Genomic DNA, 72089 nt, shown 5'->3' on the forward strand with positions numbered 1-72089 from the left:
CACCTTACTCATGGGTAATTTTAATTATCCTACCATTGACTTGGAAACATACATGACCAGAAACATGCTGGCTCAGAGGTTTTTAGACTTTGTCAATGCAAATGCTCTGGAACAGCTAGTCAGCACACCCACAAAAGGCTCAAATGTCCTGGACATAGTACTCTAACATGGGAAAGCATTGCACCCACCCCTATGTGATGCCCTCTCTGGTAAGATCAGACCATAAATCAGTCTCTTTGGATGTAATTATAATGCCAGATACCCTACCAAGCTCAAAAACACCTAAGAATATTTAAAGAAGTTTTAAAGCCCCCACAAACACAGATAACATGGACTCCTATGCAGGTGAGTACACCAACACCCTGTATAAACCACTTAAGCAGTTGTATAGATTCGGCTGTACCTGACCAAATTAAAACAAGGTATTGCCAGAAAAACAGGCAACCCTGGTGGACTCCTAGTATAAACAGGTTATACAACAGAAGAAAAAAAACAATGTCCAAAGCAAAAGGGAACTGGCTCAGCCGAGGACAAAATCCTTCTCTACCCTAAACAAACAAATTAGAGATCTTGTCAAGTCCTCTAAAGCTAATTATGAAGTAAAAATAAGCTCCTCTAGCTAAGGGTAATCACAAGGAATTTTTTAATTACATCTGAAATCTAAAAGGGAATACCCAGCTATGTGCTGAACTGGTTGCGGATGACACCATGCATACTCAACTGGACTTAATAGCCAACCTGCTAGCTGACAGATTTGGAGCAAACTTCAGCCCCCTACCCCACTGGTCATTCCCCAAAGTATGCCTGCCACCATTCCTCAGCCTACTATCTCAAGAGAGCAGGTCATCTCTGCATTCTCCAAGGCCAAAAACATGGCACCAATTAGACCAGACTACATCCCATGTTGCCTTTTAAACAATTTAAACATAACTTGGCAGACCCAATTGGATCCCTGTTTAAAAACAGCCTGTGGACTGGCTGTGTTCCGATAGAATGGAGGACAGCAGCAGCAGCAATCCCTCTGCATGAAGGGAGGCCATCAGTTGACCCTGGGAATTATAGAACTATAAGCTTGGCTAGACTCATCTGCCTGGTGAGGGGAAAGAGTCATTGCTTGAATAGACTCATCTACCAGGTGAGGGAAAGAATCATTATGGAGCTTATCATCAAGAATATAGGTAATCTCCAAACTCTGGACCCAATATGGTTCGGATTTGGATTCTTTAAGGGTAGATCATGGCTGTTAAACCTGATTGACTTCTTTGAGAAAGTCACCAGGCCCTGGATGAGGAAAATACAGTGCATACCACCTACCTAGACTTAGCCAAGGCATTTGACACAATCCCTCACTCAGGTACTATAGAGAAACTTTCCCAATTGGGAATTTACCTCTATGTCACCAGATAGGTAGCCAGTTGGCTTACTGAAAGGACACATACTGTCAAAGTGGGTGACTTCACCTCTAGCAAAAGACCAGTCACCAGTGGCATACCACATGGTTCTGTGCTGGGCCCTTTACTGTTCGGAATTCATTTCTCAGAGGTCTAGGCAAACATGGATGGCCTCTGCATGACCAAGATTGCTGATGATTGCAAACTGGGAGTAATCACTAAGTCCCCCAACGATGCTAATATACTGCAGAAAGGGTTAACATAGACAAATGATTGGTGCCAAAGCCACAAATTGAAGCTAAATGCAAACAGAATGCATTATTATTCCTTATGGAAAGCTAACATCCCTGCTATTACAATATGGACAGCACTCCCCTAAGTATAGACCCAGTGATATGTGATCTGCAGACTCATATTGATAGTAATCTCAACTTTGGCCAGCATGTATCCATAGTGGTAAGGAAATCCTTCTGTGTGAAACATCTGTTAAGTAAAGGCATCACATCTAGATCTAAGGATGTTATAATTACATTATACTTAGCCTGTACCAGACCAATAATTGAGTACAATGCTCCCTATTGCACGTATCACACCAGACAGCTGCAATAGCTGGAGAGACCACAGAGATTTCTCACCCAGACAATACAGGGTACACAAAACAACTCCTATGTGGAAAGACTGAAAGCCCTGTCACTGCCTACAGACTGCTGAGGAGTGACCTGTATCTGGCTTACAGGGCAGTCTCTGACCTAGATGTGAAAGAAATGCTACACATTCAGAAATCAAACTGCATCAGGGTCACTCACTCCAGGGATCTTAACCTAGCTTCTGACATGAACAAATCATGCTGGAGAAATAACTATATCTCCCAGAGACTACCCCTTCTCTGCAACATGCTTCCCATTCATGTGAAGCAGAGCCCCTCACTGACCATCTTCAAATGCAGCCTAGATCAATAGATGGATGACTGTAAATTCACTCTTGTAATGATGCCCATGTCCATCCTAGACAGAGGCAGTCAGTGTTAATTACTGTTGACTCATACCTCTGTGAACTTTGCTCACCTAACTACGGATAACTGGGGCAACGCGGGGTAAATTTGGCTAGGCTTGTAAGGACTCTTGGACCATTATCCTAGTAGACTCCTATGAACCTATTAACCTATGAACAAGTGAACTGCAGGACTCAAGCCACTGACTTCAGACTGAAAGGATAAAGCCTAATAACAGCTCATTGACTTAACGCTGTGCTTTCAAACAGGCTTGGTAATGATGATGACCTCTACAAAAGAAGACTAGGGAGTCTTGCTGGTTCTCTGCACTATAAGGACCATCAGTTTTGACAGAGATTATGGCAAAGTCAGAATTAAAAATTACAAATGCTTAGTGGTACAAACATTTTTTTAAGCATAACATTTAACTATAACATATATTCACTAGGCTGAATAGAAGAACCAGGGTGTTGTCAAGCCATTGAGAATAGGGGAAACTAACAGTCACAGGCCTTTCATACTGAGGGAACATATGTATTTGTGGCATTGCACCTCCACCTCCTCTTCATGACCGGGGGAACATGTAGCTAGCAAAAGACTTACTTGATCAGAGAAACTGAAGATGTCTTGCCATACTTAAAAGAGTATACATCCAGTATTATTCACATTTAACATTGTTCTACACAAATCACCATTTACTGTGATTAGTTATTCTTTCAATATTTCCAGTCAAACTTGATGACCGTTTGTACCGCCATTTCTCTCAAGCTATTAGAGGTGTAGAAAATGCACTCAAAATTAGTAGACTTTTCCTGGTTTTGCTGGCAGTTCAGGTGAAGAGGCCTACTGAGAGTAGTATTCTGGGCACAAGTAGCCACTGGCTAGCTGGTCAATCCAAACACACACAGATGAAAAACAATAAAAGTGAAAAGAAAGGAGAAGACCTGTAAGTTGTGGTGGACCTTTTTTCACCACTATTAAACTGGGTGTGAAGGGTAAATACAATAAGTCTGAAGTATGCAACATTTTGGGTTTAACAGACAGTAAGCATCCAAATAATGAAAACGTACAATAGTGTAAATAAAAATTACCATAACTGCAGATGTTTTATTGATCACTGCTGCAGTAGCCTTAGCTATGTGGGTTATATCCTGCATAGGCTACAACGGCATACCAGCTTCCAAACTTCATGGTACCTTCCATGCACCCAAAATGTCAGTCAGCTTGAGTTGAGCTGACTAAAAGACAAGTATGGGTGCAGAGTGTTTGACAGCTTTCCTGCCAGCAGAGAGAGGGAGGCTGAACCCTGAAAGGACAAGAGTAGGAGCAACAAATAATAAAGGTCTACACTCTGGCATAAAAACACACACACCAAAAAACAAGGGGGATGGAGGTAGGGAGCAGCAACTACAGCGGTGATCATTCAAGCATCCATTCTTATGGTACATTTTACTTACACAACTGTACTTCGTTCATCATATTAATTACTGCTGCTGTAGACTTAGCTATATGGGTAGATTAACTTAGCTAACTACATTTAAAGGGTGGAAAAAGAAGTGTCCAGAAGCCCCTAGAGAATGGTCCTAGCAAAGCTTGATCAGGACAGAAGGATTCAAGCTTATAGTGTTTTGTAAAAGTATACACAGAAGACCAAGTAGCACCTTCTAGAATACTTCTAGAGTCTAACCCTTTCCAAAAAGGCATAGATGAAGCCAATGCCCTGGTAGGGTTGGGCTTCACCCTGCCTGAAATAGTTTTGTTATGGTGAGTAAAACAAAAGCTAATAGCCTGAGAGAACCATTTGGAAATAGTCTGTTTTGACACAGGTTGCCCCTTCTTACCTTCACAAGAAATGAACATCTAAAAGATTTAGTTCTGTCAAGATAGTACCTGAGCTGTCTACTGACATCCAAAGTATGGAGTATCATTTCTCCCTCATTTATTTAGGTTCAGGAAAGAAAATGGGGAGATGGATAGTTTGGCTTAAAGTTAACCTGATTCCACTTTAAAAACAAAAGAAAGATTCGTTCTCAAAGAAACCCTAACCCTATGGAACATGGGATACGGTTGATTCACTGTAAGAGCTTGCAACTCAAATACACTTCTTGCAGAGGACACGGCAATCAGTAAAACTGTTCTCCATGTTAAGAATCTCGAGTCAGCCAGATTATCTGGTTCAAATGGACAAGTGTTAATTGCTCTAACCCAGAATTAAGATCCCAAGATGAGACACGTGTTTTTTGGAAGCCTCTTATGCAAAACTCCTTTCAAGAACATTTTGAATGAGACTCCATTGAAATAGAAGGATGCATGGGTAGATATGCTGAAATGGCTGATAAATGTACCTTGACAAAGAAATTAGAAAGGCCATAGAGTGGTAACTTACGCAAACATTGTAGAACCAGACAACAGCTAGTGCTTAATTGGTGCTGGTATTGTTTTTGTCACCAACTAAAATACCTTTTCCATTTGCTATTATACTATTTTCTAGTAGCAGGTTTTCTTGCCTCAGTAAACAGGTGCCTAAAAGGAATTAAGACACTATCATACAGGCAGTCAATTGAAGTTGAATGATGTTGAGGTGTATTTAACACCCCTGTTCTTGTGTGAGTTGATACAGACCTTGAGGAAGCTTGTGGTGATCTCCACTGGCCATCTGAACCAGAAGGAAGTCACCACAATGATCTTGGGGGATTCCTTCTGTATTTTCAGAAGTACCCGAAATATTCATGGACATGGTGGAAAAGCATGCAAGTATATTCTTGTCCAAGGAAAAGAAAAGAGATTTGTCTTCCAGATCTTCTTGCATGGAGTCCTGTAACAGAATTTCACCAGTTGATTGTTCTGAGAAGAGGCAAAGAGGTGTACTTGAAGAGCCCTCCCAGAAATTAATCAAATCTTGGAAGTCCCCTGATCTAAATGCAATTTGTGAGGGTTTGCCCTGGTCCTGCTGAGCTTGGCTCTAATGCCTGTACACTGAGATTCTGCTGTGAAGCTATATCCCAAGCTACTATGGCTAGTCTGTAAAGGGGGTGTGACCTGGTTCCCCCTTGCTTGTTGATATACCACTTGACTGACATTGTCTGTAAGCACTTGAAGAGGTCCCTGGAGCCAAAGATGGTTTAGAGAGTTAAGTGCCTTGATCATGGCAAGCATTTCCTTGATATTTGTGTGCTTGCATATGTCCTTAGTGTCCCACACCCCCTGCACTTTTCTCTCTCCTGAGACTGCTCCCCAAGCAAAATCTGAAGCATCTGTGTTGACTGACTGCTTTGCAGCAGGGAAGGAGAACAAGAAGAAGAAACCTAGCTTTAAGGACATCTGTTGTCTCCATCGAAAGATTTCTCTTCTGACAAACCCCAACACTGGGATTTGAAAAGATAAAAGGTGTTGATGATGGGACCAAACAGATTTCAGATATTACTTTATCTTTCTTGTGTAGACTTCAGAGGGGTATCATAAGAATCATAAATGCCAGGAGACTCAAAATCCTGAGGTATTACCTCACAGTTAACAATGTTTGAGTGGAAAACATTGGAAAGAGAGCTAGATAAATATATGTATTTTTTCTGAGAAAGAAAAGTTCTTAGGACTGATGCGTCTAGTTGACATCCTAGGAACAGAGTCCTGTATGAAGGAGTCAAGAAAGACTTTTGAATGTTTTCTTGGGAATCTTAGCTTGTGTAAGAGATCTCTCACCCAAGATACAGAAGCAAATCATCTAAATATGGAAAATGTGGATACCTGTATCATGTAATGAGCTAAAACTGCAGCTAGACACTTTGTGAACACTCGGTGCAATGGATAGTCCAAAGCATGTCAGAGAACTAATAATATGATCCAGACACCCAAAACTTTAAGAAACTGAAATCTTGATTAATGGGGATGTGATGATAACCATCTTTTAAGTCAAGTGTTGCCTAGAAACTAGAAAGTGGAAGAAAAGGTAACAGGTTATGAAGTGACATCATGCATTTGAGTACCATCACAAGCAGTTTTAAGAAAGAAAGATTCAGAACTGGTCTTCAAGAAATTTCTTTTTTTTTTGGCACTAGGCACATCCTTGAATAAAATACCCTTCCCCACCTGAAAAGAAGAAAGGGGTTCTATCACTCCTTGGGACATCATGTAAGGAAGAACTGGTGGAAATAAGAGTCTGATCTGAAGGATGAGAAATGACCACCTGGAAAGGAGGAATTTCCTCTCACTGCCATCTGTAACTATGGAACTATCTCTTACCTAAGAGAAAAACAGAGATTCAGACTTTCTCACATGGCCTCTTGAATACCCATTCAAACTTGTAGGATTATCCTTGATTTTGGAAGTTTGAGATTTCGTTTTGGAACACCCTTGCCATTTCTTTTTAAACATTTATTTACCTATATTTTGCTGAGAATGTTTATTCTGTCTTTTGCCAAAATTCTATTAGAATATAGAAAATCCTGTTGAAATATTAGAAAAGGAGCGCCAAACATCGTATAAATTCCTTGGATCAGCTTGCCTTTTTCATCACACATTTTGATCACCTGTGCAGCAGATGGGTCATACACTAAAATCTCTATCCAGGAAGAGTTTACAATTTCATTTTTATCATCACCTGGGAGGTTCTGAAAAATCCAGCATGCAAACCTCCTCAAAACAGAACCAGTATCCGTAGCCCTGGAAGATCTATCAAGAGACATACACACACTGCAAACAATGAACTGTGACCTGTGCAACAGAAGAAACATAAGATGTTTAAAGCAGATTATCCCTCACAAGAAGAAACTACAAATAAAACATTTCTCATACATTTACAATTTGTCATAACAAACTTTAATATGTGAGTCAGACAATTCAAAATTCTGAAAATGAAAGTTACGAAACTATACCCATTTTCCCCATACTTATATATAAGCTTCTCATCTTTTTCAGAGAGAGAGAGTAGGCATTAACTAAGGTTCAGCAGCAGAACGAGCAACTAAAGCTATTGCTGTTGGGTCAGTTTTAGGAACCATGTATATAATTTTAAAAGACTGAGAGACTTTATACATCTCATCTGCCTTTTTAGTAGCAGCTGGTTGACTATCGGGAAAATTGCAGGCAGTAACATACATAACCTCTAAAGCAGACAGAACAGGAGAAATTGGTGTAGGTTCTGGAAAATACTTCTGTAACAACTCAGTATTTTCTGAGGGAATGGGAAACATCAATGCTCTCCCACTAAAAACACTGGCATATTCTAGTAATAGTCTCAGAGACAGAGAAACCCTACAGGGAGAATCAGATACTGAGCTCTCCTCTGAGTCTGAATCAGAAATATTAGGAAAACACTTTATCCATCCCTGCATCTTTCTGTTCAGATTCAGAATCGTGAATCTCTTCAGGAAAAGAGGAATCCTTCTTTCTTTTACCAGAGGAATCCTTCTTTCTTTTATCAGAAACTACTTCATAAGAAGGATCAATAGCCTGAATTAACCCTGAACCAGACCCAGTAAACTACTTCTATCCAAAGAAAATTGAGGAAGATTAGATACATGCTTATTTTTTTGTTTGTGTTTGACTGGAAAAAAAACAGGCAGGCCAACGAAGTTACTAATGGCAGCAGCAGCTTCCCAGGTGTGATAGAAACTTTGAATGAGACAGACTGATGATCTGATCTCACCAGGGACGAATATGCTATGGGAGTGGTGCAGTGGGCACCCATATACCCTTTTTGGTGAGAACCACATCCAGAATGTAAGCTCCCCTTGTGGGGGATGAGATGAGCTGGTCTACTGTGTTATGATGAAATCAAGGAGTCATTGGGTGAGCACATTAGTGCAGGAATAGTTCACCCAGTCTATGGTGGGTGTTAGGGGGTACCTTGATCAAGTTAAGTAGGTCCAGGTAGGAGGAATGGGTGTCCTGAGTCATGGAGGGGGGTCTATAGCTGGCTATAACTTGGATGGGTGTGTTGCCAACTGTCAGTTGCACCTGGAGTAGTTCCAGTGTGTCATGCTGTCAAACCAGTCTGGAGGTGTGCCTATCCTTAATGAAAATAGAGACTCTGCCTCTGTTAGTCTTCCCAAACTCATTTTGGGGTCAGAATGTGTGAAATGAGGATAGCCTGCTAAGGCAGAGGTGCTCTCAATAGCCCTGAACAAAGTTTCCATGACTGCACAGAGGTTGGCATCTTCCACTGTGAGGAGAGCCTCCAGTGAGTGCATTTTCAGGTTAAGGCTCCTAGCATTAAGCAGCATGACCTTCAATTTGCTTTTTGACAGATATTTTATGTTGGAAGGTTTGTCTTTGGGACATTACCTAAAAAAGGCACAATGGGGGAGGCAAGAGCCTTGGCCAGGATCTGGAATCCGATGGGTGACAGGAGGAGGCCATCTCTGGCAAAGCATCAAGGTCTATCAACCATGTCATCCCAGACAGATACTGGATTCCCTTGGAATGACACCAGAAACTAAGCCAATTGTTGAAATTAATTATTCTTGTTGGTATTGTGGTATCATTCTTGGTGATGGTAGGATGCTGCTCAGGGCTACGGTCATGCCTGCCTGGGACACATATTCCTAGATCTCAACCATGTCTCTCCCCATATAGTCCAGGGAGGTACATCTCAAGTCATTCATACCAACATGGACAAAGACGGAGTCATACTTGTACCTGTTGTGGAAAGACTTAAGTGCGTGTGTGATGTGGCAGATTCTGGCACCTGACAGACAACTGATCGTGACCTTTTCCTTGTCGAGTCTGTTGAGGGGGACATCGGGGTGTCTCACAATTGAGTCACCGATGACTAGTATGTTTGGTTTATTGTTATGCCTTATGGGCTGTGTTGGTTTATTGTTATGCCTTATGGGCTGTGTTTGTGAAACACTGGTACATTGTCTGCTGCTGTATTTGATGTGTTTGGTGCTGTGTGTAGAATGTTTGTGAGTGTGTTTTTGAGTTCTCTGCTGTTTAGGTAAGTTTTTATTGAGGACCTCTACATAGGTGAGTGTGTATTGTGTTTGGCTATGCGATGTGAGTGGTGTGGTGTTTGTGCTGGCAATTTCTTCTTTGTCAGGAGTACTGACTGTGGAGTGAGAGAGCATGGATTCCAGGTTACTGATGTAGATGCATTTCTCCCAAGTAGAAGAATTATGTGCTAGGAGAAGAGGGCTGTCAGTGAACATGAGGCAGTTGCTACACTGACTCAGTATGCCCATGTATATATATATATATATATATATATATATATATATATATATATATATGTATATATATATATATATATATATATATATATATATATATATACATATAGTTTTATATATATATATATATATATATATATATATATATATATATATATATATATATATACATACATACATACATACATGCGTGTGTGTGTATATTTATATATGTATGTATATATACGTACATATATGCAGTAACTTGTTTCTAAAGAGTTGGAGCAGATTTTAAGCTCAGAGACAATTTCTACAACAGCATGTCCAACCAATCTCCCTACTTAAGAAACAAGGGATCTAATCAGGTATGATATTCACACTCCTCTTGACTAGCTCAACACTAGTTAGCAAGTCCTTTTTATTGAATTTATAGCATCTGCTTTCAGCATTAGCATCAGTAGTCCTCTGGATTTGTAATGGTGCAACTAAACATCTTCTAAATAACTTAGAAAAATCCATTTGTCTGTCACTATACTTTTCTGAGATTCTCCATTGTAACTAAGCATATATTCTTCCTCTTGCCCCTTCTTATATAGCTCCTTAAGGAATAGTAAATCTTATATATTTTTTTATTGATTGATTGACATTTGATTACTGGAAAATTCTGTCTGGGTAGAAGTCTATTTTCAGTGGAAGCCTGGGGAGAAAAGCTCCAAATTATTACAAGACATTTTAAGAACAATAATTTTACAATCCTCAAAAATAAAACAAAAACTTCTGCAGTTTAAATAATTATAACAAATTAGATACAATATAAAACTTTTAGTTAAGAATTCATGCAATTTATATGATAATCATTTAAGAGTTAGAGAAATTTTAGACGGTTTGTAGGGCTCATGCTCTGGAAAAGACTTCCCATACATGTCAAGCAGAGCACCTCACTGGCCCTCTTCAAGAGAGTTCTTGATGAGTGGGATGGGAAATAGAAAATTCACCCTGGGGATAACTCCAGTGGCTCTGCTCAATAGAGGCACTGGGAACTAAGGTCGGGTGGCACAATGCCAGGGTAATCCTATGGGTCTTGCTTGTAAAGACTCCAGGGCCATTAGCCTAGTACACACCTATAGGTTCATAGGTTCAAAGGTAGGTACTAGGCTATTGGCCCAAGGGCCTATGTCAGCCTAGCCAGCAAGGTGCCATGGCTTACGCCACCCAAGAAAGTTATTTTCCTGTGCCACTGTTGAGCAGAGACATGGAAGCGATCCCTGGGGTGTACTTCCTAGTTCCCATCCACTCATCAAGATTTTTCTTGAAGAGTGCGAATGAAGAACTTTGCTTGACATAGATGGGTAGCTTGTTCCAGAGTATAGGAAGTCTCTGGGACAGGAATCTATCCCTCCAGCATGTCCTGTTTATTGTGGTGACAAGGTTTAGGTCCCTAGAGCATGTAGCTCGGAGGGATTGGGATTTCTTTAGGTGTAGCATGTCCAACAGCTCTGGGTTTGACAAAGCTTTATATGTTAGGCAGAGATCACCTTGGAGTAGGCGATATGCTACGCAGTAAAGCTGGAGTTTTTTGAGGCGGTCAGTGTAGGGCATTTGTTTGAGGCCAGTAATCCTATTTGTGAGGTACTTCTGTGGCCTTTCCAGCTGCTGCAGATGTCTTGTGAGGTACATTCCAAAAGGGGCGTTGTACTCTATAATGGGTCTAATGAGTGTCGAGTAGAGGGGAACAATGACCTCTTTCTTCCTGGATGAGAACCCTTTTATGATGAGGTGTGCCACGTACAAGGACTTCCTGACTACTGTGGCAATGTGACTATCAAAGGAGAGACTACTGTCCACCTGGGTCCCAAAGTCTCTTATCATGCATTTGGTGTTAAGTAGATTGCTGCCTATGTTGTAGTTCATGGGTACAGAGTTTTTACCAAAGGGGATGACACTGCACTTTTTGACATTGAGCTTGAGGCCATGGCTCTGGCACCAGGCATCTGTCTCAGTGAGGCCCATCTGTAGGATGTCCACATCATTTGGGGACTTGACTATGGCTCCTAGTTTGCAGTCATCTGCAAACTTCATTAGCAAGAGGCCTTCTGTGTTAGCCTGTACTTCAGAGAAGTAGACACCAAATAGAAGAGGTCCCAGGATGGAACCTTGTGGTACTCCACTTGCCACTGCTTTGAGGTCAGATTTGGAGTCTGTAACTTTTACAGTGTGGGTTCTATCAGTGAGCCAGTTGGCAACCCATCTTGTGATGTAGGGATTTATACCTAGTTTAGTGAGTTTAGCTATAATTCCAAAATGGGGGGATGGTGTTGAAAGCCTTGGCGAGGTCAAGATAGGCTGTGTGAACCACCTTACCCTCATCCACAGCTTTGGTGACTGCTTCAAAGAAGTCAATCAGGTTCAGAAGGCATGATTTGCCTTTCACAAACTTGAACTGGATGGGATCCAGAGTTTGGAGGTTACCAATGTCTTTGATTATAAGTTCCATGATGGTACGTTCCATGGCCTTGCAGTCCAGACTCGTCAGTCTAATAGGTCGATAGTTCCCGGGATCAGTGGTGGCTCCCTCTTTGTGGAGTGGAATAACTGTTGCTGTGCACCATTCAGTACACACAAAGCCTGATGTGAGGCTATTATTGAACATGGTGCTTAAGTGGGGAGCCAGTTAGTTCTGAAGTTCATGTAAAATGCAGCCTGAGATGTTGTCCGGTCCCATGGATACTGTGTTTTAGGCTTTAGAGAGTGCAGCTTTTCCCTGCGTAGTTGTGATTATAGGGACTCTGCATTCTTCCTGTATAGATATGGGTACTTTAGGGGGTGAGAGGGGGGGTAAAGTTAGCACTGAACCAATCTGCCAGGATGTTGGCAATATCAGTTGGTTCTGTAATTTTCGTGCCTTTGTGCTGTAACTCAGAGCAGATCTGGGTGTTGCCATCTATATTCTTGACATAGCTATAGAATGCTTTGTGGTTGTCCTTGGATTTAGTGGTGATTTTGTTTTCATAGCTAGCTTTGGAGGATCTTATAAGGGATCTCAACTTCTTACTGAGACTGACCAGGGAGCTCCTCCACTCATGGGAGTTTACTCTCTTTTGCAACAGTTTCTTCTTTCTGTTGTACAGTTTGTTTATGGCAGGAAACCACCAGATTGGCTTCCTTTTTTTGGAGGATAGCATCTTGGTTCTGTTTGGGATAGCACAATCCATGCACTCATGTAAGTGCTTATAGAGTGCATTTGTGTAGGATTCAGCAGTTGTAACTGTATTGTCCATCTGCATGGGTGCCATGAAGTTCACCACTTCTGTCTTAAGAAGCATGAAGTTGGCTTTGGAGAAATGTTTTACTGCGGTTTCCTTAATGGGGGGTGGGGGCGGGATGTGGGATATCAAGGGTGATAAGCTTGTGGTCGGATCGGACCAATGAGGAGTTGACTTCAGGTGTGGAACACCGGTCACTCGTGTTGGTAATGACTAGGTCTAGGATATTGTTGCCCCTGGTGGGGGTGTGGATAAGTTGATCTAGGGCATTGGAGTTTATGAATTCCAGAAAGCGTTGAGCTAAGGAGTTGGTACACAAGTAGTTTTCCCAGTTAATGGTGGGAGTAGTGGAAGTCGCCTATTATAAGGGTGTTTGGTTGAACCCTAATATTTTCCAGTACATTAAGAAAAGAGGAGTAGTAATCCTGGGGCATGGTGGGGGATCTGTAACAAGTTACAATTTGGATTGCAGTTTTGCCCAGAGTTAGTTGCACTTGGATAACCTCAGATGCATTATGCTGAGCAACTAGCCTGGAGGTGTGGATATCCTTAATGAATATGGACACACCTCTGCCTTTGGTGTTTCTGTCCAGGTTACATGGCCAAAAAGTGTGGTATGAGTTATAGCTTGGTAGTGCAGGGGTGCTCTCTGGAGCCTTGAACCAGGTCTCAGTCACTGCACAGATATCGATGTTCTCCATTTTAAGGAGTGCCTCGAGTGAGTGCATTTTGAGATTTAGACTTCTAGCATTGAGTAGCATTACCCTCAGTTTTTTCTTGCCTGTTCCTGTTATGGTGGTGAATTTGTTATTTGAACCTTGCCTAAAAAAGGCACTATAGGGAAAGCAAGAGCCTTAGCCAGTATCTGGAATCCCAGGGGCGACAGGTGCAGGCCATCTGTGGCAAAGCATCGTGGTTTGTCGACCATGTCATCCCAAGCAGACAGATACTGTATCCCCTTAGAATGACACCAGAAGCTTAGCCAATTGTTGAAGTCAATCATTTTGTCCTTGTACTGCGGTATCATTCTGGACGATGGCAAAATGCTACTCAGGGCTAGGGTCATACCTGCCTGGGCTACAAATCAGAGAGCTCTTCCATGTCTCTTTTCATGTAGTCCAGGGAGATACGTCTCAGGTCATTCACAACAACATGGACAATGACAGAGTCATATTTGTACTTGTTGTGGAATGACCTGAGTGCGTGGGTTATGTGGCGGATCCTGGCACCCGACAGGCAGCTGACAGTAACCTTCTCCTTGTCTAGCCTGGTGAGAGGGACATCAGTGTGCCTGACTACAGAGTCACCTATGACTAGTGTGTTGGGTACGTTGTTTTGCCTTATTGGCTGTGGTTGAGTGGCACACTGAGTCTGTGGGCTATGTGTCATTTGGGTTGTGTTGGGGGATGGAGGTTGCTTGCATTTCTGCTTTGGTATGAACCTATAAACCTATGAAATTAAAGGTAAGTTAGTATAATATAAACAGGAATTGCAATATGAAGTGAGGGAAAAACAGACTTGTATATTTAGAGAGAAAGTCATGGATGTGAATTTGATAGAAGTAAGGAAATAAGTAAAGAAGGGAGAGCAAGGAGGCATAAGGAATGAAAAGGTACTTTTCACATTTACAGACAGAGTTTATCCAGGTTTTGAACAAAAACAGAACCAGATTTTGGCTATCAAGTCCTTCAGAGTGGTTTTGAAAGATGGGAGGGAGGGTATTGACCTGATGGATACAGGTAAGGAGTTCCAGGCCTTGGCAGCCTTGTATGACTACAGACAATGGCCAGCAGATTTGATTGGTTTGTAGGCAAACAGGAGTTTTAGGTCACTGGATCACAATGACCATCAGGGAACATAGTTGTGTAGAATTTCTTTTAGTGCTGGACAAGGAGATGGATGCTGGATGGTTTTATAGGTGGTAAGAAGCTGTGTATATGTTAGTTGATGTGGCAGTTCTAACCAAGTTAGGCTTTTTAGTGCAATACAGTGGTGGGTTCTGAAACAGGTATTTGATGCAAATTTTGCAGTTTTTTATAGTATTGTTCAAGTTTCAATTTTTGTGAGTCCTGAAGGTTAATAAACATGGGAGCACCATAAAGAAGTGTGGGGAGGAGATAAGTTGTGGCACGTGTAGTTTTAGTTGTGTTGGTGAAAATGTTTTTGGCTTGGTAAAGCATCCCTAATTTTTGAGGAGTTTTTCTTATGCAATTTTGTGTATGCAGGTTAAATATAACATTATTATCCACTATCACCCATAATAATTTGCCTTAAGAACTGACTTCAATTGTCGTATTATTAAGAAAGAGGACTTTAAATTTAGTTTTTTCATGAGAGAGGGATTTGAGGAAAAAATGATTAGCTTTGTCTTTTTTGGGTTGAGCATGAATTGTAAGTTACAAAGCCATGTTTCAGTGGCTGTTAAAGCTTCTTAAATAATTTTTGGAGGTGTGCCATGTTTGTCATGTATGTAAGTAAAAGTGGAATTATCTGCATATTGTGTTAAGGTGGCCTGTTGTGTGGGTGTATAGAGGGTGATGGTGAAAATGTTAAAGAGGAGGGGACCAAGGAGAGAGTCTTGGGGTACACCAGTGGTGACTCGGAGGTAAGGAGGAAACATGAAGTGGCATTTTACTGACTGATACCAATTGGTCAGGTAGCTTTTGAACCCCAGACGGATGGGCAAGTGAAAACATTTTTATTTTCTTGTCCTACTAATTCCATTTCAAAAGCATTTTTGTCTTCTGTCTCAACATTCATAAATGTGTCTAAAATTTCTTCTGTAGTGAAAGTCTGCCTTAACCCTTTTTTCCATTTTGGAGCATTTTAATTTATTTTTATTTATTTTATCTTTCTCTCTGGTCCATCACAGTTTTGTTTGGTGGAGCAAAGCTAGCCATGCAGTCTCATGACTTAATATATAAGCTATGCCATACCCCTTTCATACTTTGCCTGCTAAACTCTGTGTTCCATTCTCAGTCCCATCACTGCAGAGCTCTATAACATAGTGCAGTCTCAAAGATGGTCCGTTCTGTAAAACTTACAGTGGCCTGTTGTTATTAATACTTTTTGTAGAATATAATCTCCAAAATCCTTAAGTAACAGAACAGATAAATTACAAACCTGGAAAACAAAGTATTCAGCAAGACACCCATCTACAAAATTGTGAAAAGTGAATTCAGTACCGTAGTGTTCTTATTCACACACACACACACACACACACACACACACACACATGTACCCCCACACACACACGTACCCCCACACACACATTTTCCTTTCTTTCTGTTTTCAATATTAACATTTACTATGCAGAATGTGAGTAAGTAATCAAAATATGCTCCAAAATGCATGAAACTATAAAGGTTTATTACTTAACAAAACTACATTGTCACTAAAATTGTAAAAACTAATAAAACTGCATTGTTACTAATGCCTCTATCAACAAATGACATCTTAAAAAGAATAAAGAATCAATGCAACTGGATGTCAAACTTAGCCTAGTCATGTTAAATATGTAAGACTCCAAACATCTAAATTAAAAGGTCATTATTTTAGTTAGTAGAGTAGCCTTTCGTGTTAGTTGCAAACTGTGTGGAAAACAATAAACTTTTATCAGTGCCTAGGCTTTATTGCAATTTAACATACAATTGTACAGCTTCTTTAAACTGCACAAAAGCTTTAAATCAACTTGAATACTTTTTTTTGTTAAATGGTATATTGAAGTGACTTACAAAAACAGTGCATGTATTTTATATGTATTTTGTGATAGGTTGGGGAAATTATGGAAGTGGATTGAATGATTTTGATTGTCTGATTAATGGTGACATTAACTTTCTGTATGATTTTTAAACCGGAAAGTTTTCATGTTTTATATGTTCTGAAGAAGTTCTGCCCTTTATTAAATAAAATGAAAGTGCTAAAGTTTAGACGGAGTCTGAGTGGTCCCCTTCACATACAAAAAAAAAAAAAAAAAAAGAGAGAACAGGGGAGTTAATCACATTTGTTTGCAATGGTTGTCATTGCCATTGATTGTGTGTTTAATCCTCATTACTAGAAAAAAATTCTTCTGCTAAAATAATGTAAAAGCTGGCTGGATCTGAAGACATCTATAAAGACGAAAGGGCTTATAAAAGGAATGATCTGAAGTCATTCTACCTTTTAAAGAAGGAGGATTTAGAAGAGGATTTATCTTGTTATTAGAAATATTTTAGCTGAAGTGTTTGCTCTAAATACTTGAGCTGTCAATAGTTCTGTGCTGGAATTTCAGTTTATCCTGATGCATAATCCCGTTGTACAGCAATGTTGGACTGCAGATACTGGAGTCCGCACCCATGAGTGGCATTAATTCACTACTAAAAAGAGATTATGCATTTTCTACCATTCCATTCTTGAATTTTTAAAAGGTGTTTGGGACATTTCCATTATGTGAAAACCTTTTTAAAAAATTAACATTCTTGATCATAAATATTTAAATGATGTCTTATTTTTGAAAACAACAAGGATTTACTGACCAAGACAATCCCTGTCATGAGATTTACAGAAGCATGTATTTCATAATTTTCAAGAAGGCTTTGAATTTCAGTGCTGGAACTGGAAATTCAAACCATGGCTCTAAAGGACTGAGCAAGAAAGAAAAACACTGACCTTGTCTGGGGATTAAAAACAGAACTCCCTCTCCCTTATTTTGTGCTACTACATTACTTTAATCAAGCCAGTGCGTATGCTGTTTTCCTGAATTTCGTTAATCAGTGGCACAAACTGAATTACCCCTTCTAAAGCAGTGTGAGTCATTAAATGGGAATGACAAGTAATGCTGACTAACCTCGAGATGTTTTCTGTGTCATTCTTTATACATTTTTGTGTTAGTATGCTTGGAACATAAACACTGCCCCCACAGAAGTCAAATGGAGTGCATTAGTAAGCAATTCTGTTGTCATCACATAATGTGGATTATTGTTTTGAAATAATTGAAAGCCACATCATACAGATAGTCTAAACAATGTTGCAATGTTCTGTAATTTGTCAGCAATCAACAGATAAATAATTTTAAAAAAATACTGCTGTACAAAACAGCATGTTCTATGTGGATCAAAAAATTACCAAAGGTTTATAAAGCTACATTCAAAGGGAGAAACAGCATGCTGCAATTTGCAGTACATGTTAAAGCAAATCATCATGGAAATACTCTCGTCAAAGCTATCAAAGTCCAGGATCGATGTTACAGATCTTTGGCAGGATTGCATTCTCTGAGCCACCTCTCAAATACCTTCTGAAAAAAAAGGTTTCAAATTTAAGGGAAAATTTTACCAAAAATGAAGAAAGAAAAAGAAAAAAAGAAAGAAATGAAAGAAAGAAAGAAAGAAAGAAATCCGCAATTGCTCCAAGAATCAAAGAGCTCCAAATTCTACATGAGAAGAAAGAGCTTAATTTCCCACCTGAACTGTCAGTGATAAAAAGCATTCAAAAAAGTATTTCAATATATTTTTCCATAACTTAAATGTTGCTTCATCAGCTATAATGTCATTTCACAAACAAATTCTTCTCCCACCTCTCCCCATCTGTTTTTTGCTTCTACCTAGCCTCCTAACCCTCCCCAACACACCAACAGCTATACTGCTTTCACAAAAAAGTTAACCTTTGCATATTACCTACCTACAGCTGAAATCATTTACCACAAAACTTAGCTAAACTCTATTTTATGACATTTGACATCTTGTAAATAATGAATATAAGTCTGTACTGTTAAGTCTCACTTTATGAATTTTGATAAAACTAATGCAAGTGTTATTCATTAATTAACTGGCTTCATGTCTGTGCTTATGCTGTTTGTTCTACATTGCTTCCATTCTTATAAATATGTTCTTACAACTGAAATAGTTAAAATTTTGTGCTTTGCACTCAGTGTCGCATATCAGTCATTTTTCAGTCCTTTTAGGATCAGAACATTAAGTCTGTCAGACAAACATAAATAAAATTTAGAACTCTCGTACAGAACAAGACCCCCTATTTCCTTTCCAAAAAGTCCCTACTTGCTGTACCTGTATGAGTATTTAAATAAGAAACCAATCAGCAAATCTAAAGCATGTTGCCCTGCAAGCACAGCAAACCTGCACTACTACCAACAAAGATGTAGAACTATCTAATAAACAAGAAGTGAATAATTCAAAAAAAATGTACACTGATACCACAGAGAAAAAATATCAACTTTGCTTTGTAGTATAGGTGAACAATATACTGTTGTATGGAGTATATGTTTTATAAACATAATAAAATGACATGGCTTCACAGTTGTAGGAGATTTGAGCAAACATTATCACTAAACCACTTTTCTCTAACCATGCCACACTTGATAGAAAATGTGGTTCTTTGACAAAACACTATAGTTTTTCGTGGTATTATAGCTAACCTTCTTTTTATGTAGACTAAATCAGAGGTGTGTACTCCTGACGTTTACAAATTAATGTGATTGACTCCAAGGCTGATAATCCTTAGGGGCACAAACATTCTCTGCATCGCAGCAGTATCACCGAGGACTGGTTAATTTCTTGCTTCACTGAGTCAGTTTTCAATATTCACACAACTAGGATTAAGAGCTAGTATTGGTATAGGCTTTTTATCAAGCTGACTCACTAATTTTACAGCACTTTAAATTTTACTCTTCATTTCCTTTGCTCTTACTCTTGCTAATACCAAGTCTTGCTGCTGTTAGACATATTTGTATGATGTATATCTCATTCTCTGCCTCTCTCCACAAATGCAAACTAGAACTGACTGACCAGATTCTCAAATGTAAGTTTCTAATTTCACTGAAGACAAATTTTCAATTAAAACTCAATGTATTATTATTTTTTTATTCTTCTTCTTCTTCAAAGAGAATAAAGCAAATGTAATTTTGGGGCAGGACAGTCTTTATTCTTTTCTGAATGGAAATAATCTCCATCTCAGCACCATCTCACTAGAGAATCTTACAGACTTAGTGCCCGATCCCCATCTTTGTTTGACAATACTAAGTCTAACAATCTTAATTCTTGGCTGAACCCTGATATTAGTTATTTCAGATATACCTTCTATAGACTATCAGATATCAGTCTGGTTACTATAGCCAACATGTAACATATTGCTCTAGCCAGTGCCATGACATAGAGGGATAAATGTCTAACTACAGACCAGGTTGCCAGGTTTGATTAGCAGCTTGAGTACATCAGGTGCTGGCAAGGAGGGACAGGCATGTTTGTCCAAGATGGGGAGCACTGTTCATCTCAGCACTCCATCAGAGGAGGCATGGTCCATGAAAAGGGGAGGAGTCCTTAGATGATTCTGGGATGGGCATAGGCTTGGACAAGAGGGTAGGTCATAACATAAAAAGTCCCTCCTCTTTTGGAAGCAGTTGCTGGTGAACCCCAACCCCCTGCAAGATACCTTTAAGTTCCCCACCAGCCAAATCCTGAAAGAATTTATGTTAGTCTTAGGGATAAAAGGAGGGGGCTGTTAAACACAGTGATGACAGGGTGGGGGGGATAGAAGACCAGAAGAGTATGCAGAAAGGGGGTACAAAAAAGCATCTGATGCATAAGGACCCTTAAGGACTCCAATAATACCTTGGTATTCTTCAATTTGCTAAGTACTCTGTCTGTTATTGTTTTTACCTATTTTCTTCAGATGGGTATCTATAAATAATGCCTTTAAACTGAAACTTTATTTCTACCTTCAAAGTGGATCTTAGTATGCTCATTCATGAAATTACTTGTTCCTACAAAATGCCCAGTGCTTCCATTAAGTAAAAAGTTTTCCCTAATTGTTTATACTCCTCAGAAATTAAACCTCTGGTATGCTGATACCCCAAAAGGTGTTGAGTGCGGACCATTTTTCTGCCATGACCAAAGCTATTGTATTTCTATCAAAGCAACTGTTTCAAGCAGCTATATATAAGATTATAAAAAACATTTCACACTGTTTTTGAGTTGCTTTTTTCCTTTTAGTTACACATTGCATAGTCTGCCTTTTTATGGATATAAATGGTTATCCCTTAGTGGCTTTTGTGTCATTTCATCTATGTTATGGTCTGTTTTGTATGAGGGCTGCACCTCTCTACTCTAGCTGCTGTTTGAATATATAATCTAAAATCTCTGAGATCAGTTTAGATCATCAAAGCAGTAGAAGGTTGCACCCTCTTCCTAATGTACCATCTTACTTGAGTTTTTTAACAATTCATTGTGTCCCCTGGTACAAAACAAAGTTTTTTCTAATGATTCTCTAACCAGAAATAGCTAGAACCTCATATGCTGCTTCCCTAAGTCCCCTTCTACAAACTTTTCCTATCCCATTCTTGGCCAGACTTTGGTCCCCAAGTCCATCCATCTATCCACAACCCCCTTTCCCATTTTCATTACTGATATATTGCTCCCTCACCTGTTGAATTTACATTGTTGTGTCTTTTGGCTTTTCCCAGTTAGGGGTCGCCACAGCGGAACTCCAGTCCGCTAATGATTGGTAGTTGATTTTTACATGCTGAGTTATCAGCCCTGACACACAACCTTCAATGAAGGTACGCCCATTCACGCATGTCTCCACGCAGAAGACGCTCTAGCTGAGAATCGAACCGGACAGCGTCTTACTGTGAGGCAACAATGCTACCGCAGCACCACCACTGCAGATACCCGTTGAATTTACATAATTGTAATAATTAATTTCCTCTTCTTTGCTGCTGCACCAATCAAGTAATTATATCCTCCTGCCCTATCTCTTGTAGCTAAGTGCCTGTCCAAAACTGGCATCCACTGCTTATTAGGACCAGTTCTAACACCCTGTTTTGTGTCTCAGCTTCTGAGGATCCCAGCATCATAGTCAATATGTGCTCTTTGTGACTCTGAAAATAAATCAGTCTGGGAGACTGGCAGAAAAAGTGTGGACAAACCATTTTGCAGGAACAGCGACAGATAGGTCCCTTGTGGGAACTCCTTTCAGAAGCATAGTGATGGATATTCAAAAACACATGGGAAGAAGTATCAATATATCATTTTGGAAACAAAGCCTGAAAAAAAGCCTTAGAGATCAGTTTGGATCTAGATGTGAGAAACAAGTAGGGGAATGGCAATCTTAATAATGAGTCAATTAATCCTGATCTTCAACATGGCTATGATTCTGTATCTGATTGCTAACATTAGCTCTGATTCCAAAACAATTCTTCCTAGATGAATTATTCCAATAAGGTTTCACATGCTCCAGAGGGAAAAGGTAACAACAGCATCAGCAGATAATGTATCCATTGCATTTGTTGCACATCAAGGATTTACTGGCTTGTCAGGAATCCTTAAGACAGCTGTCCAGCTGTATTTCCTAAGAAATCATTTTAAGTAACTTACTGAACCATGTAAGTCATTATGTGACCTACCTTCTATTTGCAGAGAAGGACGTGTCTGAAATTTCAGTATTTTTTTCCCATGAAACATCATATGAATAGATTGACATTGCCAGTGGAAGGATATACTTTATTCATTTATTTATTTATTTTTTACTCCCAAAATCAACTTTGTGTTCCATACAGCTTTAACTTCCTTTCAACATCCAGTGTACTTCTCTGCTTATTCAAATCTCCTTACCTCAGTATGTAGTGTACTTTTATGCATATTCAAATCCGCTGACCAAAGTATGTTTTGATTACAACATTTCGAATGCCATTAAGCATTTCCACAAGTCCCCTTCGTCCACACTTTGTATTCTGAACCCCACTCCTTTTACACCTTGCCAGCTTGTATGAACATACAATGACCTTCATTTTTTGCTTTCATAAAGCAGAGTTAAAATCAATGTCTGCAACCCCAGGATACAATCCATCCATCCCCAGCCATTCTGCCATCTCAGGAGTTTTTGTCCACTAACCCTTCTTCAGTCCAGTACTTTTCATTCACGGCCATAAGAACAAACCCCAGTACTCCATGCAAGGTGTATTTGATAAAACATGATAATATCTTCACTGCACTTCATTCCTATACTTTGCAGCAGAGAATATGGACTAAAACTGAATAACAAAGACCAAAACTCCAGACAAATACACAGTTTAAGTTATTGTCTTAATCATAAAGCTACCTAAAGAACACATTTTATTTTCATAATTTTCAACTATGTTCTACATTTGTGGGATTAAAAATAGCATCATAAATCAGAATTACTAGTTGAAAACAGCAGCTTGTGCACTTTAACATCACAGTGATGAGCACGATGCACGAAGGGTCTTCTGAACGGGATTACAATACAATGCATGTATTGTATGGAGCACAACATGGATCCTTAAAATAGTTAACCTTGGTATTTACTAATTGTTCCTGTTTTATTTTTGTGGCGATCTGTTACAAACACAGTTTACGTGCAAACATTTTAAATATGCAACAGTTTGCCGCTGCATATTTTATTACACAGAATTGGTGAGATCTTAACACTTTATGTCGAAGACAGACAGAGAAAATGTTTTAGTTCTGAATACAAGAGGAATCCAGTCAACGTTTCTCTATTCTCATACACAGTGAATTACTTCTACCCAATGGCAAAAAGACAGATCAACCTTCAGGCAAATCAAACGCTCTGATTTAAGCCTACATGTACATGGAACGATGCCAATATTTCGCAAACAAATAAATTATATCAACAACTTGAAAAACTCAGATATTTTACAAAACAGTGCTGACAACAGTATAACAATATGAAGTTAGCGTGTTGCAGTGTAAACACTATATTAAAATAGCGCCACGTATTAATTTTATACAAATACCTGTTTTCACAGGTAAGGGGTGGGGTCTGAGATTGAGAACCTGTATAAATTGAATGTCTCAAACTTAGACAAGCTACTTCAAGTTCCCAGCACCCTCCAGGCAGGTGTAAGGGACAGGTGTAGTTACCGTAAAAGGTAAGCAAAACCATTATTTGCTGAATGTCTAAGGGCAAAGTGTTAATGACTGGTGAAGAAAGTAAACTCTCCTCCTGAAATTCACTGGGTCTAGGAAATGTACACCGCGCATGGCAGGTGCTGCTCTTTTTGTTCTTGTAGTGTATATATTAACTAAGCTGCATCGCTGGACACTCTCAAGTATTTTATCGTTTTTAGAGTTCTCCTAACTATTTTATTATTAGTTGCTGCAATATGTCCGAGGTTTAGAATCACAAAAGGTAATGTTTGAATCACTGTGGAGAATTCATTTTTATATTATACCTAAATCGGAATATTATGCATACAGCCTTACATCCTGTATCCAGTATCAACGAACTTTACATGTGAGCATATAAACAAACATAATCACTGTTGATTTATTTTAAATTTTAGGCTGTGACAGCATCAGTGTCCAACAACAGAAAAATGGCGAACCCAAGCGCTGTGTCCCTTCTGCTCCTCTTGTTGGGGACAATTTCACACCAAAGCTTGGGCAAGGAAACCGCTTCGAAGAAGGAAAAGAGAATACCCCAAACTTTATCTCGAGGTAAGTATATTTAAGAGACTGCCATTATCGATCCAAGGTTGCAAACACGTACCCTATCCCTGAGAGGTGTAAAGTTTGATATAGGGTACATTTCAGCTACCACCGTTCCTCAAAGAAATATGCCAAAGTCCAATTAAGTATTAAATATTTGCTCGCAACGCTGATTTACGTACACGATTTTTAACGGTCTGATATTCTTCAATATATATTTTTGACATTTTCTATGGTTTAAGTCTGAAGAGAGAGAGACAGAGAGTAAACTTCATTAAATAACTCAGGTTTACTTTTTTCGGGATGTGGAACCTTACCTCTCAATGTCTTAGAGCAAGATATCTGGACAAAGCAATACATAATGGGGGGGGGGGCAAGGTCTAAAAATTGGGACGATTTTTAAACATTGCTCTTACAATCTTAGGAAGTTGACCGAATAACAGGTCTTGCATTAACATACATTTTCTGAAGGGTATGAAGTTTGAAACTCGTGTCTGTCATTTTTTTGACTTAATTCCTCAATGAATTGCTAGTGAATTGCCAGAAAACCACAATTTTATAAGAATCAAACCAAAATATGAGGCAAAATTCTGGACATTTTGCGAAAGCCTGTACAGTCTCGCTTTCACTTGACTTACTCGGTTTTGCTTCTTTTTCAGGATGGGGAGATCAGCTGCACTGGGTGCAAACGTACGAGGAAGGTCTCTACAAAAGCAAGACTCAGTAAGTTTCCATTCCTAGCAACGGGTGTAACTTGCACTTCGCTCCACCCAGTAACCTGCGTAGTTAGAATACACGGAAGCACCGGTGTGTGTTTGTGTGTGTGTGTTTATCTGGCTTCAACATTTTTAAACAGTCATATCTTATATTCCACGACAGCGCAACTTTTATGTGTTTCAGAATTAATATAAAATCACATTTAGGTGACCTTCACTGTTAAAATGTAGACCTCAACCGCATAATTGTATGGTTCAAATTATATTCCTCGGCGTTTTGTGCTTTGGCTAATTGACGCTCTGGGTATTTCATCTCAGCCACTTGTAGATACGACATTTTACCAGAATATTTCTAATGTGAACCAATGCATAAGTCACAGAGTTCAATAACAGCATGAGTCAGTCATACCTCTCATCTTCTTCTTTGCTCAATAATTATAGATAAATCATAAAATAATGGATAAACAAAGGTCCCAAATCAGTGACAATTTTTAATGTTTCTCTTCACATCCAGGTTTTGCATCATCGTGTGTTTTATGGACAATAAAAAAGGTGACGCTCTGTCTGCTATGGCATTATTTAGTGGCAGTTATCTGCGGTAAATTGCCTGCCCCCCGCCCTCCAAAAAAAATGCAAGGGACAGTGTAAAAATGAGGCAAAATCTGAGACCATTATAAATCGGGGAGGGGTGAGGGGTATAGACCCAGTTCAGAGACAACCTAATACTTTAGAAGGAGTCCAGCATGGCTAGTTGATCCAGACTGGTAAATCAGCAATAATAAATGCTAGTCTCATCTTCACTGTGGAAGCTCCTCTAATATATATTTCTCTTAATCTTGTTTATCTGATAAATATTCCTTTTAATTCAGTAACCTTATTTACATTTATATATATATATATATATATATATATATACAGATAGATAGATAGATAGATAGATAGTTATAGGTATTACATTTGTTTACTGGACTTGTCCAAATAGGCCATACAAGACCCCTTTTCAGCAGAGGCCTGGAGAAAAATATTAGGAAGCAAAACGTATTTATAAATTCAAAGTGCATCATGAACACTTCATACAAGTTAAACATTACAATACAGTCAGTAAATGTCACAAATTATAGCAGGAAAATGTAATTAGTCAAAGCTTCTTAAATTATTTCAGAATTAAGAGTGAATGCAAACATTATGCATAACAAATTATGTTATATATCCATTTTTTCTTTCCTCACTACTCAGATTTTCTGCAGAAATGCCCACTACTGCTGCTGGTAAGAAATGCTTTGTAAATGTGAGTAGTAACAAACAAGGCCCCGCTGTTCTCCCTGTGTAGTTATTATTAAAACATTTTCATTTTAGTACTTAAAGTATTACATTGCATGCCATCAATCAGTAAATGCAGTCATCATTGCAGGCTAACTTCTGTAGAAGTCAAATAGGCTGCTGAAAATATACACGCATTGCTGACCAGTTAATTTCCTGTAGCTTAATACTTGCCCTGCAGGCAACATAGCATTTCTGTGTTTTTACAAAGCAAGTAGGACTGATTAAAACATCTATGGAAAAACAGTGAGAGAGCCAGCATTCATCTTTCATTACAGCCCCATATACATACACACACATATATAAATGTAGACTATATATTTGATGGTAGCTGAATTTGACATTAAGGGCTTTTTTTCAGTCTTTTTCATTCATAACCTTGTTATAATAAGATTAGAAACTAAACATTTAATCATCTGTTAGTTTGAGAAGTCTATTTATCTTTGCCAAGATAATATATCTCCATATGATAGCTCTCAACCAATCAGGGACAAATTCAGAAATAATTAGGAACACTTTTGAAATGTCAATAGTATTAACTGGACATATTGACAAAATAAGAGAAAGTGAATGTACATTTTAAGAATAAAAGTCTATAACTGTAATTATTGTCATTATTAAGTGTGCGTCACCACATTTTTTCCAAAAATCACCAGTTTTAGGAGGAATTAAGATGGGTGAGGCTAAAATCTGAGTCAAAATCAAGGACAGTTGAGAGATATGCTCAATACAATTCCTAATTTTTAACTTCTCCAAAATTCGTTAGTAGTCCACAGTTAACACTTCATCTTTTCAATAGTGGCCATGCTCTACAAAATTCAAAAGGCTCTTATTGTGACATTCTGAGCTTTACTTCTCCATTACAAACATTTCAGTGGTTAAATACTTTCCCCCAAGTGCTACTTATTGGTCCTTTCCATGAACCTTGGAATTACTATGACTTTTTTAAATGGCATAAACTGCTTTTCCAATGTCTAAGCATAAGCAAAGCTGTTTATCCTAATGCTAAATTATGGTGGTCTGTATTTTATTGTCTTTGCAGAATTCCCTTCACAAAACAATTATCTCATTTTGAGAGTCCAGAGGTAATATATGGAGACAATGAAGTTAAACTGAACTGGAACTATCCATATTACTTTTTGAATCTTAGTTTACATCATTTTCATGGTTGTCTTCTTCTCAGTTGGAGCTTTCCATATAAATAGCCATGTCACAACTTAGTGGTTGCTTCAGGGACATTGACACACCAGTGTGTGTGCGCATGCACACACACACACACACACACACACACACACACACACACACACACACACACACACACACACACACACACACGCCATCATCATTGTTACTCATTTTCCTTTGCAACCATGCACCACTGACATTAGTTTGTAGCTTGCGCACCCTGGTTTGCATCCCTTAGTGCTATCTTTATGGTTCTTTTTTTATTTTATTGAATTATACCATGTACAGAATTGTTGGGAGTACATAGAATAACTGTTTCCCTGATCTTAAAATGAGTTTAACAAAAGAGCTCTAGTATCTTCTAAGATAAAACGCAACTAAAGCTCTTACAAAAATAAATAAACAAAAAAATGATAAAAATAACAAATGATATTAATGCATAAAAGCTGGAGGTGAAAGGCAACAAATGACTTAATTTTTCTAATGACCAAAACTCAGTATCACTAGTTCTGTTTCTGCTTCTGCTTACTTAAATTCAGTTCTTTCAGTTGAATCAGGTGACTCTGGTGTCTGTCCAACTTCTGAAAATTTCCATTTAGTCATAACTAAAATTAGTGACTTAATTCACCCATTTACTGAGTACTGTAAGTATTTTAGATATAAACACCTTTACTTTATTCTTTAACTTGCCATAACTTAAGATGGCATATTGGATGTAGCAAATGATGGGACAAACTCCAGAAGGAAGTAAAACAAGATTTAACCGAAAGCAAAAGTGATATGTAGACAACTGTCTCCATTGGTACAGGGGCAGGTCAGCTGCCTGCTAGTGACCTGGGATCAACTAACAACTTAGCAAGCTGAAGGGGCAGTCGGAGAGGGGGGTAGAATCTGCAGCCAACAGCAAGCTTGCCAACCTTAAGGATGAGTCTAGGGTTTCCTGGTGCTGTACTGCTTTGTTGTAGTGGCTAAGGAATGGCAAAGCCTCATACATAAGCATGTGTACAGTGCATAACAGGCATGTCAGAACAAAGTTCATGTGTGCAACTCGTACCATTGCATGCTCTGACCTTTAGGAAAAACAGGGCATATAAAAATCCCCGCAGAAAGACAATATGACATTGTACAGGAATGTGACAGTCTCCTTGCCTTCTCCTCCAGTGATATATAATTTCTGTGGCCCCAGGCTAAAGGACCCTGACTGGAGGAGGAGGAAAGCCAGTCAGTCAACAGAGTGTCAGGGATTTGAAGGAGTTAAGGAGAGGCATTGGTAGTAACAGATGGTCAAGCCTAGAATGGAGAAAAAAAGTGATGTGAAAGTATATAACAGAGATACAGTCAAGAAGTATAGACAGCAATATTTAAACTGTATTACCTTTTTACTTACTACTCTTGGAGTCACAATTCTAAGGAAAAGTACTTTCTGATGAAAAATATAACATGAGGGAATTTGTCCTTTACGGGTCGTGTAACACTATGCTTCAAAGGTATATGTCACGTATAATGAAATCAGAGAGAAAAATATACTTATTCTAAAGAAACTCATCACATTCACTTTTAAAAATCAGCTGAACTCAAGGCAAACTCAAAGAAGATGCATTCTTGTGCTGAGAGGTGCCATCTGCTGTAACACAGCATAATGTATTGCATTATAGTGAAAATTCAGGACTGCACTGATGAAAAATAGTACAATAATTCCTACACAAACCTGTTACTATCTTTCTCTCCCACACATAGTGTGTGTGTGTGTGTGTGTGTGTGTGTGTGTGTGTGTGTGTGTGTGTGTGTGTGTGTGTGTGTGTGTGTGTGTGTGTGGTGTGTTTGTCTGTTTTGCCTGTACATGTCACTGTGACGTATTATTCAAAACTCAATATGATCAGTTAAAGGAGGTGTGCAAAATATGTTTGTCATGTATGCCAAATGAAGTACCTCCCAAAACTGGTTGCATATAAAAAAGGCACTTTCATAGGCTGCACAATGAAGAGCTCTTGCCATACAACACAGGTATGTGCTGCAAATGGATGTCAGACAGGGTGCAGATTTATGGATGCATGATAATGTGCTTATCTTTTGCCTCACTGATATTAATATTGTCATCTGTCTCTATTCATTTCTATAGACGTAAACCACTGATGGTTATCTTTCACTTGGAAGATTGTCCACACAGTCAAGGTAAGCGACCTCTTGAAAAAATCCTATTGAGGACCTCTTGCTACATTCATATGAAATCACAGAAAAGTATACAGAGGGCTTCTGTAATATCTGAGCCTTCAGATGCTGTCCATCAAACATATAATAACTGAAAAATATTTTTCTGAGGACAGCAGACTAGAAGCAGAGGCACCATTATCTTTTTTTTTTAATGTAGCCTTTCCAATTTTGATAAGTAGATTCATTTATTATACTTATGTTTTTATTTTGATAGCTTAGTGAACAAGACAACTATCTGGACATTTTGTGCCCTTGTTCATCTTGGATGGCATAAACCATTTCCATACTTCTGGGTATTATAGTAATGCCTCTTGTGGTACATGGTTTATCTAGGGGGGGGGGGGGATATGAGAAATTTCTAATGGCTTTGCATTCCGCTCTTATACATAATACCATACCACAGCTAGAGCACGTGTAGAAATAGAGACAAAATGTATTTTTTTGTGGTTGTTCCTGACCTGAGGAGAACTCCTATAAGTGTTCATTACTGTAGAAATGTGACTTCCTATATAAAGTGCAGGAAATTCATTTGCAATCCTACTAGAACTAATCATAGTCAATGTTTCTAATTTTAACATTTATTTCCAATGCATTTGACTAAAAAGTAATCATTGCAGTTTGTTAGTGAATGCAAAAGTACCTTTGGTGCATCATGATACAATAAGCTGCAGAATTATTACAACTATTACATTGGTTGGGAGTCTGGAGATGTCTAATCACATAACATTAATCGCCATAACTTGATGATTGTAATTCTGTTCTGACTGCACATAATGGGGCTACATATACATCTGAAATGTTTTGATAACATTTATTTCAGATGTATGTGTTCGCTATCATGTACTGCTGGGACAGAATTAAATTCCAGCTTGCTGTAACTAATGCTACAGGACGGTTCTAGCGCTCTCTGAATAGCTATCATATTCTCTGAATAGCCTCCTTTATCTATATATGTATTATGATGGAACTCATAGCAGTCAGCATTCTAGCTTGTGTACACAATGTAGTGTTCTATGTAGATATCACTCCTATGCTCCCATTACTCCAAATTAAAATTGCCTCTGAGATAACTATTCCTGACAGGGTAAATACTTGCCTTTTGCACAAAAAAGGTATTTCCCGTTCTCCTTTTCTATTTAAAATACTTTCAAAAACCAAGTGTTCAATCACATCTGATTCAAGCAACTGCGCTTCAGAAGATGAGGAAGAAATAATCGCTGTGTTGTAGGAAGTAAAATCTTAAGATGATATGGCCTGTGTAGTAGTAGTGTAATGCAATAGTTTTAACTAGTTGTATAGGATACTGTTCTGCATTTTTATAAATATACATATTCATAAACTTATAATATTCTAAACTTTTGTTTTCAGCACTAAAGAAAGCATTTGCTGCCCATAAGGAAATCCAGGAACTGTGTGAAGAATTTATTATGCTAAACCTTATTGTAAGTTTCTATTTGAATTGTCTGTTAACATTTGCATACAAATTAAATTCATGTTAATCAACTACATCTGGCACTGGCTGACATCCCTGCAGAAGAGCGCAACTAAGCATTTAAACTGCACACTGGAAATATGTTACAAACAACAATAAAGCTGATATAGACTCTTAGCCTTGGTTAGTAATACTTTCAGAGGGTTAAATGGATAACTAGGCATCAACCCCTATATCACTAGGTGGGTTGCAAATTGGCTCACAGATAGAACCCACAGTGTGAAAGTAGCTCCAAGTCAGACTGCCAACCAGTCATGAGTGGATTCTCACAGGGTTCAGTCTTGGGTCCTCTCCTGTTTGGTATCTACCTTTCAGAAGTCCAGGACAACATGGATGGACTCTGGCTGACCAATTTCGCAGATGACTGCAAGCTGGGAGCCATTATTAACTCCCCAAGTAATGTAGACATCCTACAGAAAGGCCTCACTGAGACTAATAACTGGTGCCGAAATCATGGCCTTAAGCTTAATGCCACAAAAGTGCATCATCATCCCCTTTGGGAAAAAATCAGTTTCCACTAATTACCACATTGATGGGAGCCCACTGATCACTGAAGGTGAGATCTGGGGACACAGGTTGACAGCAGCCTCATCTTCAACCACCACATTGCCACTGTGGTCGGTCAGAAAGTCCTATGTGGCACATCTCATTACCAAGGGTTTTGCATCCAGGAAGAAAGAGGTCATCATCTCTCTCTACTCTTCCCTCATTAGGTCAATCATCGAGTATAATGCCCCATTTGGCACGTACATCACTAGACACATGCAACAGCTGGAAAGGCCATAAAAGTACCTCTTAAAGAGGATCCTAGGCCTTAAACGCATGTTGTACAAGGACAGACTCAAAACATTCCAGCTATTCTTTGTCTCATATCGTCTACTTAGAGGCAATCTCTGCTTGACTTACAAAGCCATGTCTGACCCAGCTCTGTTAAAAATGCTACATCTAAAGAAATCCCAATCCCTCCACACTACATGCTCAGAGACCTCAACCTCATTACTACAATCAACAGAACATGCTGGAGGGACAGGTTCATAACTCAGAGACTACCCATGCTCTGGAATATAGTTCCCATACATGTCAAGTAGAACACCTCACTGACCCACTTCAAGAGAAATCTTGATGAGTAGATGGGAAATAGAAAGTTCACCCCTGGGATCACTCCAATGGCTCTACTTGATAGAGGCACTGGGAACTAATGTCAGGTGGCACAATGCCAGGGCACTTCTATGGGCTAGGCTTGTAAAGGTTCCAGGACCATTAGCCTAGTACACACCTATGAACCTATGAACTGGCATTAATGCTAAGTCACACAAAAGGGGGGAAATAATTGTGTTGATATGACCGTTTGTTCTGGTAATGGGTTTGCAAAGTATTTCTATTGTGACAAAATGAATCTTTCAGTTCACCGAAAATGTCCTATTTTAATTTGGAATTCTTGACAGAAGTGACTAACAACTGTCTTATTGCACAATGACTGCTTTCTTGGTTTTAGTGATGTAAAATTGTTTGTGACTAAAGACTTTTCACTTTTGTTCCTGTACTAGGTACTTACAACTATATTATTGTAATCTTGCACATTTATACAGCACCTCACACATTAGAGCTGCTTTTGTTTTTTGTTTTTTTTAACTGTTATACATTAGATCAAAAAGCATTACAGTTTTTTGAGTTCTAGGTTTGTTTTTTCCCTTAACTTTTCCTAGCTGTAAAACAAACTAGTCCAATTTTATTTTAAATCTTTTATGATGATGTTAATCCCTAATCTCTGAAGTAATTATTCATTAACTTGCAGCGACATGATGGAGCTTGGAATTTACTCCATGAAGAAAATGCATTATGGTTGGTTGGTAACATGTTGCATTATATTATGTTGTCACTAGCTTACAAGTAATGAATGACATCAGACCATTCAAGTCCTCTTAATGCTACATAATTACTTTTTTAAAGTTAGCTCCAGAATTTGTTTTAATATTGTATAAAACATATTTATCAGCATAGCTTTTTATGGTAATAAATATGAAGTACAGTTATTAGTTAAAAAAATGAATAAGTGAAATAGGAGCTGTGCTGTTTCACAGAAAACTTGTTTTGCAAATTATGAATATAGAAATGTATTGGACGTATCATGATATCTATTTCATTTTATTTTTCTAACCAGGATAGAACACTGAAACAAGTGGGCCATTTTTAGGCTCAGTCTGTAGTATACAATAAAAACAAAGAATAGCACAAATCAAGAGGAAAGAGAAAAAAACCAGTAGACTAATGAGTGCTGAGCATACTGCAGTATACATAAGTTAAAGTGAAAATATGAGATAATATATTGAGGAGGCAATGTAGAAATGTATGAAATGTATTATAAACAACAGGAAACCATTCAGTATTTACAGTAGGAGCACTACTCCTGAAGGGAGGGAAAGAGAGTTGAAAAGAGGATAATGACTTTGAAGAGGATGGGAAAAGTGGATGGGTATACAGAATAAAAAGATGTGGAGAAAATAGAAAAAACAAGGCTATTTAATTGCATGTGGATAAGTTTTAAGAGTAGTGTGGGTTGGCTTTCATATCATCTCTTAATAATTTGGAAGGCATTTTTCAGGTGGTGTCTAAATTTCTTGAAGGGTGAAATTTTTAGATTTGCTGGCATTGCTTATCATACCCATAGGGAACTATTACTGAAAGTCAGTGGTCTGTAATATGAAGTCTTTCACTGGAGGGATGTTTATGGTGAGGAAGGATTGTACGTGTTATAGGTGGTTGTTCTTTAATTAAGGCAGCTAGCAAAACATTGGATGACCACTGCTAGAACTGAGAAGTTGTGCAGTGTTTCGGGGCTACAATGATACATATGTAGATGCTGTTACATTTATTTTGTAGTGAGTGTTGTCTTTCTTTCTTTCATGAATACATTAACAATAATTGTGAGAGTGTATTCAAGCCGGGCAAGTAAAAGCTGTCTTACCAATTGCCTGTGCACCCTCCAGCAAAAGTGCAATATCTTTTTCACCCAGAATAAGAGTGAGATGATTTTAGATTTTATTGTCCTAATTTGACATTGGAAGTTAAGAGACTGGTTGAGACAGATTCCAAGGTACTGGAATTGTGGTGTGGTTTCAGTAGGGTCCTTGCTGTTGCATAATATTGGAGAACTTTTGTCTGTTTCCAGAAAAGCGTGTGTGGGTGTATGTGTGTGTGTGTGTGTATATATATATATATATATATATATATATATACACACACACACACATATATAGGATCACTACAGAATCCTGAAAGCCCAAAATCTCGAAAGATCAAAATACTGAACTCAAATTCCTGAAAACACACAGGATACCAACACTTACTATATTCCAGCACAAGTACATACAGAAACAAATAAAACAAACCATATTACTCCTCTCCAAGTATAAGCAGGGGGGCAAGCCCCCCTACACCCCACACCCCCTGCTACTTAAATATATCAATTCCGAAATTGCACGTAGTGTAGTGAAGTGCAATCTCGGAGTTGATATATTTAAGTAGCAGGGGGTGTCCCCCCACATGGAGGTGTAGGGGAGCTTGCCCCCCTGCATATAGTTGAAGGGTAATATGTTTCTGTATGTACTTGTGCTGGAATATAGTAAGTGTTGGTATCCTGTGTGTTTCCAGTATTTTGAGTTTTCAGTATTTTGAACTTTTGAGATTTTGGGCTTTCAGGGTTCGTTCTGTAGTGCTCCTCTATAGTGATATATATATATCTATATATATATATTTTTTTTTTTCCCTCAAAAGTTTGTTTCATGGAAGCCATTGTGACAGTAAATTGAGATTTGACTTTAGTTCATTCATGATGATAACATGAGAGGTATTGGCTCTATAGATAAGCATGTCATCTGCTTACAAGAAGTTGAACATTTAAGATGGGTCATCTGAAAGATTATTGATGAACAGAGAAAATAATAGTGGATATAAGACTGAATCTTCTGAGATAGCCTTTGTGAAGCAGAGTAGGGTAAGGAAGATTTCTCTATTTGAACTTTAAACAGTCTGTAGATGAGGAAGGTTTTGAACCATAAGAGGAAGTCTATGCTAATACCTGCTTTAGCAAGTGATTTCAAGTCGGAAATCATGGTTAATTAGATCAAAGGCCTTGTTGAGGTCAGCAAATACTGAACCAGTAAGACTGTCCATGTCTGTATTGTGGAGTAAGCCATCTGTTAAAGTCTATTGGATGGTCACGGTAGTGTTTCCAGACCAAAAACCATGATGATATAGGGTTAGCATATTGTATTATTTAATATAATTGAATGAGGCATGCTTTCTTGTTTTTAATCTTGTTTTAATCAATTTTGCAAAACATTATATGTATTGTAGGACATCTGTTAACCAGATTAAATATGAATAGAAATATTCAGTGTAACTGCAGTTTCTTAAACTGATATACTCACCTCACGTCACCCAAAAAAAGAGAAGCACATATATGGTTACATTTGTGTACAGCAGTATGACGGTCTGTCTCTCTAAGGGGCACCTTATTAAACCCTTGTCACTAACTCTGAAACGATTAACAAGAGTGAGCAGCAGTACATGAAAGATTTGACTGGATGAGTTAAAATAAGATAATCCCCCAAAGTTAGTGGCTTTCTAGTCCTTTAACTACTGGATTGTTAACATTTGCAAGTGCATCAGTTTTTGATAGTTTCAGATATACTTCCAAGGCATTTCAAAGTTGTTTACAATATTGTACATGGTTTTATCACATTCACATTTGGCACTGAATGAAAACGCACATGCCAATGTCATCTCTGGAAGGCTGGTTGGGAAAGGTACAAATGATATGTTTGCTGTTCACAAAGTAGCATTAGGAGTTTGATGTGATTCATAAGCATGGATAGACAAGTAGAGATATTTAGTTATTTCAACTGGTACAGAAGAATTGAATAAGATTTTTTGTCGTATCAGTTTGTGTGTGTAATAGAGAGACAGGCAGAGATACTTGAGAAATGTGCAATGCTTCAGTCTTATTTCAGTATAAGAAACTGGAGAAATTAGTTTCCTTAGTCCTTGCCATTTTTTAGTTAGTGATGTTTGGTCACATAGTGTTAACAAAGTAAGAACTGTGGTAGCACTCAGCCCACTATTCAGCTGGCCCTGTTTTTTAAATAGTGTTGATGAATGTACAATGAAATAAACATGCATCACTTTTATTTCAGCATGAAACTTCAGACAAACACCTTTCACCAGATGGTCAGTACGTTCCCAGATTCATGTTTATAGGTAAGTGGTTTATACCAAATACTGCCATTTTAGGACAGCAAGAGAAACTGCTTTTCTCACATTTTTGATGGCATTACTGCAAACAACCAAGTTTGTACATTAAAATCTGCTTACTGAAATTCTAGCTCATTTTTTTCCTTCAGAAAATCGGAAAGGCATCTGTTTGGTAAAGATGGCAAGTATTACAATTTGTTGATGAAAAACTTTTGCGCATATTTTGGAGCACTACAGTTAAGTTGTCAGCATTTTAAGACACTGATATTACTTTTGTTGCATACACTGTTTTTTTGGAGGGGGTCACAGGGGCTGGAGAAAGGGAAAAGCTGAGATTCATGATTCTTCAATTTTTCATAAGCTTGTCCAGAGATTCATGATTGTTCAGTTTTCCCTAAGCTTGTCCAACCATAATGTTAGCAAATTTAGAGTTCAGTTATAAGGAAGCATATCCCCACACACACTAACACATATGGGGTGGGGGTGCAGCAGACAAGGTAGACAAAGTCCAACTGGATAATTTTATCCTTTTTCGGCAGAGACCTGGGGACAGAAGCTCCATGAGTAAAAGAACAGAAAATACATATACATCGATGAAAAGTGATATAATATTATAATATACCATCATTAAAACAAGATAAATACCATATCATGTGGCAGTGAAACTTGTTGATATGTTATCAGTGCAAGAGTTAATTACTCACTCAAAGTCAATGTCAGAGTGGAAAATACGAGTTGAAAGAGGGGAAAATGATAAAAGTATTTGTCAGAGGTGATAAGTGCATAGATACGGAAGGCAGGAAATATACTGAGTAAAAGCAAGACTAAGACTAAAAAAAATAAAAACAAGATAAAAGAGAGAGGATGTGATGATGTGATTCTGGGTATATTACACTACCATATGCAATGTCAGCAGGTCATTCCATTTCTCAGAATCAGGTTCAGCATGTACTGGTAGCTTTCATAAATGGATTGAGCATATTTATATGGATTCTCATTTTGGCTTCTGTGAAAAAAAATATATGTTTTAAAAATAAGTTGGTATTCTGCAGAACTGGTCTCCGAAGCTGCAGTGTTCATTATTTTTGTAAAGCAGCATGCATCCCGTAATGCCTTGCATTGAGAAATGCTTGCATATCTTTTGATCAGATTTTCTTCTTGTCTGAACTTTATCTGGTTGTTATCCAGTAGACGTGAGTAAGCTATACATTTTATAACATGTTGGCAAGACTGCTCTGTGCTCTGTATATACACTTTGAGGAAACCTTCCATGGTGCTGACTGAGACAGAAAAGATATTTTAGAACAGAGTAACAAAAATAGTACATGGGCTAATGACATCCATATAAATTGAAGTTAAAAATAGTTTACTTGTACACTGTCAAAAAAAACCCAGAGTGGGAGGGAGTGGGTGTGGGTGGTGAGGAGAATACTTCTGGAGTGGGAGGGAGAGTGGGTATGGGTGGTAAGGAGAATACCTCTGGAGAATCTGGAAGCTTCAACATTTTACCATGATTCAAAAAAGAGGTAATACTATACTATGGGGATGCAGTTGAGAACACAAGGCATTTCAGTCAAGAGAGATTCAAAGGAAAATTGTTTTACAGAAAAAGTGTGCATATGAATATAACAGCTTTATAAAGAGGTAGTAGGATCAGTAAACAGTGAAAGAATCTAATAATTTGAGAGTGTATAAAACAGACATCACTGTCATGCAATAAATTAAATACTGAGGGCAAAGGTAGATAAGCTTTTAGAAAGGTTGGGCAGAGCTTTATCCACAAAGTGAGCACTCTGGGTGAGCAAAATTATCCTCATCAGCCATCATAATCCATGTTGCTATGCCTCTGACTTAACTTTGTCTGTGTCGTGTGTGCATCCTGTGTGAGTCCTAATCTACTACTTCAAAAGAAGTCGATGTCACATCCAATCACAGAAGTCAATGTCACATCCAATCACAGAAGTCAATGTCACATCCAATCACAGCTCTAACATTTCACTTATCAATAACCATGCAAAGGATGACCTTTTTCTTTGCAGTGTACTGCCTGGTACTTATCTGAATTTGTAATCCATGTCTCTTGTAAAGACAAACTGGCAACAGGGCAGTTTCATACAGTGCGTAAAATGTTATGGGATGATCAGGTGAGGTTTAAAACCTACAGCTTATGGTAAGTTTGTTGCAATTTATTCAGTCATCAGCTGTCATCCATACAGTGATTTCATTCAGGTTGAAAAATGTATTATTGAAATATAAGGCATTATTATATGAAGCAACATTAAAAAATAAAACTAGTAGGTTGCTGGTTAAGGAAGATGTGCAGCTTATCCACTCACACATACACACACACACACACACACACACACACACACACACACACACACACACACACACACACACACACACACACACACTTTTTGGGCTGACCAAGCTGTTTTATTCTATTATTAAACTGCTGTGTGTGTGTATAGTACAAACCAGTGAAGCTAGTCATATAAATTTTGAAGAAAAAAAAAAGTGCTAGCTCAGTAGGTACTTCACTACAAAATGGCCCTGTGACACTCTCAAAGTACTACGTACAACTAAAACAATGCAACAGGATCTTTAAAAGTGATAATAGATAGTAACCAACGTTCTAAAGAAGAGGAAAATGAGAATGCAGTTTCCTGTCATACCTAACATGGTTGTATAGACTGCAATTTCTACAACAAGGCAACATGCAAGAAATGGAATTGGTCTACTTCCCCATCATACTTTATCCAGGACGCAATTTAATGTTGAAGCAAAAGCAATGTAATGTGTCATGGTTTTTTTCTAAAAAAAAGAAAAATTGTTATCTGATAGTTAAGTGACAAATCAAAAGGTTTTATCAAGTTTCAGTGTCAAATAAATAAGTACAGTGAAATTGTTCAACTTAAAAGTTCAAGCTCAAAGACGATTGCTGTGTGTGCTACTGTGCTTAAAATAATTAGCATTATTTTAACATTCAGAATGAACTCTACCCAAACAGCAAGCTTATGCTCATAGGTTCATAGGTTGGTACTAGGCTATCAGCCCTAGGGCCTATACAAGCCTAGCCATAACAATTCCCTGGCTATTTCTTCCCACATTATTTACTTTCCTGGACCCATGTCTAGCAGGGTGACTGACGTGATCCCTGGGGTGAATTTCCTTTCTCCCATCCAGTTGTCAAGGTTCCTCTTGAAGAGGTCCAAAGAGGCACTCTGCTTGACATGTATGGGCAATCTATTCCAGAGTCTGGGGAGTCTCTGGGTCAGGAACCTATCCCTCCAGCATGTTTTGTTTATTGTGATGACAAGGTTTAGATCCCTGGAGCGTGTAGCTCTGAGGGATTGGGATTTCTTTAAGTGTAGCATGTCCAACAGCTCTGGGTTTGACATGGCCTTGTATGTTAAGCAGAGATCGCCTCTGAGTAGACGATATGCGACAGACTATAGCTGGAGTTTTTTAAGGCGGTCAGCGTTGGGCATCTGCTTTAGGCCTGTGATTCTTTTAGTGAGGTATTTCTGAGGCCTTTCCAGTTGTTGCAGATGTCTTGAGAGGTACATACCAAATGGTGCGTTGTATTCTATAATGGGTCTAATGAGGGATGAGTACAGTGGGACAATGACCTCCTTTTTTCTGGATGAAAAGCCCTTCATGATGAGGTGTGCCACATAGAAGGATTTCCTGACTGTTGTGGCGATGTGGTTATCGAAGGTGAGACCACTGTCCACCTGTGTCCCTAAGTTTCTTATCACACTTTCTGTGTTTAGTGTACTGCCACCTATATGGTAATTCATGGATACATGTTTTTCCCAAAGGGATAACAATACATTTCTTGGCATTGAGCTTGAGCCCATGGCTCTGGCACCAAGCATCTGTTTCTGTAAGGCCCTTTTGTAGAGTATCCACATCATTTGCGGATTCAATAATGGCTCCCAGTTTGCAGTCATCTGCAAACTTTGTTAGCCAGAGTCCCTTAGTGTTGACCTGTACTTCAGAGAAGTAGATGCCAAAAAAGAGCGCCCCAAGACTGAACCCTGAGGTACTCCACTTGTCACTTGTCTGGAGCTGGATTTGGAGTCGGCTACTTTTACAGTGTGGGTTCTATCAGTAAGCCATTTAGCAACCCATTGGGTGACATAGGGATTAATGCCCAACTTAGTAAGTTTATCTATGATTCCAGAGTGGGGGATGGTGTCAAAGGCCTTGGCAAGGTCTAGATAGGCTGTGTGGACAACCTTACCCTTGTCCATGGCTCTGGAGACTGATTCAAAGAAGTCAATCAGGTTCAGGAGACAAGATCGGCCCTTCACAAACCCAAACTGGGTGGGGTCCAGTGTTTGAAGGTTGCCAATGTCTTTGTTTATAAGTTCCATGATAATACGCTGCGATAATCTGCTCTTTGTTGTCATTAACACAGCACCAAGGGGAAGCATACAACAAAAACATCCAAGAAGTTTACAGTCTTGACAACACAAACACATTTCAGCTTTAAAATTGTTTATAAAACTTTGTGTAGGAGCTTGAAACTAAACAGAGGCTTCCTATAATCATTTCCATGTAAGCTTTCAAGAGTTCATTCATAGCTGTTGAATGGAAACCTTGACTGATAGGCCAGCTGATGCCTTTGTTCATTCTCAGACTTAAGTTAATGTAAGTCCATTTTCATGATAAACGTTCAAAACTACTATGAACATGTGAGCAAGAGTTTATTGCTAATGAAGCCAAAAGGAATTGTCACACAATGTATTCTGCATTTTCATTAGAAGCATTTAAATAAAGTAATAATTTTAGAGTCTTGCCTCTTTACATCAAGGGTTAAGGCATCCTAAACTTCTTACTGTGATATACAATGGATGTGCAATGTATTGTAAAAAAAAAAAAAAAACTGAAGCCTTAGCTGTAAAACAAAATCATACCAGTGCATCGTCTCATGTGACCATTTTGGAGCATGGCCAATTAGAAAAAGAATATTACTCACTTATAGTGACCGGAAGGCTTAAGCTCTGATTAGAATTTCAAAGCATGATGGAAAATATTTTTTTTTCCACATTGTATGCAGGCTGACCTTTAAGATTCATATGGACATAATTATTTGCTTTTTAGGTAATTTTTGTATTTTCTTTCAGATCCAACTCTGACAGTAAGAGCAGATGTCAAAGGAAAGTATGAAAATCGTCAATATACATACGAACCACAAGATCTGGATATATGTAAGTACTACATTTGATATTAAGATAATGTTTGATTTATTTTAAAATGATGGTCTGCATATTGTGAAAATTCATGTAAGTATAAATTAATTTATTTTATATCCAGGAATTGTTCAATATATCAATTTTAGTAGATCAACAGGTACCACACTTACCGTTGGTGCTTCAAAATCAGAAGGATGTGGGTTCTATTCCTACATCAGGTAGTTGGATTAACTTTCTAGTACTGACACTGCAGTATAAAGACGTATGCTCTCTATCGGATGAGCATGAGTCGGTGGTTGCTTAGTTGGATGTAAATATCTCATAGCACTTACTGAAAAGAGTAGGAGAAGATTTATAGTGCCCTGGCCAAATTCCCCCCTTAGCCAGTATGAATACCACCTCAGATTTCTCCTGAACATTGGTCAAGTGGAACTAACCTAATCAACAATGTATAAATAAAATAAAATATTATGGTGAAGGACAGTATTAAGATTTTTTCTGGTTGTGTGATATCAGACATATTTGAACAATACAACCACAAGCTTCAAAATGAGGCCTTGCATGGTCATTCCATAATTTACCTTTTCAGTGGATACGTTTATGGCTAAAACATAACCGAAACTGTTCTATTAGATTTTTTTCCCTACCTTCCTACCCTTGTTTTCTCTTCTCATTTTCTTCAAACAATCATTTCTTCTTGGTATCCTTCCAGTCCAATTTCATTTTGATTCAAGTGGCAACAGTTTTTCTGCATTGCTCAGTTCTGTTATACTTTGTATAAACCTCTGTACAGAACTCCTTCCTTCTGCATCCTGATTGCAAACTCAGAACATTAAAAAAATTGCTTGTGGTTTGATCAGCTAAAGCTAGAGTATACTAAAGGTTATGCATAATTTTATGAAACCTACTAAGCCTTTTCTAGTGAGGGCATTATATCATTTTGAAGTTTTTAGCCAGAATCTGAAATATTTTCTCCCTTCGTAGCCATCCCATTAGACATTAGATAACCCTTGACATTTGGACTGAATCTGGAAAAAGTTATGTTTTAGAAGACCACTTTTCTCTGGCTGTGGGTCTAGATGTTTGCTTTCTTCTAGGCGATTGTGACCTAAGCTTGAAACCCTAATAATGGGGAGCCCTTTTTTATGGGGCTTCTGTATGGAATAGCATGCCCCGTGCTGCCAAATCCTGATGGAGAGATCTATTGTATCTTGCCAGTTTATACAGACACCTCTTTTAATATTTTTTTGCTCCTAGAATGGTGCAGTCAATATCAATGGGACTTTCGCCTTTTGTTTATTCATATGGACCCATAAACACAGGTAGTAGATGAAGTTTTAAAAAGATAGTTGTTGAGATTTTAAGACCCTGTTGGTGAGATATACATAAAAAGCCAAAACAACTGAAATGGTAATAAATAATGCTTGTAAACAGTTACAAGTCAAGATACAACTTTATATGGTGATATCAGAGTGACCCCTGTGTGCATACAAGTATTTAAAAAGCACTTTCACTTCCTCAGATCTTTTTAACTTAGACCACGTTTTCAAGTGATCACAGTGGTTGAGCATATTTGTATTTTTTATTCCTGAAGTTTCTCCTTGTTACTCTTCCAGTTAATGAATATGTCAGCAACAATGCAAAGATAACAGCCAATGAATCTCCTCTTCAGAGCAGCCATGGTGGTGCAGCTGTTAGCATTGCCACCTCACAGCAAGATGTTCTCCATTTCAATTCTCAGTTGGGGTGCCTTCTGTGTGGAGTTTGCATGTCCTCCCTGTGATCGAGTGGGTTTCCTCTGTTTGCTTCCACATCCCAAAGCCATGCTGTAGGTGAATTGGGCACTCTAAATTGGCCCCAGGCGTGAGTGCGTGCATGTGTGTGTGCCTGATGTGGAAGGTTGGGTGCTGGACTGGCAACTCAACACTGTAAAACTCCACTGCCAGTCATGAGCAGACATGTGCTCCACTGTGGCGACCCATAACCGGGAAAAGCTGAAAGAAGAAGATGATCTTCTCTTCCCATTTAGCAAGGGCTACATTAGCTAGGACAGGAGCCATGGTGGCTCTATGGCAATACTTGCGGTCTGCTTGTATAGCTGGTTGTTACATTTAAAGTAGTAGCTATCTAACTGGGTCTGTAAAAGCTTTCTGGTAAGTTCCAGCTTACCTGGTATAGATCATGTCCCGCAGTAAGTCCCTCTTCCATCACTTTCATACAGTAGTGGTGATGCAGTACTGTATAGAGGATTTTGACATCAATGGTAACTGGAATCTTATCTTCACCAGCAATGATGTTCTTACTTTTCTTAAAGAAACAGCCAGTGTGGCTTTGGAATTTTTCGAATTGTCAAAAATGTCAAAGATAAAATACCTGGCACTGCCTGTAAGTGGTTGTATCATGACTATGACTTCCAGGTAAGTGGATATTGTTTCAGTAATGGATCCCTGTTGGCAATCACTGGCATGTGTGGGTGAGTGTGTGAGGTATTTGCAGGCTTTTGGGATTCTAAAGAAGCATGGTATCTTTGGAAGGAATACTGTTAAGCATTCCAAAAGTTTATTCCCCATTTACTTCTGATCATGAAGGGTTTCAATTACCCCTTGTACACTGTCATACACATTTCTCAAAGTGGCTTTCAATTACCCCTTATACACTGTCATACACATTTCTCAAAGTGGCTAAATCTACTTTCTGGTAGGAGATGCTGTTCCCTAACACACATCCAATGGTGTTGTCATAGGAGGATGGTATCTGTTACCATAATGCCCTGTCCCTTGCCAACCATCATAAATCTTCTACTCTTGTCTTGCCCAAAGTTACCAGTGTTGGCAATTCCTCTTTGTTAGTATTGTAACATTTTTCCGCTTACCTTTCTAAGTTATTTGTCTGTCAGCTTCACATTTAGCTTCATAAGCACTGAGGGCTGGATGTGTGGGTGACATAGCTCTCGACTGTCTAAATGTTTGCAGGATGTCCAGATTTTTGCATCATATTTTCAGTCTGCTTTGCATAAAGTTTTGTTTTTCTGGCCAGTCTTATGCAAATTGATGAGGATTAAAATCAGAAAATATTGACAGACATTTCAGTTTCAGACTTCATACCCTTCAGAAAATTCATGATAATGTAAAACCTGTTATTCTATCAACTTTCTACAATTGTAAGAACAATATTTAAAGATTGTCCATATTTTTGGGCCTTTGTACCCCCATTATTTATGGCTTTGTCCAGATTTTCTGTGCTAAGAGGTTGAAAGGTATGATGGATGGACAAAAATCACTAGGCTTTTTTCTTCACATTTTCACATATACGTAGTTAGGTCCCACAAAATTAACCTCTTTTTCCTATGATTGTCCTGGACAAATACTTTAATGTTCAGCTTCCTTATGAAGAGTGTTAGACCAGTAGCTTTACCATATCATTCCTTTTGTGTGTAATGAAAGTCATTCCTTTTTCTAAACCAAGTGGGGCAACTTTGTTCCAGAAACAAATGGTGCCATTGCACCTTTTAGTATCATTTGCATACCTCTCAACTGTACATATTTTTTCAGAATGTCCAGATTTTTGGCTCATATTTTTGGCCTGTTTCTCTTTTTTTCTGGCAAATCAGTGGGATGATATCAGGATTGAAGTCACTAAATAATGACATACATTTGAGTTTCAGACTTCATATCCTTCAGAAAATGTATATTAAAACAAATAATGTTACTCTAGCAACTTTCTAAGTTTATAAGAGCAATATTTAAAATATGTCCCTATTTGTACCCCATTTTGTCAAGCTTTGTCCAGATGTTTTGCATTAACAGGTCGAGAGGTATGGTAATCTGGTATCAGGGAAGTGTTATTCTAGAAATGCCATCACATAATCATTCTGGAATCAGTGGTGTCATTATATAGATTCCTTTACAAATTTTCTCATTTTAATTACATCCTTGATATAGAAGCCTAAAATCTTTCCTAGCAGCCCTCTTCCAACAGCTCTCATTGTTGTTGTCCTTCTTGTTATAAAAGTGGTAGTGATTAGAATAACATTCTCGATGCATTTGTATATTTAACCACTGCACATGTATTGATCAGGTCATCTACATCTTTTAACATTTTTAGTGTATTGGCAGGATTCCCATGAAAGTAGCTTTATACTTGAATGTGGCAGCACTCTGGCTATGCTCACAATGTAATTCATTGGGCATAGATGGCAAAATAATTAGTGCTGATTCCACTTCAGAGATACCTGTGATCAATTTTTAGCCCAATCTTCCTGCGTGAGAAGAGTTTGTGTGTTTTCACATTTGCATGAGTCTCCTTTGTGCATTCTGGTTTTAGCTGGCCTTGCAAAGACACTGCTTAGGCTGACTAGCCTTTCTACATTGTGCTTAGGTGAGTATTGTTGAGCTTTTATCCTGAGTCACTCCTGTAAAGGAATATTTAGAACATTGTTTATCACATATTGGTCTAGTATACTTGTAATACAATCAATTTTACTCCATTTTAGTTTTAGATGCATGTGTGTGTGTGTGTGTGTGTGTGTGTGTGTGTGTGTATGTATGTATATGTGTATGTATGTGTATGTATATATATGTGTGTATATATATGTGTATATATATATATATATATATATATATATATATATATATATGTATATATATATATATATATATATATATATATATATATATATATATATATATGAGAGCTTTGAATGTCAAGCAATCATAATGATCCAACTGTCAGAAAAATCTTTCCTTATGTATCAACTAAAATGGCTAAGATAATATTGTATCTGTATCTGTTTAATATTAAGAGCATCATTCATTTTATTTTATTTTTATTGTTTTTATTTTATGTTTTTCTGGGGTAGAGAACGGATTTCCATAAGCCTTTTCAGACTCAGACCGGGAGCAGCATCTGCTGAAGTGGCTTGCACAGTTAGGCAATGGATGCTGATTCAGTTTTTCAAATTCAGTTTTTAATATCCAATAATGTATGAATTCCTAAACACCATATTTTGTCTCATACGTATACATACATCTCTCTCTCTCTAAATATATATCAGCAGTAACAAAGTGCAATATTTACTAATGATAATAAACTGCCATATTTTTCTACAGTCTGTTAACAACTAACATGCTTTTTTGTTTTCCAGTGTATGCCAATATGAAAAAAGTCTTGAATTTGCTGAAACCTGAATTATGAGGAAACTTTGCAGAGCTGTTTGACCTCTGAGAGGCCTGGCATTTCCCTTGTAATATGTTGGACTCAGTTAATGGACAAAATATTTTTTTTTTTCATATGTGCACATACCATTTCTGCTATGTTAGCACTGGTGCAAGTGCAGAAATGAATAACCTTGTATGATTATAGCACTGTACTGAACTGTACTTACTGGACAGTTTGTGAAGTGGGTGAGTTGTGTGCCTTGAACTTGCTGTGTACTGAGTGTTTACACATTTCAAAGTCATCATTATCTAATAAAAGTGTTTTTGTTTTGTCTGGGAGGTATTGTTATTTTTACATTGCATAACAAGCTAAAAATATATGCTATAGATATGCACCAATACATGACATGCTTACACATCATTGCATTTATTCACAGAAGCATATACATATCTTACCTGTGCATGCCATTCTACTTGAAAACCAGCATTTCTTTTTTAATCATTATTATATTGATTTTAGAATGTCATGTCCATGAAATTTATAAATGATAGTAGACAACAAAATCATATTTTCAGAATTCTATACCCACAGTACTACCATTAGCCTAGAAAAATAAACTCTTAAAAGAAATAGTACATTTTCATGTGTTACACATGTTAAAGTAAGATACTGTACTGTAGAATTCTCTTTAAACCATCATGAATTCATTATTATAGTAGTATAATGCATAACAATGCTAGCTACGGGTATCTGTTCAGCATCTTTCATATTGTAATATGCATGCCTCCCCTCACCTAACCATCTAGTCCTAATACAGAGGCATAACATATATGTATAGCAAGGAAGCTATCTTCATTAAGTTAATTATAAAACACAATCTCTTCAAGGAATGTATTTATCCCCCAGCACTGAAATCTGGTTTAGTACAAGTCACCCCTTACCGAAAACATATATAGATGAATAACATGTACAGTTTTCCAAGATTTTGTCTGACTGCAATGTCCCATCTCTTCTACTAAATATCTATGTGGCACTGTTCTTTTCCTTAAAAGGCTCAGTGACTCTATTCACAGCACTCATCCATGGGGGATGGCAGTAGCACAATCTACAGACTTTTGAAAAGCCTTCATCATATCAATGTAATATTGCAAAAACAATATTATAGAGAATGAAAAACAATGTGCATTAGATGAGGGAGAGTAGTTTTAAGAATTAGAGTATGTAGGCAACAGACATTCATTTATAAGTTACCAATATTTTAAACCCTACTGACTGATGTTGACCTATATATTTAACTGCACATTGAATTTTGCATAGTCAGTCTAGTTTTACTCATCTGCATTTTTAAACACGTTCTGCATATGCAGCTTGTTTCCAGTTTATAAACACTCCACATAGTATGTTGGTTTGTGAGTTTGGAAGACTAACTTTTAAAAAAGTAATGGTAAAGAAGTTGTTACACAAATGCAGGTGTGTGCGCACACGCACACACTTACATATTGATAATAATATAAAGAAAAGTCCAAATTATTATAACACACAATTTCTGTGATGAATGTACTGAATATCCTTAAATTCCTATTTTATATTATATCATTAAGCAAGTTTGTCTCTCTTTAGGCTTATTGATAAAAAACTTTAAAACAAATTAATTAGCACTTATACTTGTGTTAAAAGTTTACAAGTAATATTGCAATCAGTCACTCAGCTTGGTAACGTATCATGAAAAGTACTCTACAGGAAATGCTACCTAACCATACATACACCCACAGCAAAAATGGTGGCATAGCGTATACTAATCCTGACAGCATTAATTTACTAAAGAAAAAAGAAGTATACTGTCTTATGCTAAATTATTCGTTGCTTGGCTTTCCCTATGATACCTTTAAAAATATGCCTGCCCTAATTCTGTGAAACTAGTCCCCTTGAAACAATATGTCTCATCTGTCTCTGTTTTTTGCCACAAATTTTTGCACTGTCTATCTTTTTTTTTTTTTTTTTTGGTAAATCATTTGGATTATACTAAGTCAACAATGCTAGACATTAGAGTTTTTAGATACTTTTAACTATTTAGGAAATACACATTGGAACAAAGCCTGTTATTCTATTGACTTTCTAAGTGAAGTGAATCAGAGTACCATTTACAAATCATCCCTGGTTTGGGGTCTTTGTACCTGCCCCCATTATTTTTGGCTTTGTTCAGAATTCTTGAGCAAAAAAGAAGTATGCTTGAGACAAATGTGATTTAAACACAATTACTTATTGTAAAGTATTATAGAATTAGCCCACCAACAAACTAAAGCAAATGGGTTTGCAGAGAAGAAAGCCCTACTACAGATCCCTGGGGGGGGGGGGGTGAACTCCATGTAGAATTCAAAGAAGGTGGTGTTTTGCACTATGTCTTTATTATTAGCAAACAGTGGGTTGCTGCTACTTGTAGGAAGACAAATAAGCAAAAAAAAAACATGTTTTACTTTTTTTACAAGACACTAATCTTAGACTGAGTATTAAACAGTAAAATGCGTGCCTGCATACATTACTGCAGCATACAATATGCAAATAGGAACCATGTTCACAAACAGAAGCCAGGCAATTAGAAATCATGTTTAATTCATTCATTTATTTATCTCTGATTGCAACCTTAATCCAAAAGATCACAGGAGAACCATGGCCTCTCTCAGCAATCAATGAGCACAAGTTAGAGATATTAATCCTGAACTGAGCACCAACCCACAGCAGCACACAAAGAAAAACATATGACTTAAACCCTCACTTTGGTCTTTATTACAATAATTCAGAAGTGGAATTTTTGTTTAAACTCTAACAAGTACAACTAAGTTATTATGAGTTCAAGCAGCAAGTGATGGGGTTTCTTCCATATCTTTTGCAGGATTAGTTAAAGCATTGTTCTGACCCATTGTACCTGTTACATGCTATCACTTCTTCTTCTTCTTCTTTTGGCTTTTATTATTTTTACTTTTATTATTCTTTTGTTAGGGGTTACCACAGCAGATCACCGTCTGCTCATGATTGGCAGTGGAGTTTTACGGTGTCGAGTTGCCAGCCCGGCGCCCAACCTTCCACAGAAGACACACACAAGCACGCACTCACACCTAGGGCCAATTTAGTGTGTCCAATCCACCTACAGCATGTCTTTGAGATGTGGGAGGAAACCGGAGCACCCGGAGGTAACCCATGTGACCACAAGGAGGACATGCAGACTCCGCACAGAAGGCACGCCAGCCGAGGATCGAACCGGAGAGTTACATGCTATCACTGACATTGCAAAAATCAGGTGTAATCACCTTATTAGACATTGCTAACAAATAGCACCTGATTTAGTGACAGCAGAAAGGGTCAATGATGTCATTTGTTATAAGATAGGAGGACTGGTATACTCATGTGACTGATCCTGATATATTCTGCTGTAGCCCATTCAGCCTTGGCACATTGTAAACTGCTGCAGTACAACATCAAATGCTAAATGTCATGATTTTACTAGAGAGAGGATTAAAACTTACTCTTATCCATTTATGTTTGAGTAGCACTGGCAAGGTCAGTAAATTATTTTGTTAGAAATCAGTGTATGATGAAACTATTGAAAACTCAAGTTTTTTTTTCCTGCCACTCTTTCAGTTTGTGTGGACATTGATAAAATGCTTTATTTGGATTTGAATTTTTGTTTTCAGAATTTCACGTTTGTGCAGTTCAGTATTTATTTCTGTATGTAAATGATTCACCACTGTGACACACCACTATAGTCCAATATAGATAGTACAGATGCAGACTCAAACATACAGCCAATAAAATCTTTATTTTGCATCCCACATCACAAGTATCACATGCAAGTAGTGTGTGTATGTGAATATATTGTTTATTATTCCCCCGGCTACTGGGGGAAAGGACAGCTGTCACAACACCACAGTATAAGAACTGTAGTGGAAAGGTTTAGATGTGACCCATTGAAAATGTTTTTACCCTATTCCTTGTCTGTAAATAAATATACCTAAACAACAAACCACAGAGAACCTGTATGCCACTCATGCAGCAAAGCAGCAGGATAACAGGACACAGAAAGGAGTTATGTTACCATTCAATAAGATGCACAGAAGAACTCAACAGATGATAAGGTTGGGGGACACAGCAAAAATGTTAAGCATACATAAAAAAGAATACATAGAATGTGGACAGTGGTGGTGAGCAAGCAGGAATAAATGCAGTGGGAAGTTTGCTTTAGGCAGTGCAATATGCTCTGAATATTATTCAATGAAGCAACACAGGTACAAAGGTAAGCAGTAGGAAAGAATATTATGTTAGTCATGTAGCACAGTGGGTGTTCAACAGATGTCCATGAAAGTAGTGATGAATTACATGTAAACACAATGGGTGCGAAGGATAGTAGTGAAAGTGAGGACAGCATAATACTGATGGTCTAGCAATAAGTAGTGACCACTGTAGCACTACATGCATTAACCTACATGTATCATGGCTAACGTGCTCCACCAGCTGGTCTCTAAAATCTGTGTAAGTATTGTGGATACCTGTTGGTGCATGAATGGTACCCCAAGCACTTATGCTGTTGCATCAGGCATCCCAGTACAGTCCCTTCTGTACAGTTAAGGTCTTTATCTACTGCAGCCCAGTAGGATGTAGCCTGTAGAGGACAGCAGCCACAACCACACTGTAACAATGGAACTACTGTCATCTGATACCACAACATCTGCAGCCTCTTGCCATGTCAGCAGCAATTGTCAAGTATTTCTGATATTTTCTGGTATAGATAGCATCACTGTATACTGAAAACATAGATCCCACTGTTGAACAGGCCTCTACCACTTTTTTTTTTGGGGGGGGTGGACTCATGTATGCCATCCAGTTGACTGATCACTACAACTCTGCCCACGTCTCCTACTGGGGAGAGACACTCAAGAAAAAGCCATCATAGAGTCAGCCATTGAGGGATTTTTTGTATTGTTTTTATTGTTCCTGTGTTCATACTTGGCACATATCAGGCAATGACTTAAAACAGATGCAAGATAGGGATATGTTTCCCACTTCTGTGTCTGACACCCCTTCAGTGGCCTCTGTCCCTTGAAGGCAAGGCACTTCAGGTGAACCCTGGACTCCACCAAGGGTGCTAAGGTATTACAGAGAACACTGGATCTTGCATAACTGAGAGTCAAGAACACCAAGTCAAGTCATTATGTGAAATCTAGTGTTGTCTTTAGCAGCTGGTTCCTGACTCAACAGACATCAGTACAGCAAATATTCACCCTCTAATCAGAAGCAACGCATGTATGAGAAGGCACAACAAAAAATAACATTGGTGTAAATACTCAGCATACCTGTGTTATAGTCTTATGATGATGGCTTTGGAAAACTGGTGAATTCCCTACTTGTTTGATTTTATTTATAACATAAGAAATTTAGTACTCCCAATGATTATCTGTATAATAATACTGGATAAAATATTTGCAGTAGCCACTCTGTGGGACTATACTACCATGTAAAAGGGTGTACACTATGATGTAATCTGCCAAAATCAGTAAGCAACCCAGGCACTGGCTTTGTGACTTCTAAATACAGATCAGCCATTATGGATGGAGGGCTTAGCATCATAGAGCTTCAGCACAACAGATATTGTTACAAGGAGGAATGATATTCATAATATCTTCTCAATGCCACATGTACACATACCAAGAGTCAGTGCCAGTGTATTATCAAGTCAGTATTAAACCACAGAATGAAAAGTAGTTACAAAACATATAATCATAATAGTGGTGCAGAATTGAACTGTAACATGGCATATCACATAACTCCATACATTAACACAGTATACAGTGCATCAATACACCACCAATCCATATGTGGTACACTAAAGAAAGACACTCCATCATGGAAGCAGAGTCCAAATGCACAGAACCATGACACTTTCCATGTGAAATTATTAGATATAGCTGTTCATAGGAAAGTACTAGGTTAGCTGCCCTTGCAGGGCATTTCACCCTAGCCAGTTTCCCTTTTATAGGTGAGAATCAAACCTTGTACTTCTTTTCTATGGCATAAATCATTTCACCATTATGGTAACCCCCAACATGCTAACTAAATACTAGGCAATCAGTCTGCAGACTACAACATGCTTAACCAATATTTAGACAGTGACCAAAGATGAGAATCAAACTCTGTACTTTGTGTTTCTCAGATAAACACCTTAATAATTATGCCATCCCTTTACTATATGTCTACTGTTCTGAAAAATTACTACCATGTAAATGTCTGTCTCTGGTTTATTAGTACTCGTAATACAAGGGGGCCAAAAATCATACTAGAAATATTAGGGTTTGATACTTATTAGGAATGCATGGCTAGGCTTCTAAAAATCCTCATGGATCATTAGCTATGAGGATAGGAACCAGACTAGTCTCACATATAGCTTAGTAAAGCTCATATTGTAAATATGATGGTCAGTATGGAGTCACTATCCTGGAAACAGAAGAGGTGAAACACATCAAGATCCGTTTTATATTCCACACTCAACATTGCTGTCTGATGAAAAAATGTGCATAGTTTTTATCACAGTCCACACCACATAATTACTAAAACTGAAGTTACAGCATAGATTCTGCAAGTAGCCAGCTGATATACATTTATTCCTGTAACCAAGACCTGATACTGCAAGTTCAGTATATTTTAATACAAACAACTGCAGTCACAGTAACTGCGATCCCAACAACAACAAAACAAAATAGTGCATTATGAAACTTGCAAAAAAAAAAAAAAAAGAGGGACTCATACATTGTATCCCCCACACTTCTGATACTTCTTGTGCTTATATATACTAACTTCAAGACTGCTGTGCCTTGCAGTTGAGCAATACTCTGGGATGCAACAGTCTTGGAATTAGCATATATTCCCCCCAATCACCCTTAAACTATCACTGTTCCAAAGATCTCAGTTTCAGTTCTTGGATTTTCAACAGGTACTCATTATATGTATGATACAGCTGTATGATAAACTGTATAGTAAATCATGTTATACACTCCATTAACGTACCATATTAAACTATCTTACACTTAAATATGGCTACTGTTGAATTTTACAAAAGAGCTTTATACCCAGTACAAGTCCAATGAACTGATGCTAACATTTAACAGTAATGGGATTTACAATGGAGACAATAAGGCAGTGTTGTTGGGGCATGGCTAGGATGTAGACTGGTTGGCAGCATCTTTTCTCAGCTCTGCACTCAAAAGATATTTCTGACAGGAAATTTTAAAAACAAACCTATTTTGCTGAATTACTTCGACTAATATCACTAGAAGTCTACATTGCAAAAAATTTGGCTTTATTCATTATTTTTCCTGTCAAAAAACAAGAAGGAATGTATCTGAATCTACTGGAAATTAGCTTTTCTAAGAATACCACACAGGACCAGACGATGAGAAAGGAGATACAAAATGAATGCCAAACTGGACACTTTTGAAGAGAGATCTACAATACAAATACAGCAACTACAAGAAATAATGACACAACAGAAGTCTCAAATAGCTGACATAGAGAGATCCTTAAATGATACTGAGGGCAGACTCTCAGAACAAGATCTTCAGCTACATTTTTTATCACAACAAAATGCTTCATTACAAAATAAAATAGAGGATCTAGAGAACAGGTCCAGACAAAATAACCTTCGCATCTATGGGCTGCCAGAGAAAACAGAGGGAGATAACATGGTGACATTCCTTACTACATGGTTACCAGAAGTTTTAAAATTGCCTGAAGCTCTTTCTTATGGAATTGAAAGAGCCCATAGATCCTTAAGAGCTGCTTCATCAACCATCAAATCAAAAAATCACCCGGGATCAATAATAGTAAAGTTTTTTTCATCACAGGACAAGGAACTTATTTTAAAGACAGCATGGTCAAATTCTCCAGTTAAATTCAAAGACAACATAATCAGATTTGATAATGATTATTCTGCTGGAGTTATAAATGCAAGAAAAGAATGTCTCCCTCTGATAAAGGAATTGAAAAAAAGGCAACTTAAAGTGTACCTGCTGTTCCCTGTAAGAATAAAAATATTTTTTTACTAAAGGTCCTAAAACATTTGACACTCTAAAAGCAACAGTCTCTTATCTTTCAGCTAATAAAACCTTGGATAAAGTGGAAGAAATGGATTGGAGCTCCTTTGGGGTAAAGAGACCTGCAGAAAAAAATGAATGGAGTACTGCTGACAAGAAGAAGAAGAAACTAAGAGACACATGAAAAGCACAAACATTATTGTTTTCTATTTGCTCTGTAAGGTAAAAAAGTTCTTCTTTAAAAACATTCATGCTTTACATATGTGTCAGTCTTTAAAGCAATATAAATACAGGATAAACAGGACATTTTATAACTAAAGTAAACAACCCTAAAGAAAGCAAGGTAACATCTTTCTTTATTACAGTGTAAATACTTAGTCATGATTTCTCTAACTCTAAATGATATTTAATAGTCATGATTTCTCTAACTCTAAATGATATTTAGATAATTCATTTATAAATTACCTGCCTTTTACTGCTAGTATAGAATATGATGCATTTACACTGACGTATTAATGTGGTGTGCTTAAATGAATATGATTCTTTTTATATTATTTACACTACGCTGCATGAAATATCTAAACTGTTGCATTTAATTCACATAATAATATATAAAAGATGATAGTAATAACTGTCAAAAAGTGCCTTGAAAATTAGTTATCTATCTATTCGTTGATGCTAAAAGTGCCTTTTTGACAAACAAACAACTGTTTGGCTTGCATATCTGCTCTTAATGTTAAGAAAACTAATAGCAGTTTAATGAGCTCGTGTTCAGTTTAAAAAGCTCTAAAAGCTTCACTTACTTTGTTTTTGGCTTCCCGCCATGGTCACGAGCTGGGAACTCTTATTTTACCATCCCTAGAGTGGAGGTTCTTCAGTTAGAATCCATCAGTGTGTGTGTTAAATCCTCTACAAATATACGAACAGCACAAAATGAAAGTAAACAGCCTGAGTGATGTCAGCACTGAAACAAGGCAGTATGGGTGTGGTTTAAGCTCTTAAGCTACTTAAAGTAACAAGCACACTATTTATGAGATGGCAAAGTGCTTTTACAGTTTAACAAATATTAAAAGTACACTGAAGTACCTAACAAATTTAGAAGGTATCAGCACATGCATGATGTTTTATTATATTGTAACATTTGTTATTCGTTTTGAATTGTTCACATAAACAGCACACAAGGCTTAAAAAGAAGTATATCACTTGGAAGAAACTGTATGAATAGTTAACACATACAGACTTTACTACAATCTTTTCTGATAACATCACCCAAGTAAATTACTATAATTTAACTTAATTTTATGAAAATTGTATATATTTAAGTCCTTGACTGGAACTATATAACATATTTGTAAACACATTGCTGCTAATGTACTCAACCTTAAGGACAGTAAGTCAATTATGGTTCATGAATGTGGCTATTTATTATTAGGCATTTTAAAGGTAAAAAGGAGTTGCTGTTTAATTATTAAGATACTCTGCAAATATTAAATTGGTTGAGTAGCACAGTCATTAAGCAGTAATGAGCAAGGAAAAATCTCATAGACTTGCTTATGATATTATTATATATACATAGAAAAGAACTGCTGAATTATAAGTATGCTTTTATTAAAGGCAAGTTATACTAATATTGAACATCCTCACTGAAAATGAATGGTTGTGTAGAGAGACAGTAGCTCCCATTATATGACCAAGGCTAAAGAGATAATCTTGTGTGTCTAAATTGATCAGCCTTGAACCTTAGATTACAAATAGACATGCAATGTACTTTTACTTATAATACTGAATATATATTATATATCATCACAAACGTTAAAGCCATTGTCAGCTATATCTCATATTAATCACTTTTATAGTATCTATATCATGTTTTTTAAAATATGACAAGTATTAAAATATGTAAATCCAAAAACTTACAAACGAAAAGCCAACTCAGTTGGGATGTGGCAATAAAGGCAAACACTGATCCTCTTTTGTATAATTTAATGAATAAAACCGATGTCACACAACAGTAGCATCACGAGCAGACAGTCTACCAACACAAAAATAATCCACACTGTTACAAACATACTGTTGTGTGACATCGGTTTTATTCATTAAATTATACAAAAGAGGATCAGCGTTTGCCTTTATTGCCACATCCCAACTGAGTTGGCTTTTCGTTTGTAAGTATTAAAATATGAATTGAATAACATAGGCATTTACTAATATATTGCTGTTGGTACATGATATGCATATAAATAACAGGTCTAATTTCTGTCTATGAAAGTAAATACCAGGCTATATGCATTTGTTAATTATGAATGAAGAGCTTGCTATCTATTCTTTTTAATATCCTATAGGTATGTACTTGTTAGAGACACACACATGCTGCAAAGCTGCTGGTTATTGCTTATTCATTAGTATATTTCTGACTGCAATGTTATAAATATATGGCATGGACCACTTGAGTTGAGAATATGTCTCTATATCGGGCATGTTTTCGATTTGAATGCTCTATATTATCTATAATATGATATTGAGTACCCTCATTAAATTCAAAGAAGCCACAATAGAAATAAATATTTATTAAAAAATGGAGAAAAGAAGGATGAAGAGAAAAAAGAAGGAAAATGGTCGGTGGTCATATAAGGTTATCCTTTCCCGTGTATTTAGAAGGATTGGGTCGGTGGTCATATAAGGTTATCCTTTCCCGTGTATGTAGAAGGGTTGACAGTAATAAGTACCAAACAATTGTGTTATAGCATGCTTAAAGTTTACTTTGCTTGTTATATTTTCCAACCTTACAGTTATAATACTGTAGATAAATCCTGTAATATAAGGATTATGAGTTGCTATTTGACATATGACATATGTGGTACATTAGCAGTGAAATATGCCAGTGGCACTAATAATATATAGGAACTGCCTGGAAATATAGTCTTAAACTATATAATACCAATGCCAAAAACAAATTAGTAACATTCATGCCACTAAAATATATTTTGAATTAAATGAAAACTATAAGATTACTGATAAATGACAATAAAAGTGTAATATTATATTCATTGTTATGGACACTTCATGATTTAATTAAGTTGTAGTATAGTTAACTGATGCATATAATGCTTAACATTTTTTTATATAGAACATTACAAAAGTTTGATACCTATGAATGCCACTCACACTATAAGGGAGATAAACAGCAAGCATATTACTTTTAAGATGCATAACCATTATTGCTATACAAAAGATATATTAAAATAAGAGATTTTTCTTTACAATTTAAACAAAGCCAAATAGTTAAGTATTAAATCTAGGTATAGTTGTGTTGCCTTAGTGTTTTATAAAATATTAAAAATAGATAAAGACTGTATTTAAGTAATACGTAAATGCAAATACATGTATACTTAAAAGCTATATAAGATACTTTTCATTATAAAGCTACCATGTGGCGGGGCTGGGGGAGGATGCTGAAATGCAGATCTAGAGGGATCACTTGAATGGTTAGATCAATCAAGGATGAGATGTTTTTTCTCATGGAGGGGTTTGGGGGTTGTTTATCTTATAATCTTTTCAGTTATGATCTTCTAATGTACTTTTATTAGGTGTCTATAATCTATTGTAATACTGTTGGAAGAAGAAAGAACAAGTCATTCTCTTCATGTACACACATCTACACATTGTTACAAGTATATGAATATGGATAAAAGCAAAGCTAATATAAATCTAATTGCAAAATGTATATCTATTAATGTAAATGGTTTAAATAATAACTGCAAAAGGGGAAGTCTTTACAGATATTTAAAGCTATGTGAAGCACAACTAGTATTTTTACAGGAAACACACCTTACACAGGAAGACATAAATAAAATAAACAATAAAAATTATACAGTACTAGTAAGTTCCACCTATAGTCAAAAGAGAAGGGGAGTAGCAATTTTGTGGAAAAACACTACTTTAATGCCTAAAATCATAAACATGTTTCATGACAACTCAGTAATGTTTTGTCTAGTGACAATGGGCAGGATTCACGAAGGCTTGCATGGAGTGTAAGAGACGTGTAACACTCCATGCAAGCCTCGCAATCCAGGAACAGCCCGAAACTCCATGTAAGAGACCAGCTAAAATGTCTCTTACACGGACTGGGCATGGATATGCTAAATACCTCACTTGCAGCTGAAAGGTATGCAAATGAGGTATATTAGCGATCCACGAAGCAGAAACCAGCCCATGTAAGAGACGTTTTAGCTGCAGAAATGTACTCAGTTGACAACTGAGTATGTTTCTGCAAAAATCACAACAGAGCCATGTCAGCTCCAAATAAAGGGTGCATATGTGTCAGGAAGCATGCCAATGGCCAAATATGTGGCCATTGGCAAGGTAACCCGATGCAAAAATGATAAAAATATAATTTTTTTTTTCGGCGATCAACGATGTTTAAACGTAGCGCAGCCCCGCGCAAATGGGCTGCGCTGTATAAAACATAAAAATGAAGGTTATAAACCCACAAATGTGGGTTTTATGCAATACATGGAATGACAATGCAGGAACCAGCAGACCAAAAACAACATGGCCACCATGTAGTGGTTGCTAAGGGGGGAAGCTGAGTCTAAGACATGTAACTAAGCATTAGCAGGCAATCTCATGTAAATGAGGGTTAGGATACAGAATCCCACAGTCACATAGCAAATGAGCACAGTCTGAGTAGTGTAAGAGATACATAAGGGGGAGGAATAGAGTAGGAGATAGGTGACATCACAGGGGGGAATGGTAGAAAGAAATGCAGTTCATTGGAGGTCAGTGTAACATGACAGACACAGATCAGGGAAAGAGGAGTGCCACAAGATAAGCATGGGAAAGTCAAGAAATGGAAGGTGTACACTGTTACGTACACCAAAGTTTCTTTCTGGGCGTGCATGCGCACATGTGCACACCATGAAGCGTGAGTAGGGCAGTGTGCGCGTGTGTAAGGCAGACTGAGTATGTGGGAGCGTGTTGGTAGATGTTTAACACTGTTTGCTCTGGTGTGCGCTCGTGTAGGGCAGACTGAGCATGTAGGAGCCTGTTGGCAGACTTGTAACACTGTTTGTGCTGGTGTGCGCATGTTTTAACCCGAATAGGCAGATCCTGAACTGTGTAAGCATGTATGCGCACGTGTAAGCCACTGTGAGCGTGTTTCTGCTGGTGTGCACGCTGCTCCCCCCTGAGGAAACAGAAAGGAAAAAGGAAGCAACAGAATTAGTAAGAAGCTAGCAGGGAATACTGCTGGAGCTAGCAGGTGAAAACAATTAGAAGCAGGCAATTACACAGGCAGAATAGTAGCCCAGCCCAGCACTTAAAACTCTGCAAACAGCAGTGCAGGATGTTTCTCTCAAGAGACACTGCAAGACAGGAGTAAGCTATTAGAAGTGAAAACTGAAAAAGCTGAACTCAGAGCAGAAATGTTAGGGGCTGCCATAGCTGTCATAATGAGACATAGGCGACTTGCTGAGGGTGGTGACAATGCAGATGGTGCCAGACAACCCACAGTGAGGAGACGGAGAAGAGTGTACAGTCCCAGGGTCACCTACCATGGGTTACATGAGCTGGAGATAGTAGAGCGCTATAGAGTGGACAGAGAGCTCCTGCAGCAAATAGTTGAGCTGTGCAGGCCACGCCTCACACACAGAACCAACAGAGGGGAACCCATCCAGTGGAAACCAAGGCATGTGTTGGCCTAAGAATACTAGCAACAGGTACCTTCCAAAGACCAACTGGTGATATGATGGGGATATCACAGGCATCAGCCTGCAGGGTATTGCACCAGTTCCTGGATGCCATGTCAGCACATGTCGGTGATCATGTATATTTCCCCAATGCCCGTGAGGTATTGGCCAGCAATATGCGTCTCTTCCAGAAAATAGCGGAATACCCTGAGGTAGTGGGTGCAATAGACTGCATGCACATACGCATCAAAGCACCAGCCGGTGAGCGGGGTAGGGCCTACATTAACCACAAGGGCTTCCCCTCCATCAACTGCCAGGTCATGTGTGATGCCCAGGGCATAATAATGAATGTGTGTGCTGGCTGCCCTGGGAGCTACCATGATTCCCACATCTGGCATTTTACGCAGCTGTACCAGACATTTTCCAATGGGGACATCCCACACGGACACCTAGTGGGGGATGCAGTTTATGCACTGGAGCCGTGGCTGATGACACCCATCAGAAATGCACACACACCTGAGCAGGAACGCCATAATGAGGCACATGCACAAACACGTAATGTAATAGAGCATGTGTTTGGGCTGCTCAAGTCACAGTTCCAGTGTCTGGACACATCTGGTGGAGCCTTGCAGTACACACCAACTACATGTACCCAAATTGTCATGGTATGTGCTATGCTACATAATATGATCTTGCGAAAACAGCTGCAGCAGGACCAGCATAGGGCTGGGTCAAACAGCCCCCCACCATTGCCAAGGCCATCACAGGCAGAGCATGACTCGGAGGAGGAACAACCTGAGCTTGCCCCAGTAGGCAGAAGGAGGTGTGCCCAGTATGCCCTGGCCTTGGCAAAGACGCAACACATAGCACAAACACTGGCTCAGTAGGAACCCTGGGAATGATACACCCTCTGACTCACTCAAATAATAACAGGGATGCCTAAAATGACATGACCTGCTCACAAACATGTACAGGGAGTGTAATATGCGCATCTGACAGAGGCAGCCCTGCAGCACCACCTTAGGCATGAATGCCATGTGTTAAGTAATGTGACACCATGTACTATATGCACACCTGAGGACCCTGACTAACATCCTCCCTCACCAAGCATGAAGCCACAAAATGATGATGGGATGATCAATTGCAATAACTGGCTGAAGTAATGCAGTTAGTCAAAGGGGAGCCAATGTGTTTCAGCCTGGGAAGACATGCGTAGCATGACATGATGCACCACCTGCTAGGGGTGGCGTGCACCTATCAGTCCAGGCCCCATAGATACTGGCAAAGGCTGTCAGTACCCACAGCATGCCCTGAATAGGTAAGTCTCAAAACATAAACCCACCTTCATAGGTACCACAAGGGATAGGAACCTAGATGTAATGCTACCCAATGCCAGAAGTCTAAACAGCAAGATGTGTGCAGTGTAAACGCTCAGAGTATGGAGAATGTTGATATCAGTCCTGTAATAGAAAACTGGGTCAAGGCTCACATCAGCACCCTAACACTACCAGGTTACACCTCATACTGTGCTGCACAGCCACAAAACATGGAACAAGCTACAAAAGGAGGGTGACTAGCAATAAATGTCAAGGATAACCACACCCCCATGTTGGTACCACAACAAGAAGCAGCATGGATTAGCCATGGTCAAATACCAATGGCTAAAACCGCCTCCCAGTATATAGCCTGCTGCAGACTACTGTCCTAATACCAGGAACTGCACCTGGCCTATGTTGGAATACATTAATATATCAAGCCCCCCAAACCGCATTATATTGCTTGACTGAAAATACCCAGACATACACTGGGAGCATTATACTAGGACCCACACAGTAGGAGAAAAGTTCCCAGAATCCATAAACCAAAATGCCCAGGAACAACGTACCACTCCCACAAGAGGGGTAAGCATACTGGATGTGATAATCAGCAACATGTGTACTGGATGGCAAGATGAGAAGTGTATCCCTCACTGGTAAGACCAGACCATAGAGTAATCACACTGGATATATACATCCTGACCACAGTCCCTGGCCAGAAAACCACAGTGAAAAACATGTGTAAAGCATAGGTTGCACCCCTCCAAACTGATGTGGAATCCACGAAAGGCCCTGTGCAAGTGCAGAATATGGGACACACCGCAGAACATGTTATACAGGGATTCCATGAACACAGCCAGGAATGCTTGGAGTATGCAATCACAAATAACAACAAGACACAATGCCATACACACAGGCATCTGGCATGCTGGACTCCAGCTATTACCAAACCATGCAAGAGAATGAGGAAGATACTACATGATAGAGCAAACATAAAAAGGGAAGTAATCACTGATCAGCAGTATGGCAATAAAATATGTCCATACATACAATCCACTAAGGCCAGCCACAACGAGTAGAATCTGTGAATCCAGAGGCAATGTGACACCTGGCCCAAGTACACAGACAACCCACAACTCCCCCCAATAAATACAAATATATGTGAGAGATGCAACCATGTATCCAAACTGGAGGCTGAGCTCCCCCAACTCAGTACTGTCAAAACTAGTCAGGAGGAGAAGGTAACCACATACACCACAAACCCAGTCCCACATAGACCTATCACAACTGTAAACCAAACACATAAACACAGAAAAACATTCCCGGAGGCCCTAATTACAAACATACCACACCAACAGAAGCCTCCAAAGCAGATCCCAAGCAACCACAACCTCCAAACATAGCACATGCAACACATAGTACACAAAGCTGGTGTGCCAAACATTCACAGGCCAGAAGGAGAAACAACATGCCTGATACAGTTGTAATAGGTGTCTGTATGGGCAAACACACTGCTGTCCTACTCACCAGACTGAACAAGGGAAAGGGTACAGTAAGCTGCCTGTAGGCTGCCACAATATGCCACATAACACAAGTACGCAGGTCACCCCAAAGCAAGCAGAAATATGATGCACTCATTGTCCATGCTGGTGTGAATGACCTGAGATGTACCTCCCTGGACTACATGAAAAGAGACATGGATGAGCTCTCTGAGTATGTACCCCAGGCCGGTATGACACTGGCCATTTGCAGCAACCAACCCTTACCAAGAATGATGCCACAGTACAAACACAAAATGATCAGCTTTAACAGGTGGCACAGTTACAGCTGTCAGTCCAAGAGGGTCTAATGTCTGTCTGCTTGCAATGTCATGCATGACAAGCCATGCTGCTGTTCCAGGGATGGCTTGGACCTGTTACCCCTGGGTGTCTGGATACTGGATAAGGCCTTTGCCACCTCCATAGAGCCGTACGTAGGCAAGGCCAAAAAGACTAACCCACCACCCTAGAAAACATAAGTGGTAAGAAACATAAGGGTAATGCTGATCAATGCCAGATGTGTAAACTGTAATATGCATGCCCCTTAGGCACTTCCTAGTATGGAGAACATTGATGTCTGTGCAGTGACAGAAGCCTGCTGAAAGCCTACTGATAGCACACCAGCACTACCAGGTTATACCACATATCATGCATTATGGCCCCAACACCTGGACCAAAACATCAAAGGAGGGGGAGTATCCATATGCAGCACAGACACCCATACGGCCAGGTAACTGACAATGCATGAAGCAGCGGAGACCACCCATGTGCACCTAAGTGTAGTCAAAACTGCTGTACAGTCTGTAGCATGTGAAAGACCATACTCTCACACACAAGAACCCCACCCAGACATCCTGAAGACACTGGACAGTATGAATGTCCCACCAAATACCAGACAAGGTACTCACAAATTATCACATAGGTGGTAAACCATTATGTATGCAAGGAGTAATCAGGGACCTAGGGATACAAGTCAACAGTAACCTGTCATGTGACACTCACAATGCCAATGTGGCTAGGAAGACTGTCGATATTGGACACCGTATCATGAAAGGATTCACATCTACATCAACAGAGGTCACTGTGCCCCTGTACTGTTCCCTTATCAGACCCATAATCTAGTACAATGACTCATATGGGATGTACAGTACCTGACAACTGCAGCGGTTCGGAAGACCTCAAAGGTACCCCACCAAGAGGATAAAGGTTGTCAAATATAAATCATATGCTGCCTGGCTGTAGACACCCCAGCTGAATGCAGTCACAGACTGCCTACACAGAGGCATTGTATGTCTGTTGTACAAGGCCATGTCCAACACAGGAGTAATGGACATGCTCCACCACAGGAAATCAAAGCCATTGGAGCTGTGAGAGTGACAGATGTCAGCCTCAACACATAATGAAATAGGATGTGCTGGAGAGACAGATACATAACCCAGAGGCTCCCCACTCCCAGAAACAGGATCCCAATCCATGTTAGGCAGAGCCCCTCACTGACACCCCTCAACAGGAATATTGCCAAGTGGATGGATGATCGTACATGTACACTGGGGGTCTTCATTGTGTCACGTCCAGACAGAGGCACAGTAAAGAAAATCATAAATGGCCATAATAGTCACATAGCAAGGGGTAGCGAAAGACACACACACTCTGGCTTGGCTTACTAATGCCCTAGGGTGGATAGCCTAGTATGAACCCATGAACCTATGAAGATACAAATTGTACAGGACACTAAGGATAATCACAAGGCTTACTTAACTGATGGTAGGAACCATGTTGGGAATCCACAGATATGCTCCAAATCACACAGATATTACAAACAACATACCAAACACACACACATATTGCCAACATACAACCTGACAGGTGCAGTGCAACCCCCAGAATGCAAAATATCTATCCCAGCAGACTGCTGGTCCCCTGACATTGCAGATGCTGAGGTAACAGCCATCATCTGCAAAGCAAAACACACAGCAGCAAAGGTATGTGATGGTGTCCTGGGCTGAGGCCAACATGGACTCCAAGAATAATGGAATGCCAAATCACACTACTGCCCAATGTCAGCCTTACCACAGGATATGTACCCAAAGAGCAGTGTACAACAACAGTGGCCCTTCACAACGAAGGTGTTGCCTGAATGGATACTGCAAACTACCACCCCAGGATCCTGACAAGCTTGGTCTGCACAGCTATGGAAAGGATCAGTATGTACCGCAGACATAAAGCTATCGTGGACCTACTGATACCGGACCCTACACAGTGTGGCTGTCGTAACTGCAGATCCTGCCCCTAAACATGTTTGACCCATTTGAAACAGTCATTAAGGTCATTGATGAGGGCAATGTGGTCAACACAGCGTAGCTGGACCGTGCATATGCTTCCAGACAATACCCTACGAGTTCAGTATGGATATGTTCACCAGCTTAAATATATACCTCTATGTCAGTAGAGGGGTTGCAAACCAGACCAAGGACAGAACTGACATGGTCAGACATGCTGCATCCATGTCAGACTACAAAGCAGATATGAGTGGCATCCCACAAGGCTTGGTCCTGGGACCCCCCCAGTTCCGTATATATGTCCCATAGGTACAGGCCAACATGGAAGGACTGTGACTGAACATGTATGCAGAGGAGTACAAACAGCCCACCATATCCGACCCCCAGCTGACACAAGCAACCCACAAAAGGGCCACCTAGAAACAGACAACTGGAGTCATAGCCATGTCAGCAAGCTATTTGCAGAACTGTGTATAGACAACCACTGTGGATATACAGTAAGTGCCCATAAATTACCACACAGGTGTTAACCCATTATGTACCTAGCATGTAATGGGAGACCTGGGGACACAAGGTGATAGATATCCTGCACTGGACAAACATGTGGCTGTAGTGTTCGCAGAAACATACCATATACACACCCAATCATGAAGGTTGTCAGATGTAGATAAGGGGAGGTCACTGTGGCTCTGCAGTCATCCTTCATCAGCGTCACAATTGACTACAATAGCCCCTGTGGGATATACCTCAGCAGACACCTCTATCAACTATAAAGTCCACAACAGTACCCCACCAGGAGTAGCAAAGAGCATGAACAGATGCCATGTGTTGCCTGAGTAAACAAACTGCAGCTCCACACACTGCCATACTGCCCAGCCAGAGGCAAGCTGTGCCTGATGTATGAAGCCATGTCCAAGCTGGAATCAATGAATATGCTGCACCTTGTACAATCGGAATGGCAGTGAGCTATGCACATGAGAGACCTGAACCCCAGCACTGACATACATAGGACAAGCTGTACAGAAGGATCCATAACACAGAAGGCACCCCCACTCTTGAGTAAACTCCCAGTACAGGTTAGCCAGAGAGTCACCTATCGACACCCCTCAAGAGGAATCCCGATGAGTGGATGGGAGATGGTAGGTTGACCCTGGGTATCACTGTTATGTCAGAGGTACATGGAGGCACAGTATACTAACCATGACATATGTCATGGCAAACTCCAGTTACAATGTGTGTCGAAGGACAAACACACTCTGTGACTAGCATCAGAAATGGCCTAGGGAACATCGCTAGTGTTTGCCAATGTCCACCTATGTTGCGGAATACACTACCAATGTTGGACAAGCCTGGTGTAGGTAGTCCATATCTGAACATAATGCAACATGGTCATATGTGCACAACTGGCCCCTACACAGTCTGTTGCGCTCACTATGAAGATGTCAAGCAGTGATAGGACTAAAGCCCAGGATACTGTCCACCACAGTGAAAGTACTGAACCAGTACACTATACGGTATTATAGTGTTAGGTCATTATGAAAGGATGTTGACAACTGTATGCAAAGTATCCCATGCAATCCCTGCAGGCACAGTATAATCCCTGTTGTGGCAGACACGAAGCAGTTGGCCAGTTAGTACACAACATGACACCCAACACACAACCATAAACGTGAGATATTGTTGAAGTTCACACACACCCAAATATGTGGTGGACTTCAGAGTTCAACATATGGAAAGCTCACACTGGGCATGCTCGCACACTTTGATAAATGAGGCATATGTCAGACAACATGCCATGGAAAGGCTGAACTGGGCATGCTCACACACTTAGGCCATATCTCCGTTTAGCAGTTGGCCACACATATCTGGTATTTGTACGTGTCATTTCAGGAACCAACCACAACACAGCAATCTGCCCAGTGCACACAGTAAATGACTACAGAGACATAAGTGATATAGTGGATCGCCCTCATATTCAAACATCTTCCACAGATACACAAGTTGTTCATAGGAACAGGGAATGCTATGGCAATAAAGACCTGCAAACAGTATAACAGCACAACAAATATTGTGCATCTGACAATTGAACATATGGGTGTAGAGGTCAATACTAGGCTTGTTGCCCTAGGGAATGACAGCTTAGCCAGAGTGTGCTTGGCGTCTGCATCTCCAGTACAGTAGGCTACTGTGCCACTGTAAAGTAGGTCACATAAGGCAACGTGTGAGGCTAGTGAGCTGTGCCTCTGTCAAGCAGGGGCACAGTGGAGATCCCAGGGTTTGAATGTGCTAAGCCACAGCCATGTTATTGGTGTGTACTGGAAGAGGGTTGCTGAGGACCTCTAACAGTAAGTGGGCGTCAATAACAGACTGAGGGGAGCCCTATCTGCATTGTCTGGACAATTCCACTGTCAACATTGTGTTGTGATGATTATGTGGGAATGAAGTGTCATGCTGGTACTGTTCACAGATGTCCTCCCTCTGTGGGCTACAGCTCTGCAATGTATTAGCTCACTCTGTCTGTTGGACGGCTCATATATGGCTGGTGTACACCTGACAGGTGTCTTGTTGTGGAGCAGTCATGGGTATATGTGGGATAGCATGATCAATGCAAACCTTACACATGCTCATAGAATGCAATTGTCAAGGATTATGCAGAGTGGCCAGTATAGTTCCCCAGCATGGGTCCTTTGAAGTCGTCCACCCCAGTCTTCACAAGTGTAGAGTCTGCTTGTGCTAAATACAGTTTGTTTGCAGTGACAACCTTGCCTGGGGGTGTGGATGGGATATGGATGTCCAGGGAAAGGTGGGTATGGTCAGATATCAACAATGGTGGTCTACCTCTGGTGTGGAACAGTGAGTATACCCATGTTGCAGATGGAAAGGTGCAATATGTATTCCCCCATGTGGCTGTGGTGAGTGGTTCTGCCATAGCACATGGACCCACAAATTGTAGTGGCTGTAGGGTAATGTTGTAGAGGCCTGAGTAGTTCTCACACACAATATGCCTGTACCTGGTGTTAACAACTGGAATGGTGTATGTGAACACCTGAATATCCTGGCACTGTTCCCAGGGAAGCAAAGTGTGTGTCCTGGATGTGGGAGTGGTGTTCTGGACTGGTTGTGTTGTGTGTTACAGGTCCTGTGGTCACAAAGCATGGTATAGAACATAACCTGCCAGTGCGATGTGCATATCTGACCCTGACGTAGGTGGCTGCAAATGCATATATATGCTATCCCCCACCTGACAGGTAGTACTAAATGTACATACCTTTGTAGAAATAAAGATGTCAGCACCCTATAAATACTGCAGGTGCAGACTAGATGCCCAGTAATTCGGTTAGCGCGCTCTGCTAATGCGTCTCCCTCAAGTGTCATACTATAGGTAGGTAGGAGTTCGAACCATGCAAATGCTAAGTGTGTGTGTGTGTGTGTGTGTGTGTGTGTGTGTGTGTGTGTGTGTGTGTGTGTGTGTGTGTGTGTGTGTGTGTGTGGGTGAGCGGGGTTGATGTGTGTGCAAGTCTGTGTGAGGGTGATGTCCCTTTTGGCAACTGTGAAAGTACTCTACAGAATGCACATTCCCCTATCTAAGCACGGATGATGTCAGCACCCTATAAGTACAGCAGGAAAAGGGAAACCTCCCAGTAATTCGAATAGCGCGCACTGCTAATGCGTCTGTGATGAGTGTCGTAATATAGTTAGGTAGGGGTTTGAATCCTACAGCTGCCCATTGTGTGTGGAGGGGGATAAGTCTGTGTGAGGGAGATGTCCCTTTTGGCAACTGTGAAAGCACTCTACAGGATGCACATTCCCCTATCTAAGCACGGATTATGTCAGCACCCTATAGGTACAGCAGGAGAAGGGAAACCTTCCAGTAATTCGAATAGTGCACTCTGCTAAAGCATTTCTGTCAAATGTCATAACATAGTTAGGCAGGAGTTTGAATCCTGCAAATAGCAAGTGTGTGTGTGTGCAATTCTGTATGATAGATATGTGCTTTTTTTGCAATCAGGAGATCACACTACATGATGCACATTACCCTTTCCAAACACTGATGATGTCAGACCCTATACATACAGCTGGAGAAGGAGCACCTCCCAGTAATCCGAATAGCGCACTCTACTAAAGCATCTCTCTCAAGTGTCATAGCATAGTTAGGTAGGGGTTTGAAACCTGCAAATGGCACATGTGTGTGTGTTTGGATGTGGGAAGTTTGTGTGTGTGCAATTCTGTATGAAAAGCATGTTGTTTTTTGGCAATCAGGAGATCACACTACATGATGCACATTACCCTTTCCAAATACTGATGATGTCAGCACCCTATAAGTACAGCCGGAGAAGAGGCACCTCCTAGTAATCCAAATAGTGAGCTTCGGTAATGCATCTCTCTCATGTGTCGTGACATAGTTAGGTAGGGGTATGAATCCTGCAAGTGTGTGGGGGGGAAGTAGGGTGTGTGTAATTGCAAGTGTGAGAGAACAGATCCTTTTGGCAAATACTACAATACACCAGATGCTGCATATTCCTCCAGTAAACACAGGGGATGTCACCACACTATCAGCACAGCCAAACAGGGCTACTTGGCCAGTAATGTCAATAGTGCGCTCCACTACTGGGTCTATTACCATTGTCAGAGTACAGATAGGTATGTTTTGGAAACCCACAACTGCCACGTGTGGTTGTGTCACACATTATGACCTTGTGTGGGTCTTTGTGCATAACAATGCATGCCATTGCCTAAACCAGCAATGGCAATGCACACATGATGTATGTGTGTGACACATACATATAAATACCTGTGACCTGCAGTAGTTACCATGTCTGACACGTGCCTCGAGTGGATAAATGGTATTCGCAATGCATAACAATATGACTGTGTTTTACTGTGCAGGGGCCGCACGTGGTATGTGTCTATACAGTGTGGGTGTATATGGTAAAATACCTACAGCAAGGGATACACATCTGGTCTGGGCCATATAGTCTACATGTAGTTGATGTACAGGTGCTGCATGTTCCTACCTGTTGTGGGAGTGGTAACATGTTATTCCACTGCAATTCAGTGACCACATGCTGGGAACCTTTGAACTAGTGTGTTGTAGCTACAGTAATGCTCATGCACAATGTTTGGCTGGATGCAGTCAGCCATATAAAGACATTTCTTGAGACTGTCATATTACCTGTGTTGTTATGGAGGATAGGTGGGTTTCCTGTGTATGGGAGGGTTGTGTGTGCCAGGCTATGAACCAGAAGGCAGTCCGACACACTGTTAGCTGCACAGGAATAGGCCCTGATGCTTTGTGCTGTGCCAACAACCTGGAGGTGTGTGTATCTGTGGTGCCTTAGGATACCACCCCCCTGTCCATGTGTGTTACATGTGTAGGGGACGACAGGCATGGTATGAGGTATAACCTAGGAGTGATGGGTTGCACCTGTGAGCCGTGAATCAGGACTCTGGTACTGCACAGACATTGCAGTTCACCATGCTGAGGACAGTGTCCAGTGCATGCATCTTGCTGTGTACACTGCTGGTGTTGTGTAGCATCACTGTTAGTGTCCTATCCTGTGTGATACCCGCGGAGGTGGCTATGTAATCCGTGTCCTGCAGCATAAGGCACTATGTGTGTATCAAGGGGCTTCGCCAATATACAATGGCCCATGGGTGTCACGTGCAAGCTGACCCTCGCAAATCATTGTGGCTTCCCTAGCATGTAAGCACACGTTGACAGCCAGTGGATACCCTATGAATGACATTGGAGATTGAGCAGAATGTAGACATAGAACACCCTTCCTACATATAGTGGTAGCATACCTGGTGAGGGTATGATGGCAACCAAGATCAGGCTCATACTGGCCCATGCCACATGCTGAGAGATCCCTTCTATGGTCCCTATCATGTAGTCCAGGGAGGTATGTCTCAGGTCATCCATAGTGGCATGGTCAATGACTGAGTCATATATGTCCATGCCTCTGACTGACCTGTATGCATGTGTTTTGTGGTGGACCATAGTGCCCCACAAGCATATCACTGTGACCTTCACCATGTACAGCCTGTTGAGCGGGACCCCACTGCAGCGGCCAAAAGAGGTACCTGACACATCTGTAGCAGGTGTGTTGTGTAGCCCTACAGGCTGTGAGTGTGTGGCACACGGGATGTGTGTGCCATGTGTGGCATGTGCTCTGTTCTGACATAACGTATGCCTGTGTGCCATCTGCAGAGGTGTGTGATGCTCAGGCAGGATGCTATTCTGAGTCTCCAAGTATGCCCCAGTGTGTTCAGATTGCTGTCAGTGCGGGTCTATGTCTGACTGGTATTGTAGTCACTGTAGTATGTCATGCCACCTGACTGGGTATGGCATTACTGGGTTCAGAGTGCTCAGTCCACAGATTGGCTATGTGGTGGCA

The 72089-nt window shown here is 39.3% G+C and overlaps 1 protein-coding gene across 2 annotated transcripts; it reads left to right on the top strand.

The window, feature by feature from the left end:
* Positions 1-23569: 23569 nt before the first annotated feature.
* LOC122796337 (anterior gradient protein 2 homolog) lies at positions 23570-47126 on the top strand. 2 transcript variants are annotated; one of them, XM_044064740.1, is made up of 8 exons: positions 23570-23696; positions 24111-24264; positions 24915-24978; positions 29596-29648; positions 31056-31129; positions 36375-36438; positions 41568-41651; positions 46780-47126. In XM_044064740.1, the coding sequence occupies exons 2-8, from the start codon at positions 24144-24146 to the stop codon at positions 46827-46829; spliced, it is 510 nt and encodes a 169-aa protein (XP_043920675.1). In that variant the 5' UTR covers positions 23570-23696; positions 24111-24143; the 3' UTR covers positions 46830-47126. The 2 variants fall into 2 exon arrangements, with proteins under 2 accessions (XP_043920675.1, XP_043920676.1); XM_044064741.1 differs by lacking the exon at positions 23570-23696 and adding an exon at positions 23832-23956.
* The last annotated feature ends 24963 nt before the right edge of the window (positions 47127-72089 follow it).

The sequence above is a fragment of the Protopterus annectens genome, chromosome 3.part0 (genome assembly GCF_019279795.1).
Source record: "Protopterus annectens isolate FY-2018-M chromosome 3.part0, PAN1.0, whole genome shotgun sequence".
Classification (NCBI taxonomy): domain Eukaryota; kingdom Metazoa; phylum Chordata; order Ceratodontiformes; family Protopteridae; genus Protopterus; species Protopterus annectens.

Coding starts and splice junctions, on each gene's coding strand:
- LOC122796337 (XM_044064740.1), top strand. CDS start 24,144: ATGGCGAACCCAAGCGCTGTGTCCCTTCTGCTCCTCTTGTTGGGGACA. Junction 31,130..36,374: donor TTATTATGCTAAACCTTATT/GTAAGTTTCTAT, acceptor CTTTTATTTCAG/CATGAAACTTCAGACAAACA. Junction 36,439..41,567: donor TCCCAGATTCATGTTTATAG/GTAAGTGGTTTA, acceptor ATTTTCTTTCAG/ATCCAACTCTGACAGTAAGA.